The sequence below is a fragment of the Desmodus rotundus genome, chromosome 2, assembly GCF_022682495.2.
Source record: "Desmodus rotundus isolate HL8 chromosome 2, HLdesRot8A.1, whole genome shotgun sequence".
Classification (NCBI taxonomy): Eukaryota; Metazoa; Chordata; class Mammalia; order Chiroptera; family Phyllostomidae; genus Desmodus; species Desmodus rotundus.
The window spans coordinates 26,010,213-26,082,301 of NC_071388.1; the positions used below are offsets into that span (position 1 = coordinate 26,010,213).

The window sequence follows — 72,089 nt, forward strand, 5'->3', positions numbered from 1 at the left end:
AGGCACTCTGGTAGGGGCAGTGAATACTGAGAACAACAAGACCCAGGAGTTTGAAGCCATGGAACATGCAGAGTAGAACATTTATGATCCAATTTAATGTTGTTAGCACTACTATGGTGACATATATCTCCTATCAAAATGTTATACGGCCATATGTAAAGAAGGAACATCTATTTTTAGACCTATAACTTCCAGAACTGTAAGATAATAAATGTGTGTTGTTTTAAGCCACAACATTTGTGGTATTTATTATGGCAGCAATAGAAAACTAATACAAGGTGCTCGAGCTTAATCTTTAAGGTGGAGAGTCCCAGGCAGAAGAAAAGTAGACTAGTTCTTGAGGGGACCGTCCGTCCAGTTGGGCTGTGTGCTTAGGGATGTGACAGGCATTGTCTGGGTAAGGTCCTGTAGGGCCTTCTTTCCATGCAGAGAATTGGAAATAATTCGAGAGGTGACCAGAGACCTCTGAAAGAGTAAAAGCAGGGGAGTGTGACAAAATCAGATTTGCCTTTTGAAAGGATGGATTGGAGCCTGGAAGTAAGGAAAATGAATGGTAGACTGTTTAAGTACCCTGGGCAAGAAACAGTGCGAGGCCTTGTTCGATCACCTACTATGAGATCACCTTGCTTATTCCTTGAAGTTTGGGTGAGAACACCCCTCCAAAATATGGCTGTATTCTTCAAATACTTGGTCTGTGCTGTTCTATGCTCAAGGTATGAAGTTACAAGGAAATATTAAGTGCACCATTAGGAAGCACATTCTAATTGGAGTGGCCTAAAAATAGCATAGACTTCTTTGCAAATAATTATGCCTTCCATTTTTTTTCTTTCATCTGTTCAACAATACTAATTTGAGCATTTAGGACGTGGCGGACATTAGGTATATGATGGTGAACAAAACAGACAAAGGGACTCTCCGCGGAGTTTACTCTGATTTCTATGTGTAATGTGATACTGTTTACTGATAACTGTTATGTAATCATTTCACCCAGAATCAAGTTCCCAATCAGGATAGCTAAAACGCGGGCGAGGCTGGGTTGGAGTTAGCTCCGGCCAGAGAAAATCGGTAAGGAAGATAACCCAACGGAGGAACTGGGAGAGTGTGTATCCTTGCGGGATGAAGGAACCGGCCAGTCTCCCAAATCCCGCACAGCTGCCGGGGCCCTGGCCCGCCCCACGCTCGCCTGGGCCCTCCCCTTTCTCCGGCCCCACCCACCCCTTTAACTCGCGATGCTCAGCCTGCGAGATTTGGATCTCTCCTCTCGCGAGACCTTCTCAGTACAGTGGTGGTGTTAGTAGCCGTTGGAGTGGGTCTGTTTCTGTTGCGGTTTTTCGGCCAGTCTGGGACCTTCCCGGAGCTATTGAGTAGGTTCTGGGAACCGAGAGCGGGGTTGCTGTTGCGCGGGGGTCCCTGATTAGGGAGTGCGGCGGACGCCCTGGGCTCGGGCCCGCCTCTGGCCACGTGCGCGCTGCGTGTGCGCCACGGGTTCGGGGTCCCTGTGAAGTGTCACCAGGGGGAGGCGGGATCCGGGTGGGTGGCCCGCGGGCGCGGTGACACCGTCCAGGGACTAACGTAGCTGGAGTCCGAGGCCCGAGGGTGTCGGAGCGGCCCCCGCGCTGACCCCGCCCTGGGCCCGCCGGGGTTCGCACCCAGGTGACAGCTGAAGTCAGCGGCTCGAGAGGGTCCTGGCGATGAGGGACTCCGGAATTCGCTTCGTTTTAATATTAAAGAAGTGACTTCATTCAGAGTTACCAAATGGAACTGATTTTTCTTATTTGCTGTATTACGAGGCTTAGCTATCTTGCTCAGAGAGACAAAGATTTGTATAAAGAAGTGAATAGGCAAATGACAAACCCCACGATAATCTCTCTCTTTTTAAAATCAGGAAATACAGCATAATGGAATATATGACAGAATCCACCGACCGCACCCCTGGACACATGTGAGTTTCTCCCCTTTCCTGTCCCCTTTAAATTTAAAGATGTTAAAGTGAGCCTGAAATTCGCCAACTTTGGGGGACGTTTTGTTTTTAAGGGGGGAATTCTTTGTCTTAAGTGAAAGAAATGAAAAGCCTTATTTCCTGAGACAATAGAATTCATTTTTACTTGGAAAGTTTGTTACTGCAGATATTTCCTTTGAAAGAATATATTCGCCATATATTCTTCTAGGCTGGCATTGTCCAATACCGTATGCATTAGCCACGTGTGGCTGTTTAAAGTACTTCAGATGAAATAAAATGCAGTATCCGGTTCTTCACTCGTGCTCGCCACATTTCAAGGGCTCAGTAGCCACACGCGCCTGGTAGCTGCAGTGTTGGACATCACAGATCATGGAACAGTTCTTTTGGACAGCATCAGTGATTCTGAAACAAACATTTTCTGCCCCCAGTGTACTAGGATCGTGACACTCCCATCAGTTGTACTGAATCACTAGACATGATACCCTTTCCACCCTTTAAAAAGTTTCTGCTCTGGGTAAGTGTTTACGTTTTGGCAGCCCCTGTGCTGCCAAAGGCTTTAAAAAATTGCCTTTGGCCTATAATGCCACCTGATTACTGTTAGAAATAATTTAGAGACTCTAGACCCTTTGGACATCAGCCACATTTTGAGGGTTTTTTGAATTTTGGCCATCCTTTTTTTCTTTTATAATCTCAGCATTTTAAGATTCTTTACCTGCTGCCTGTTTGAAGGTTGCTCTTTTTCCTACTTGCGGCTTTAAGAGCAGAGATATTGATGGCCCTAACACGAAGGACTGTGTTTGTTTGATGGTTTTTAAATTTAACCAGTGCATTTATGAAATGTAATCTGTAAATTTTATGCTTTATTTATTTAAGCTTGTGCTGCGAATGTGGTGTTGCAATTAGTCCAAATCCTGCCAATATTTGTGTGGCCTGTTTGCGAAGTAAAGTAGACATCAGTCAAGGCATTCCGAAACAGGTTTCTGTATCTTTCTGCAAACAATGCCAAAGGTATGGTGTGATGCTATTCATCCTACTCACAGTTGAGATTTATGTGTAGCATATGCCGAGGTTACCAAGGTACATGAAAAAAGTGCATGTAATTGAGATTTAGTTTTATTTATGTTGCTGTTGCCAAAGGTTTTAGAATTTGTAATTTTGTAGTGTTCTTTTTAATTTGCCCTGCTAATCTGGTGAAGATAATGTAGAGGTATTTGAATCTGTTCTGTTTCTGTAAAGAGACTAATAGGTTTGATGTATACAGTTAATGGATAACAAATTGATGTTTGTAAGAGTGAGAACAGTTTATTAAGGGCATCCTTCTGTTATTACCATGAAATATTTTTTCCCCTCAGTCACTAGAAGCTATGCATGATAAAAAAAAATCACCTTATGTTTTAAGTAATTTAGCAATGTCTTTAAAAAATTTATATCTGTGAATGTTCCCATGTAACTAAAATCACAATAGTTGATGGGGGAAAAAAGCTCACATATCTGCAGTGGTCTGAAATAAAGACTGGATTTGAAGGCAGAATACCTTTGGAAATTGCTTATATTCCTTTTTAATTAACTTTAGTTATTGCCATAAACCGCTTGTGTCTACCTGGTAGGCCGTAGAGTAACACAAAACTGCCCAATGAAACTGTTTGTATAAAATTATATGCCTATGATTTCCCAAATGGGTTAGGATTGTAGCAGTTCTTAACTTTTTTGGAGGGAGAGGGGTTTATGAATCTCCTTGCGCATTTGTAAAGTATATCTCCTCAGAAAAGTACTTAACACATGTACATACTTATATATAAACACATGAAAGTTCATGCTGTTTCAGGGGGTTTACCGTTTGCAAGCTTTGCAAGTATGAAGCTTAATCTATTATAACTATTTGCTATTCTTAAAAGAATGGTGGAGGAAAACACTGGACAAAGAATCAGGATACCTAGTTTGTCTTGGATTTCTCACAAATTAGTTGTTTTCAAACTCTTGACCAATTAACCTCTTTAAGCATTAATTTCCTCCTCAGACTGAAGGTGCTTCATTAAATGGTATATGTAGCCCTTTCTAACTCGAAAAGCATGCTTATAACAAAGCAACTTGTGTGATATTTTTGAATGAACCTTTAAAAGTATACCAGAAAAGAAAAAGGATTCACTATGTAACACATGTAGAAGTATTTTGTATTTAACAAGCCTTTATTGGGCACTTACTCTGTGCTAGGCTTTGTCCTTCAGTCCTGGGCTAAAAAACTTAAAGCACATGCATGAAGGATTTCAATTTCAACTTAGATTTTATGTAAGATTTCACAACTTGAGTTTTACAGTTAAAATTTGGAAAGGGAACTGAAATAGATGAATAATCTGAACTATTCTGGTACATAGTATGAGGTATTTATCGTTTTTGTGTGTGAGAAATAAGCAGTTCTCAGGCACTACAGATATACATTATAAATCATTTTTATGCCATTTTAAGATGATTTTTACCTGTTTTTCAGAGCACAGATTCAAGGAACTTTTGGTCATTTTGTCATCCACACTAGACTTCTTATGGTGCTTGCAGATTGGCTTTCGCAAATGCCTGGAATTTTACCTTTTTAAGTAAAGCTGCTGGTCTAATGGAAGGTTTTCTAGAACTATTAAAATATATTTGGGATAAGTGCTTCAGATTACCCGTGGGTTATTACTATATTTGCCTAATAATCAGTGTTATATCTGCGTATGCAGATGGAAATTCTGGTTTTTCCTTGGGAGATCCTGGGTTTCAGTATACTGTCTTCTCACTCAGGTATTTCCAGCCACCAGGGACTTGGATACAATGTGCACTAGAGTCCAGAGAACTTCTAGCTCTGTGTTTGAAAAAAATTAAAGCTCCTCTGAGTAAGGTAGGTCAAATAGCTGAAAATTTTTTTTGTAGCAATATCTTTTTAATCTCTAATTTTTGGTAAATCCTTGTATAAGTAAGTTTTTCAAAAGTAACTATTAAATTTACTGTTGGTAAGCACTCCACTACAAATGATGTTCCATTTTTAAAGTTAAATATATTCTTTTTTTATGGAAATGAAAATAAGTCTGCTTTAAAAGATTTAATATGGAGTCAAATTTGTCATTCATTTATCAGGAACCTCTTAACATGCAATAATTTTGGGGGAAAATGCATGTATAAAACTATTGCTGAACTTTGTCTTTTTCCTTTTGTATTGTTTTAAATCTTTATTTTGTAGTGTTTTGTCTTTTTTTTTTTTTCCTGTGTTCCTGGCAATTTTCTTAACTTTATCTTCCTGTCTTTGTATTGATTTTTTCCCCCAGCACTAATATTTTTAAGTTTCAGAGTCTTGATGCATTCTGAGGGTTTGTTAATAGGGTTTTTTTTTTTTAACATTTCTATTTCCTGATTTCTCTTTCTCTCTTTCTTTTTTCTCTGGAGTCAGTTTTTTGTATAACTTGGTCTTTTTGCTCTCATAGTTTAGGCTTTTGTCAAATGTCTGGTGAGCCCGATGTGGTGATGGCTGGAGCCGGGCTGGGTGGAGGGGGACAAAGAGGGTGGAAATGGGGAACATCTGTAATAGTGTCAACAATAAAAAAAGTTAGCAAAAATTAAAAGAAAGAAAGGACACATTCTTTTTTTAAATCCTCATCTGAGGACATGCTTAATTGATTTTTAGAGAGAGAGTGGAAGGGAGGGGGATTAAGAGGGAGAGAAACATCCATGGGAGAGAGTAACATAGATTGGTTGCCTCTCATATGCAACCCAACTGGGAACTGAACCTGCAGCATAAGTATATGCCCTGACTGGTTTATGGGATGACGCTCCTACCAACTGAGCCACACCAGCCAGGGCAAGGACACAGTTCTTAAAATGAGAGATGTTAAGTATATTTGTAAGCTGGGAATTGAGCTGGCAACCTTTTGGTGTCTCAGGCCAGCACTCAATCCACTGAGCCACACCAGCCAGGGCTTTTTTTTATTTTTAATTTTTTTTTAACCACCTCTTTCTTTGTTAGTCATCTGTTAATCCTTGGGTCACCTGTTTTCATTTCTCAAAGATTTTTAGGTCCTGGCTCAGTCACTCTTTTTCTGAAATAATAAATATAGAGGGAAACATTTGTAAAACTGCAAAGATACAGAATAATTGTCTGGGAGATGTCCTCGAGAAGTAAGAAAGTAATAGGATATAGCATACCAGTAGAAGAATACTTTTCTTTATTCATTCAACAAATACTTGGCACTTACTCCTTACCAGCCTACTTTGGGAGCCCGGAATATTTCACAGAACAGAACAAAGATCTCTGCTCTCTACTGGGGCATTCTAGAGGTTGGTCTGATAGGGGCAGAGACATTTCATCTGCGATAATGGAAAAGAACGTGTTGGCTTGTGGGAACTTCTGGAAAATCTCGTCTGACTCTTTTTTTAAAATTGTGAAGACAGATGCATGGGCAGTAATTATTGAAGGAAAATCTATTATTAGGTGTTTGAGAAGAGGGGAAGGAATGAAATAGACCTGGGAAAGTGGGAAAATGTACCAGAATGATGGATGGTTGCTGGGCACGGCTGAGAGTTACTGTTACAAACTTAAAGAACAGTGTGGTGTGCGTGTGTATTTCTCTAGCCCCATCATCTGCATAGGTGAGGCATGGAGCAGGCAGAGCATTGGATTTAACCAACACGATTTAGCCAGATGACTAAGGTAAACTGAGAGAGGGCCAAGGCAATTTAATGTATAGATGGGAATGAGTGATGATCGATCTTGAAATTAAGCTGGGATAGGATGGAAGTGAGTAGATAGGGAGGGATAGGAGATAGAAAAGGTGGTAGGATGAACAGTTTGTGCATTTCAGTAGATTGAAGGGTTTTTCGTGTCCAGGACTAGAGAGAATGAGCTGAAAATGTAGATGATAGTCAGATGTTTGGAACTGAGATGGTAGGGTGGGAGATTCCGCTACTTATAAGTAGGGAAAAGGACAAGATCTGGTGGGGAGAGGAGCTCAAAAAGAAGGGAGAGGCCAAGGTATTTGGGAGATTATTTATGAGGATATTGAAATCATTAAGTGTTAATATTATTGAAAAGAGTGACTGAGCCAGGATCTAAAAGTCTTTGAGAAATGAAAACAGGTGACCCAAGGATTAACAGATGACTAACAAAGAAAGAGGTGGTTAAAAAAAAATTTAAAAAAAGCCCTGGCTGGTGTGGCTCAGTGGATTGAGTGCTGGCCTGAGAAACCAAAAGGTTGCCAGCTCGATTCCCAGCCAGGGCACATGCCTGGGTTTCGGGCCAGGTCCCCAATTGGGGGCATGCCAGAGGCAACTGACAGATGTTTCTTTCCTTCTCTTTCTCCCTTCCTTATTCTCTCTCTAAAAAGTAAATAAAATCTTTTCAAAAAATTGTAAACAAAATTAAAAGAGGTGGTGACATAGTCCCAAGACTTCAGGTTCAAACCTGGCTGTATTTAGGAGGAGGCAGGGAGAATGGTTTAGAATAAGCAGTTTGAGGACAAGGAGGATAACTCTCTGTCTCATGGTCCAGTAATGGGAGGAAAGTGAGGAAAATATCAGTTATTACTTTAATTAGCTGCAGAGGAACAATGTATGAGGTCTGTCCAGAAGGTGTCCAGCCATGTAATGTGAAAAATAGACGCATTTATTGAAGAAGGTACAAGAAACATTGTACATAGGACAGTGATGCCTCAGTCCCTTAGGCACCTTGGGACCTCACACAGTTCTAATGGCCATCAGCTGCTCTGTAGTATTTTCCTGAATCTCACTGAAGGTCTGAAATCTCTTCCCTTTCAAAGGTGATTTGAGTTTATGGAAAAGGCAGAAGTTGTGGGGTGCTAAATCTGTGCTGTAGGGGGGCCGAGTCACCTGGGTGATTTGATGTTTTGCCAAAAAACTGCACAAGACATGATGCATGAGTGGGTGCATTGTCAGAATGAATCTGCCAATCACCAGTTGCTCTTAGCTGTGGTCTTCTGGATCATCTGAATAGTTTCCATGGAGGAATGTTTGAGCTTCACGCAAAATTTGATGCAGATTTTTTGCTCTACTCACTCAGTCATTTTGAATGTGATGACCACACAGTACACACACTCACTCAATGGCATCTACCACCCCCACTGACTAGTACAGTGAAGTCGTCATTGTTCACCCATGTGTATTCCAGTTCACTCTCCTTGGCTGCCAGGTCACACCAATATTGCACAAACTGTTCTCATCATATTAACAATGGCTGGACTTTTTCCGAACAGACCTCGTATATAATCAAGAGATCTAGAAGGTGAAGGGAATATTCTGTGAAAAGATTGGGGATTTAGGAGGTATCGTTGATAGTGATTGTTGAGTTCCAGAGTGTTGGATGGGACAGAATAAGGAATATGTGGAACCATACGGAGTTTGGAGTATGGATGATGAGGAGTGATGGAGGTATTTGGGACTATGGTAAAGAAGGATAAAGGGCCCAATAAAGTTGACTAGTCGTGGTTGTCTGAGGATAGACAGTTTGGTGAGACTGTCTGTGTTGGGCAATGGTGAAGTGGAGGTCAAGGGTCCTCCTCCATTTCTGCAGATGGAGGTTGGAGGCTGAGTAAAAGGCAGTCTTAGTGCCCATAGGGCCTCCTCTTGACCCGTGCAGATGGAGACTGAGGGAATAGAAGCTGCCTGTCACCCTCTGTATGTGCTGTGGCTTGTCGACGGCTGGGGTTTGCTTTAGTGGGGAGCCAGTGGTATGAGGAGAGTTTTACCCTGCAGTGCTGCAGCTACACTGACTAGTCCAGCTCTCACCAGACAGGGCTTGATTAAATTATCACCTGCCTGCTGAGGTCTCCCAGATCTGTTATCTAGAGCTCAGATTTCTCTGTAGAGTTCCAGACTAAATATTAAGTCTTATTAGCTACTGAACATGTTCACTTGGATATCTCAGAGATTAATCCTCTTAAATGCAAATGTCTGAAACCAAATGCAGCATCTTCTCCCTATTAAATTTGTTCTTTGTGTCAGAAAAATAGTATTATCTGGATGCCCAAGCTAGATACTTGAGCATCATTCTATTGGGTTGGCCAAAAAGTTCGTTTGATTTTTTCCATAGGATGGCTCTAGTAGCACTTAGTTATCTTTAACTTCATTTGAAACAATTTTGTTAGATTGTATTATGACAGCTGTCATATCAATGTACATTAAAAAAACTTAAATTAGTGAATTTTTGTATAGCCATTTAAAATATTGAAGATGGAAGAATATATGCAACATTTTTGGCATATTATGCTTTATTATTTCAAGAAAGGTAGAAGTGCAACTGAAATGCAAAAAAAAGATTTGTGCAGTGTATGGAGAAGGTGCTGTGATTGGCTGAATGTGTCACCAGTGGTTTGCGAAGTTTCATGCTGGAGATTTCTGCTGGATGATGCTTCACGGTCAGGTAGACCAGTTGAAGTTGATAGCAATCAAATCAAGACATTAATTGAGAACAATCAATGTTATACTACACAGGGGATAGGCGACATACTCAAAGTATCCAAATCAATAAAAAATTATTGGTAAAATGAAAAATGTGTCTTTTATTTTACAGAAAAGCTAAACAGACTTTTTGGCCAACCCAATAAAATCTGTTCTTTTCCACTTTCCATATCTGGTTATTAAATCCTATAGATTTTCTATCTTAAATAGTTCTTGGATCTTTTTGCTTCAGTTATTTTTGGTACCTCCCAGTTCAGCTTACCTCTGACTTCTGCCCAAATTATCGAAACTACCTCCATTCTTGTTCTTTCACCTCCTTCCTCAACACATCCACTTTAGCAATATGGAGCCCTGTTCAGCTTCTCACATACAGCATACTGTTCTTGGCCTCTGCTGATCCCGCAACGCACTGCCATTATGGATTTAATATTCAGTGCCTGAGATGCTCTCTAATGAAAGTTTATCCTTTATTTATTTTAAAGCCACACACTTAATATTAGATAATCCAAGTAGAAACTTCTATTCATGAGATTTCTGGTGGATGATGAGGTCACAATGTCTTTGCTTCCTTATAAAAAGTATAATACCCCAAAAAAGTTACATTCAAAACACAGTACACTATTTTAGGGAGAAGGTTTTAATTTTTTTCCTATGCAAGTATTTCATTTGTACTTGAATTATACCTATTGCACTAATGTAGTTGTTAGAGTGTCCTTTCATTTGCTGTTTTTGTTGCCATACCTTTTATGATACTTTTTTTTTTACTGGTTATGTTGGGTAGTAATACTAATCATAGATTCCTTAAACATCTTATGGAATTTATTTATTACTGAATTGTTCTTTCATATTTTTCTCCTCATAAGGGAACTCATGTTTTTTCTGTTTGTGTTTTGTGGAAGGTCCGGCTTGTAGATGCAGGCTTTGTTTGGACTGAGCCCCATTCTAAGAGACTTAAAGTTAAACTGACTATTCAGAAAGAGGTAAGCTGTGCACAGTTTTCTCAGCATGGTTAAAGTGTAGGCAGTGAAAATGAAGGGGCTATTGGTAAATTATTTTGACTTGCCAGCTTAAAAGGACATGAATACACTCTTAATTTTAACTCTCTTTTCTTTTCGATCATCGGCTCAGATGATCCGGTTACTCATAATAGCAGCCATTGCTTATGGTTAGTGGGCTAAGGTAATGTTTTCAACGTTACTTTATTAGAAAACAGTTGAAGTAAAACATGAGCTATGTCAGTGCTTCTCAAACTTGGCTGGTTATCATGACTCACTGTAACTGAGTCAAAGTGGATTCAGCTGGATGTGAGACACAGGAATGTAACTTTTAAAAAGCTCCCGAGGCGATTTCAGATGATTGGCTATGTTTGGAAACAAATTAGGAACGTTTTGTTTTTTGATAGTTTTTTGTCTTATTTTTTCTTCTAAGGATAAATTATATATACACACATACACAAATATATACATAAAGATATAAAAATTCTGCAAAAAAATCCTCATAACCACTTCAACTAAAGGTAAATTTGAAATGTTAATATAGTAAATCTTATGAATTAAACCTATATGTCTCTCTTTAAATAGTATAACTTGTGACTTTACATTGAATTGATTTATTGTTGATATTCTCAAAGCATTCATGGAAAAATATTTTGAGTTAAATATTAAAGTGTCTGTTTAAGAAAATATTTGTTACTAAACAGAAAGGAAAGAATGAAGTAGTGTGATTGCTTTTTTTTTTTTTTTTTAAATCAGGTGATGAACGGCGCTATCCTTCAGCAAGTGTTCGTGGTAGATTATGTTGTTCAGCCCCAAATGTGTGGAGATTGCCATAGAGTAGAAGCTAAGGATTTCTGGAAGGCCGTGGTCCAAGTCAGGCAAAAGGTGATGATAGAAAGATGATGAGTGAATCCTCCAGCTCTTGTTTTATCTTTTTCAGTTATAAGCAGCTAATAAAACTTCCTTTCTTGTCCCTTTTCCTCAAATCCTTCATGCCCAGGGATAGTCTAGGTCCCTGGAGCATCCACCTTTAGAAATAGATCCTTACTGCATTGTAGATAATCTTTACAAATTATTTTAGTTTTAAAAATCAGTGTGCCATATCTATGGGTGGCTTTTCTTTGCATTTCATCTATTAATATAATATTGTATTTATGTTTAGACTTCGCACAAAAAAACTTTCTACTATCTGGAACAGTTAATTTTGAAATATGGAATGTATCAGAATACACTTCGTATCAAAGAGATTCATGGTGAGTTAAAATGTAAAGGCATTTGAAATGATGTCAAAATCCGTTAATCACTGATCTTGTGTATCTTGAGAAAAGTGCTTAGAAGTGTGGTCTTGGTCTTTAAATGGAGAGGGAAAATGAGTATCAGTTATATACCTGAAGAAAATCTTCAGGTGATATAACTGACCTGAGTATCTGACCTGAGTCTATTATCAGTAGATACAAGGTTAATAGTCTAAATTAGTGAAACACAGTTTAGTGAATCTGGTTTTAGAAGTATTCTCACTATCAATGAAGTTTTACAAAAAAACATAATTAGTAGGGGGGCATGTATTATAAAGTATAATTTATGCACTGGTAGAAGCAGTGAGACAAAACCTTGCTGCCTGTTTAGCACAGTGGCTGGCTATTTGTGGCTAGCCACCGGGAAAAGGTACACCTTTGTTCTGGGTAGCTTTGTTTGGAGTAACTCTTGGGAATAAGGAGATCCAAATATTCTAGCTAAACACTTCATCACAGTGGCAGAATTATCCTCACACAGAATTTTTTTGTAGCAAAAGACATGGATACATTTTGGGACATACTTTGCAGTCACTTTCAAAACCAAAAATATTATAAGTTTAACCCTTTTTTTTTTATCCGGAGGAGTTAATGTCTCCCCCACCCCCCACAGTGGTTCTTGGTTTGATTTAAATGAATGTTTTGTTTGTTTGTGTATTGGTAACTTTTAAAAATCATAATCATAAAAATTCCAACTTGGAAGTATGTATGAATAAAGGATGACTGTGTCCCTTTTATCCACTTGTTATTCCTAAAGGTAGCCCCTTAAAACAAGATAGTATGCTGTGTACTCTGTGTGTACATTGTGATAAAATTGGTTTCCCTTGTGTAGGATAATTCTGAAACATTCTGTGACTTTAACATGTTACATCATATATTTGGAAACCTTTCCATCTCACTGCATATGATTCTCTTTCATTATTTTTAACCACTGTGTGTGTGTGCTTATTAATCAGTGTCTTTAGTTAGTTTTTCCTATCACCATATTTTGCCATGTATGATGTGCACTTTTTTGCCCAAATTTTTGAGGGAGAGATAAGGATGTACATTATGCCTGAGTATTATGATTACATGGCATGGGCATGATAATCCCATATTGTGCACAAAAACATGGGTGTGCATTATACACGGGAGCTCATCATACACAGCAAAATACGGTAGTTGGCTTATAAGACATTTTCGTTTTTGCTGCAGCAAACAATGCTGAAATAAACACCCATGTGTTTGTATATGTTTAGTGGTTTTTCTGTGGCATTGAGTTGAAGAGTTGACATTGCTAGATGAGTGTGCTAATACTAAATTTTATATGTACTGCTAGATTGTCTTCCACAATAGTGCCATTTCACAGTCCCATCACTTACGAGTTTACATTTTTCCTAAACTCTTGCCAACACTGTCTAAGGTTGTATTAGCCTTTCTAATTTTTGTTGTTGTAAAGGAGAAAATAATGGCATCTTGTTTTATTTTGCATTTCTTTGATTACTAGTGAAGGTTAACATTTGCATATGTGTATTAGCCATTTATATTTCTCTCTAATGTGAATAGTCTGTTCTTCATATATGTATCTTTCCTCATTTATGTTGTATTCAGGATATCAGTCTCATTACTTGTGTGTGTGTGTGTGTGTGTATGAATAGAGAGAGGGTGAGAATGCATTCGAGAGCATGTGTTGGAGCATGCACCTGAGAGCACATACTTTTTGCAATGTGTAATGTCTTACTAATTTCCTTCTTTAGTTATGTAGCTATGGCTTATGACTGTTGTTCTTACAGAGGGAAGTTTTCTATACTCCTAAGGTTCTTTTTTAAGAGTCTTGTGCTCTACTGACTGAGCTAGCTGAACACGCCTCTAAGGTTATTTTTTTTTAAAGTAAATTATAGTTTGTATTTTACTTTGGATCTTTAATCTTACCTGGTAGGAGTTTTTCCCAGAAGGTTAACTTGCATTGTCTTAAAACCTACTACAAAATAGTCTGTCTTTTCCCCACTGATTTGAAGTATCTCCTTATTCTTATATGCTAAATTCCTTTATATACATGGTTCGCTTCTGGTTAATTTATCTCATAGCAATGAGTATATAAATTATACTTTTTATTTACCACAGTATATAAATTATACTTTTTAATGTGTACTTCTTTACTAATTTTTTTTTTTGCAAAACTTGATTGATGGTAAGGGCATGGATTCTGGAACCGGATTTTGTCAGTTTGAATCTCTGTCCCATCAGTTTTTTGCTGTCTGACGTTAGGCTAGTTCTAACTTCTTTGAGCCTCGGTTTTTCTATTAAGAAAATAGGATGATAATAGCACCTCCGTCATAGGAGTACTGTGAGGATTAAATAATGTGTGAGGCATTAAGAACCATGTTTGATGCATAATTACACTTTCTCAGTTCTTTCCTATACTTCAGTGACATTTTGTAGTTTTTCCCATAAAGATTTTGAGTATTCCTTCTTGATGTTTTGAGCTATTTTATACTATTTGTTATTGCAGATGGCAACTTTTTCATTACATTTTCTAATTGATTAATGCTAATATATTGGAAAGCTATTGATTTTATATGTTGATCTTTCTGAAATTTAATAATATCACTAGAAGTTTACAATTGATACTCTTGATTTTTAGATACACAATTGTCTGTTAACAGTGATAGTTTCATTTCTCATTGTGTTTTTATTTTAAATATCTTACTGTGGTTTTGATTTGCATTTCCCTGACTAGTGTCAGTGAGCATTTTTCATGTACTTGCGTACCATTTCATGTTTTCTTTAGGGAAGTGTCTATACAGTTTCTCTTTCCATATTACAATGGGGTTATTAGATCTTTTGCTATTGAGTAGTAGGAGTTCCTAATATATTTTGGAGATTAATCCCTTTTCGTTATATCCCATTTGCAATTACTTTCTCCTGTGTTTTAGGTTGTCTTTTCACTATGTTGAGTGTTTCTTTTGCTGTGCAGAAGCTTTTTAGTTTGATGTAGTTCCTCCCAATTGTTTTTGTTTTTGTTGCCTGTGCTTTTGGTGTCATAGCCATGAAGTCATTTCCAACACCAATGTCATAAAGCTTTCCCCCTATGTTTTCTCCTAGGAGTTTTATAGTTCCAGGTCTCAATTTGAGTTGAGTTGATTTCTGTATATGTTGTAAGACAAGTGTCTATTTCACTCTTTTGCATGTAGATATCCAGTTTTCCCAATATTTGTTGGAGACTGTCCTTTCCCCTCTGTGTATTCTTGGCTCTCTTGTTTAAAATCAGTTCACTGTGTGTGTGTGGATTGATTTCTAGACCCTCTGTTCTGTTCCATTGGTCTGTTGGACTGTCTCTGTTGATACCATACTGTTTTGATTTCTGTAGCTTTGTAATATATTTTGAAATCAAGAAATGTGATGCCTCTACTTAATGGTGTCTTTTGAATTGCAAAAGTTTAAAATTTTGAAGTCCAATTTGCCAATTTATTTTTTCTTTTATCTCTCGTGCTTTTGGTGTCATGTTTAAGAACTCTTGCCTAATCACGATTTTCTTTTCTATTTCTTTCAGGTATTGTATAGTTTTAGCTCTTATATTTAGGCTTTAAGTTAATAACCCTTTTGAGTTACTTTTTGTTCATGGTGTGAGAGAAGGGTCTAAATTCATCCTTTTCACATGGATATTCTACTTTCTCAGGGAAAAGACTTTTCCCAAATGAATTGCCTTGGACCCTCTGTCAAAGATCTGTTGACTGTAAATGTACGGGTTTATTTCTGGGGATTTGAGTCTGTTCCATAGATCTACATACCCATCCTCAGGCCAGTACCACACTGTCTTGATGACTTAAAGCTACTGCACTGTGAAATGGGGAAGTATAATGTTCCTGATAACTTTATCTTTACAGTTGTTTTAGCCACTCTGGGTTATTTTAGTTTCCCAGTTAGCTGAGTTGTTTGGAAGAATATTTCTAAACATTTCTTAGCAGGTAGTTTTGCTTTTAGTTATTCCTTTGTTGCTGATTTTTAATGCTACTGCATTGTGATCAAATAATGTTGTCTGTAGTAATTTCTACCATTTTGAATTTATAGAAGTTTAAAAAAATCTTATGCATAATTATTTTATTAATGTTGTTTGAATTTTTAAAAATTGTATTATTTCTTGGGACCATGTTCTATAATCTCAGTTAAATTAATCTTGATAGTTGGTTATTAAGTCCTTGTACTATGGATTAAATTCTATGAATCCTTCCTATTTTGGCTTTGATAGTCTTATACTCGTCCCCCACAGTGATTGTGCGTGTGTTAACATTTGTTAATTTCTTTTTAATAGTTTTTGTTTCTGCATCTCAGTGCTGTTATTAGGTGCATTTCTATTGTTCTCTTGGTAGATTGTTCTATTTATTACATGAAATATCCTCTATGCCCTGGTTAGTGTTTTTCTCCCCTCCTGTTGACCTTAAATATTATTTTGTTTGAAATTAAATTTATGAATCTTATTTTTTGTTAGCATTTGTCTGATTTTGTTAAATAATTTGTCTTATATGATATCCCTAATTGTTATACATATATTTTCTGATCATTTGATTTTTAGCACACATTTAATTTGTTACCTAGTCATGTTAGTAGAAGAAAATCTTATTTTGCAGGATTATATTAATGTGGCCTTTTTTTTTTTTAAAGATGGACTGGATTTCTATTATTCTTCAAAGCAGCACGCTCAGAAGATGGTAGAGTTTCTTCAGTGTACAGTCCCCTGTCGGTATGTTCTGAACCTAAATGTGATTAAGTCCAAGGAGCTGGGAGTGGGTATACTCACATCTGCCTTCAGACTGAGACAGCCTCTCATGTTAAAACACTTAAAATCATAGTAGGAATACTCACACAATTAGTAAGCATTTATTGGATTTAGTCACTTTAAGGAAAGTATTAGCCCAAGAGCATGTAAGAATCACTTTGGGGGTGTAGACCTCACCCTGTGACAACAAGCACTATAGCACTGAACCCTTGATTGAACATTTTTAAATAAGAGGAAGAATGATAGGGTAGAGGGCTTTGGGGAAAGCTTAATGGAGGAGGAAGGACTTCAGCTTCTGAAATGGGAAATTTTCAAAGGTGGAGTTTACATTGAAGAGTGAGATGAGTGTGAACAAAAATTTGTGGGCATTAGTGTAGCTTTTAGTGGATGCGGTGTACAGGTTAGATTGGCTGAGGCAAGGGCACAGTTTGGAGAGTTTTAGTAGATAATGTTGAAAATAGGGTGTAGTCATATTGGTGAAGGTTTGGATGAAATTAGGCTTCACCATAGCAGACATCAGGAAACCGTTTCAGACCTTTGACAGCGATCTGATTTGGTGAAAATTAGTATTCCGAGACTGTACAAATCAGGCATTTGTCTTTTTATTACTATGAACTTTTTCCTTAATAGGTACAAAGCTTCACAGAGACTGATCTCTCAGGATATCCATAATAACACATACAATTACAAAAGCACTTTTTCTGTGGAAATTGTTCCAATATGCAAGGTACTTTCTTTTATTTAATTAATCTATGTCTATAAAAGAGTGCAAGTAATTAATTGGTTTATATGTAATTACTAGTTTCTGGTTTCCTTCTGGGGTTGGTTAAAAATTTAGAATAACTTCCTTAAGTGATTCCTAACACACTCAGCTATGTTAAAAAGATGTTAAAAGTAATTATGCTTAAAATTAAAATTGGCATACCCTTTATTTTGGTGTACTAATTAAAAGGCCTGTTTCAGTTTTTAATGTCCTTATTCCTTAAAATTTGTGACTCTAGTGGACACGTGACAGTGCTCTGAAACTTTGATTATAGGAAGTGACATTAAAATAAGTATCAGTGAACCTCTTTGCCATATGTTCAGACTGGATTCTGGCAGGATGAAACTAAACAGTATTGTGGAAATGAGGCCATAGAATCATTTTTGTGATTAAAAACATTATCTGAATAACCCTTAAAATGTAGTTTATCATTTTATTTCATTGTACTAAGGTACAACCCTGCTTCACAAACATAAGTAGATTAAAATTTCAACAAATTGTTATCAAGGGTCTACTGTATAGAAGGCTGTGTGTTCTAGAGGTCTCTGCCATGTAGGAACTTATAATTGATATTTAAATCACTAATAATAATAAGTGCCATCATTTATTGTGAGCATTCTATATAAATTAATATCTAACGATAGTCATATCTCGGGTACTTGTTGGCTTCAGAACTCGTTGAACCCTGTACTCAATGTATTTTGATGAGAAGAAATGTTTTAGCACTTGACGTTTGCTCAGGACTCCTCGTACTTGCTAGAACTTGTTTGAGTCCCTATGCTGCTCTTCAAGAGAAAAGTCTTCATTATTTGGTACTTGTTGGTTTTGGCACTCATCACGAGTACCGGAATGAATGAATGACAAGTACCTGAGTGTATTTCACCTCTTACATCTCGTAATAACTGGGGTGAATTATACTAGCATTTTGAAGATGAGGAAATCGAAGCTTGGGGAGGGGAGATGACTTGACCAAAGTTACGTGACTACAAAATGATGAAGCCAGGATTTGTACCTAGGTATGTGATTCTTCAGCTTTAAAGCTGTCGCCACTAATTTGTAATAGAGTACATTACCAAGGGATGACAGGATGACTTAAAACAGGGTCAGCAAAGTTTTTCTGTAAAGAGCCAGATAGTAAATATTTTTAACTTCAGGCCATATATTTTTCTTTGCATCTACTTAGCTCTGTTGCTGTTGTACAAAGTAGCCATAGATAATAGATAAATGAATAGCTGAGGATGTATTCCAACAAAACTTTATCTATAAAAATGAGCTTGGACCAGATTTGGCCCAAGGGACATCTTTTGCAAAACCCTGGTTTAGAACTGAACATTTTACTGCTCCAGAGCCTGGGAAATACAAATTTAGGTGTAAGGGCATACTTAAGGCCTTGATTATTATGTGCTGGGAGCGATTCATACAAGTCCCTGGATGCATGCACAATATAAAGGAGTGTTTTCATTAATCTTTGGAGACTAAGTTAGAAAGGGACTGGACTAGGTGCTGTTAGGGATGCACAGAATGTTTTTTCAGTGGAGGAGCCTGTGATAGTGATTGGATACAGCTTAAATATAACCCCAATTCTCTTATGTTTTAATACAGTTTAAGAACAGATAACCCCATTGCTGGTGTTATTTTCCAGTTTACACATAGAAGTCTGCTTTTTGGGGCATTAAATATTTGATTACATATTGCTACGAGTAGCCTTGAAAGAGAAACGTGTGGCTCTCCTGAAATTTGTTTTTTGTGGAGATTGAAGGAAGTCACAAGTAGATTTAGAAAATCACTCTGATGGTTAATGCTTTGCTTAGAATGTACACTATTAACATAGAGTGGTAAGCATTCACAATTAAACTAAATTGAAATAACTTAATAGTTTGGTGAATAGGATCTGAAAAAAATCATTTTTATTAAGACAAATATCATCTTAAAGTATGGCTTATTTTCTTTTTTTCTAAAGATTTTTTTCTTTAGGTACTTTGTCGATTCATAGAATTAAGAATTTAATGTTTCAGTTTGGGCAAATGCACTTGAATGGGGTTTACAGTGATGAGTGTTTTTTGGAAACTGGTACTTAGTATTTGCTTCACTCTAAATATTAGTTCTTATGTCTAGGATAATGTTGTCTGTCTGTCTCCAAAACTGGCACAAAGCCTGGGAAACATGAACCAGATTTGTGTGTGTATTCGTGTAAGCAGCGCCATCCATCTCATAGACCCAAACACCCTGCAAGGTAAGTTGTTTGCCTTGACAGTTCTGTCTAGCAAGCTGTAGTAATTTATGCTGTAATTTGTAAACCATTTTCAGTAATACCGTTATGAAAAACTACTTAACATTTTTATTATTTAATTCTTACAAAACACTCTTACTTGATAAGTTACACTTACGTGTTTTTTTTTAATTCTTACTGGAGGATGTACTTACTGACTTTAGAGGGGGGGAGAGAGAAACATGGATTGGTTGCCTCTTGTACGTGCCCCAACTGGGGATCAAACCTGCCCCCTTTTGGTGTATGGATGATGCTCCAGCCAAAGGAGCAACTTTGCCAGGGCCACCCTTGTATTTTTCACTTGGGGAAATAATTCTGCGAAATTTCAAAAATTTTACTAGTTTTATGCCATTTATTTTTACAGAAATTGACTTATTTACCTCAGTTTACTTTTGTGACTAATTATTTAAATTCATTGCCAAATTTTAGTGTAGAGCAAATATCTTAAAGCTTGGAACATTTAACTTTTTGTAATCCAGTAGAACATTTAGTTTAAATATGAATTTAAACTCATTTCATCATTACGATACATAATTTTTAACAGTCCGTAAAAAAAACTTCTTTAAAGAATACTCCATATTGATAGGTGTCTCCTTAGTATTTGTTTGCATCTCTTACTTTTTTATCTTTTTCACCTTCTATTTCCTGTAAGTTTTCTGTTATTAAAAAATTGAGTTTATTTTACTATTCTCCAGAAAGTCATTTATTATCTTTGTCAATTAGATTAGAATTCATCAAAAGTTTTTTGTACAATAGTGGATGAACATCTGTCAGGTAAAACTTTATTTTCCATAAAAGTACCTAAGATGACTGACAGTGTTTCTAAATACAGTGCTAGCTCATGAAAACTATACAGTTGATTGGCTCTGACCTTATATTAAAGTCACTGAGCTCTGCGGTGTTCTGGTGATAGTAGCGACTTAAGGCATGTTTGATGCCTGATATTTCTCTTGTGTTGTGAGAAATTGGACTGATTTATAGGAATAAATGATGACTAGAGAGTGGACCGCCACTGTGGGTCCTGTTGACCTGATGCTTCCCAGTTTGTCTGTACCAACTTCTCCTGAGTTACGTATAACATTTGTTGACTTTTAATATACTTCCTTTCTCTTGTTCAATAGTCTATGCTTATTCTTAGTTGCAGATGTAGATGGGAATACTTTCTGGAGTCACCCTTTCAATAGTTTATGCCATCCCAAACAGCTGGAGGAGTTTATTGTGATGGAATGCAGCATCGTTCAAGATCTAAAACGCAAAGCAGGTGCTGGAATGGTATCAAAAAAGGTAAGTTCTATCCCGCACACTTTTTTTTTCTCGCCCAACTTACTATATTGATCCTGGTAATTCTAAAATGTGTTTCTGAGTAAAGGTAGCACCACACTAGGTTAAAAATGCATTCCATCTTTATATGTTGTTTGCTTTTAACATAGAGTTATTGTGGTGAAAATGATCAGACTTACACTGTCTGGTAAGGTTTTTTTTGTATAATGTGAGAATATTGTTTTAAATGTTTATTATTATGAAAAAGCATTTTCTTGCATTACTTTTGTACAGGAGGACCAAATGGTCAGCTAACCATTTTTGACTTTTTAAAAATGTTCAAACATTTGAATCAAATATAAGCTGTATTATTTTATATACTGAATACATCAGTTTGCATCTCTAAAACATGGGAACATTTTCTATATGATCAGAGTATTATCATACATATAAACATTGCCGTGTATATCCAATTTCTCATTTGTCCCAGAGTATCTTTTGTGGGTTTTTCGATCCATTTGGGGATCATACATCCAACATGAATATTATACCTCTTAAATCTTTTATTTAATAATAGCCCCCCTCCCCTTTTTTCATAACAACTTTTTAAGGCAACTTGGACATTTGTGGATCTTTTTTATTGTTTCCTCAAGATGTCATTTAATCTGCTACTTAATCTCTTGTAGTTCCATTAAACTGGGCAGTGGATCAGTTTAAGGTTTGCTCAATGGTGTATCCAGAAACAAAGTTTGGCTAGTTCACTTGATAGCAGATCTCTCTATTATGATTCTTTTCCCTTTGTTACTAGTCTGACGGACTTCTCTCTTTCCCCCCTCTCCCTCTCCTTCCTTCCTTCCGCTTAGATTGCCTTAAATTGAGCCACTGGGAACCCTTGCAGAATTGTGTCTATGTCTTTAAAAATTTTTTTATGAGTGACTTTTAATTTTTTAGAGGAGTTTTAGCAAATTAAGAGGAGGTAAGAAATTTCCCATATACCCCCAGACTCTGTACATGGTTAGCCTTCACCATTACTAATATCCCCCCAACAGTCTTCCTAGCCACAAACATTGAATTTCTCTCTCTTTACTTAGGATTTTAAAAAAATTTTTGCTCATCAGAGTTTTGTAGTTTTTCTCATAAAGATCTTAGTATTTCATTTTTGGGGGTGCTAATATAAATGGTATTGTGTTTTGAATTTCAAATTCCATGTGCTCATGTTGATGTGTAGGAAAGTGATTGACTTTTGTTTGTAACCTTGTATCCTGTAACCTTGCTATATTGTGGGAGGTTCTTTGTTCATTGAGATTTTCTACATACGTAATCGTGTCATCTACAAACAAAGATAATTTTATTTTCTCCTTCCCAATCTATACAGCTTTCATTTTCTTTGCATTAGCTAGGATTTCTAGTAGGTTATTGAAAATCAGAGATAAGAAGGACAAGCTTGCCTTGTACCCAATCTTAGAGGGAAATCTTTTGAGTTTCTTACCACTAAGTATAATGTTATCTGTAGGTTTTTTGTATGTATTCTTTATCAAGTTGAGGAGGTTCCCTCTATTCCTACTTTACTAAGAGTTTTTAACATGAATGGTGTGTGTTGAATTTTGTCAAATGCTTTTTTAGTATTGATACTGTCATGATTTTTCTTTTTTTTAGCCTGTTGATGTGATTGATAGATTATATTAAGTGATTTTCAAATGTTGAACCAGCCTTGCACACATGGGGTAAATAAATCCCACTTGGTCATGGTGTACAATTCTTTTATATTTTGTTGAGGATTTTTTAAATGTGCATGTTCATGAGAGAACATTGCTCTGTAGTTCACTTGCCTGGTAATGCCTTTGTTTGGTTTTGGTATTAGGGTGATGCCGGCCTTGTCAATGTGTGAGGGTGTATACTTTTTCTTTTATCTTCTGGAGAGATTGTAAGAATTAGTATAATTTCTTCCTTAAGTGTTCAGTAGAATTCACCAGTAAATCCATCTGGGCCTGGTGCTTTCTGTTTTGGAAGGTTATTAATTGTTGATTCAGTTTCTTAAATAGATGTGTCTATTCCTATGTCCTTTTGACATGACTTTCCCGGTCTTTGAAAACATCCTTAGTTTCTGGCCCAACACCACAATGTTTAGAATCACAGTATGTTCCAGAATCACACTGTATAGTTCTTACCCCATGTCTGAAATCCGGCGTTCCTTCAAGGATGTAAGTCTAATTTCCTTTACTGTGAATTAATGTTTAGAGATTCTTTATCTGTGTACTAGTGGTGCTCATTTCTACAGAGGTGGTAATTGTGGTTTGAGATGAAAATAACTTACGATAATTTGGGCAAATCAATAGAAATGTAAGATTACTTTTCACATTTTTATTTAAAATACAAAATTTAGTAATATGGTTAAGAACAAACTTTTATTATTTATAATAAATGTAGAAGAATATCCCTTTCCCTAGGCATATATAAATGAGATACTATATATAATGTTTGTTTTTAAAAACATGCTTAGCTAGAACAGGTTCATAAATCTCTTGTAAATAGAAGCAATCTAGTAGCTAGAAAGTGAATCCTATCACATAGGATTTAGTCTCTCTCTTGGTAACTCACTTTTTATTTTTTTAAATCATTTCTTTCCCAAACCTGAGACCTTTTATCTCAGTCTCTCCTTTTATTCCTACCTCTTCTTTTCATCTCTTTAAGATTCCTTAGTTCTGTCGTAACTCTTAGTATTACTCTTGATCTCAATGGGTCTGTTTTTGTTAGTATTGGCATGGCTTATACTTAATTCAGTCTGGAAATCTGAATGTTAGTTAAAATTTCTTGTAAAATTCTGTGTTGGAAGGGTACTTGAATGGTTTTCTATTTTAAAATTTCAAACTTGGAATGCTGTTTCTGTGACATTTTTTTCTTTAAGTGTAGCACCTCAAAATAGACATCTAAAAAATTAATTCTGGTAGTAATGGGGCCACTGGAATTGCTAGATTATTTTGTCTGAACCCTGATTTTTTAACTTTATGTGTAAAACACACGGGCTGCTTAGGATTGGATTTAAGATTCCCGAACTTTTTCACTTGCTCTCTTTGCTCAGTCTGTATTGGCCCATTTCCCTGTGGAAACATTTCTTATGAAAATTGTACATGTCTGTTTTTAGGTGACTTGTTAATGTTTTATAAAAGTCTTGGTGAAAATCTTAACAAATACTTATTTTGTGAATAAATTGTGAATCTTTTTCTATACTCATACTTAAGTAATTTGTTAATTTTGACAGTGTTTCAGAGATCTGAAAAATAAAATAATTTGTTTTTAAAATGAAAATTAGAAAACCAAAATCAACATTGTATTTAAATTTTCTATGAAATGCATTTTGAGTTCCATTTTCTTTCCTGTTAAGCATACCCTTGGGGAAGTCTGGGTACAGAAAACATCTGAAATGAATACAGATAAACAGTATTTTTGTCGCACTCATTTGGGACATCTTCTGAATCCTGGAGACCTGGTGTTGGGGTTTGTATTATTTTACAGTATTTCAAACTGTCAATTAGCACTGCCAATTTCCTTCTGGAGCCAGCAAAGCTTTCTAAAATACCAGTTTATTCCAAAAAGAATTCTCAGGAGCTTTATACCTCATTTTACTATCCATAAGTAAATTAAAACTGTGGATTGGACAGAAGCCATACTTAACTCCATTTTGGTCATCACCTTGAAACGTCATTTGTGCCCAGATTCTGAGTAACTGAACTCTGAAGTTGTATGGTTAGATCATCTTTACAGCTCTTTGGGGGAGTGGGTGGTTTTTTATTAAGCATATGCTGCTGCTCGGATAATTCACTTTTAAAAACTGGCGGCCATGTGTGTAAGGGGCCTTTGCAGGCATAGGACAGTCCATTCAGATGCCAGGCTTGTCATTGTGCCTTACACATTACTTTTGCTCTTAGGGTTTTAGTTCCTTTACTAGAGAATGAGGGGTTTTTGTTTGTTTTGTTTATTAGAAACTAAATGGAACCATCTAACCGAACCTTTCAGACTGATGTGTAAGTCTGTTCTGCTTCTTTGCACATGTGTGGTAAGGTAGACGAAAGTGGACGTGTGGAGCTCAGAGACAGAGAGCACGCCGTCTTTACTGTGATCTGCAGAAGCACGTTCACTGCAGGGTGAACTCCAGAGCTTTGGAAATGGGAACGCATACTGAATGTTTGATCGTAGAAGGAACTTTCAGGGGGTCATCCATAAAATAAGTTACATGGAAAGGGAAAATTTTTCTGACATTAAGTGTTTTATTATTTTCATTTCAGATTTGATTTGGCAAACTGTAACTTAAATGATGAGCATGTCAACAAAATGAAATCAGATAGAGTCCCAGATGTGGTAAGGCTTTCGATTTTTCCCTTTTCTCCTGTGTTAAAGAGGACCGATGTAACTCTTATGGGTAAGGTGCACAAGGTCACGTTTTTAAAAATAACAAATCAATTTAGAGATTTCTTTTGAAATTGCACTTAAGGTATAATAGCAAAGGCCTTCATTTTAAATGATTTTTCTTAGTGGAGAAATTCCAAGATTTAAAGAGTTTTTTTGTTGCTTTTATAATCAAATTTTCATATGCTGTCAAAATGCTTGATAGTATTCATAGAAGAAAAAATACATTTGCAGCTAAAATTGATGACCTTTAGAATTTATTCAGGTTCATTCTTTTGGCTCAGCTTATTTCATGTATTGTTCAGTTAAGAAGGCATTTAGAGTTAAATTCTCTCTCCGGTTTGAATATGTTTGCAATGAAAATGACCTTCGTAACAGCAAGTCTGAGAGAAAGAATCTGACTTTTGGAAAAAAACCTGCTAAATTCTAACATGAATTTATAAATAGAGTCATGAGCAACAGTGAATGTTAAAGACCCTACCTCCTACTTCCTTATTCTTTTAAAATAAACATTGATCTCTTCAGCCGTGGGCAAAAATAAAGTCGTGGTGTAAGAAGGACTCCTCTCCTCACTGCCCAGTTGTGCTTTAGGTAGTTAATGAATTAGGAAATAGAGCACAGCTTAGGTGTGAGTCTGAGTAGGTCTTTCTAAATAGATTGTAATGGGAGATCATGATGGTCTTACAGGATTTGTTTTGTATAAAATTAGTTATTTATGCTGCAGTTTTTTAAATTGTTCTAGGACATACAGTTGTGAAAGATATATATATAGTTCTACAAGTGCTTATCAGTAGGAATAAAAGGGAGAAAAAGTATCTATGATAATGTTTCAGAATGACTTATGTGAATGGTAGCTAAAAACTGAACAATGGTGGAAAAATCACACCAGAAACCTGAAGTTTAGAGAATAAAAGAAAAACGGTTTTAAATCACTGAAAAATTGCAGTTAGCAAATTTTAACAGTTATGCAAATAATGGCTGAATGCATTCTCATAAAATAGTAAGCACATGGAGAAAAATATTAAAAGTTCTCTTGACACTGTCTCTGGATACCTCCCTCCTCCTTTCCCTTAAGGTGCAACCTCTGTCATCAGTTTGGTGACTTGCTGGCATTCTCATAACCTTTCATTTGCTGTCTCTACTGGATCTTGAGGCCATGATACCTAGTTCCCATTTTGGTAACTTTGCAAATATCTGTTACTTCTAGGTATTAATCAAGAAGAGCTATGACCGTACGAAACGTCAGCGTCGTAGAAACTGGAAACTGAAAGAGCTTGCCAGAGACAGGGAAAACGTGGATACAGATGACGAAAGGTCCCACTCTCCTTTAAACCTTTTGTGGTTTTTATACTATAAAGAAGTAGCCATCACACCATTTATTCTTGAACTCAGTATTAATTTTGTGTTTTTACCAATGTGTTGGTAGAATCAGTATAACAGGCTATGACATTTAACACAGATTTAGTTATTATTTCCTGGGTTGTGACCTGACCATTGCAGTGGTATTGAAAATAGTTTATTTGAAAAGTCATAATGTAAGGAATAATTGATTACCTTGTGGATATCACAAAATGCAACTGAATACTTAAGACTTGGGATAAAAAGAAAATAGTTCATTGATATCAAATATGCTATTTTTCCAACAAGTTAAGGGGAAATGGAGATTATGTGTTCTAGAAAAATGAACTGGATGATTTGTAAAGTGGCCTTACTGATGGTAAAGACACTGATGTCTGAAAAAATGAAGTTTTAAATAAAATTGTGTCATTAAATGTGAGTGCAGAACAGCATATTTCTAAAACACAGTCTTATAATGTAGTTTAAAATAAGTGTGTATTAAATATGTAATGTTAATTAGTTGTAAGTACACTTTTGACTTTTATCTCTAGTCTTAAAAGTATATGTATTTCAGCTTGGCCATAAGAGTTTTTTTGGGAAGGTGAAGTGGGAAGGAGCCTTCTCATTGTATTGTATTTAAATTTACATCACCTCTGTTCAGTTGTGTATGTATTTTATCATGTAATTTTGAAAGAAAAAATGTAAAAAATTTGTCAGAGTACTTAACTGACAAGCAGATATTATTTAAAGATTTTAATCTTACATGGTATAGTGCTGAAAATGAAGGAAAGATAACTTCATACTTCTTGGTAAAGATGAAATACTTACATTTTCTTCATTCTTCTATAGACAGTACCAAGATTTCCTTGAAGATCTTGAAGAAGATGAAGCAATTAGAAAAAATGTCAACATTTACAGAGGTAGGTGTTTGAGTTTTAAGTTGTATTCCCCCACAATGAATATTCTGGTATATTTAACTTTGATTCTATAAATGACTCTTATGTTTTTAAAAACTACTCAATCATTTATTTTAAAAAAGTCTTTCAGAACAGTAAAACGTACTAAAATGTTTGCTATACCACATTTTGACATCATTTGCATCCTTGCATGATCCCTCAAGTTCAGGACCCCTACACTGGTAGATATTTATTCATATGTCCATGCAGTTCAGTCATTCAGCGGATGTTTAAATGCCACTCCAGACATGATACAAGAGCTGTGGATATAAAGTGGTTAAATAATATGATGGTGGGGGCAGGCATTTGCATATTTCCATATTTGTATTTATTTGAAATCCTCCTTGTATTTTTTCTTAGATTCCACTATTCCTGTGGAAGGTGACACTGATGATGAAGGAGCACCTCGAGTTAGTCTGGCTGAGATGCTTGAAGACCTTCACATTTCCCAGGATGCCACTGGTGGAGAAGGTGACTCAATGATGACGTAACAGGCTTGGGATGTTGGACAAAATAACCTTTTCTGTTTCATCTGTGCCTCCGTATCAGAGAGGAGAAGTTTAGTTTTAAACCTGAATAAATATCACTATTTTGATTGTTCACTCAAAGCACTGAAGAATAATGGCTTTTAAATTTTAGATAACAAAGTCAGTTTGTCACTGGACATCAAGGAGGAAAGTTAATCTTTTTTATTAACATCTTTAAATGAAAAAAAAAATATTTGTTGATTTTAGAGAGAGGAAGGGAGAGAGAGAGAAACATTGATTTGTTGTTCTACTTGTTTATGCATTCATTGGTTGCTTCTTTTATGTGCCCTGACTGGGGATTGAACCAGGAACCTTGGTGTATTGGGACGACACTCCAACCAGCTGAGCTCCCTGGCTGGGGCTGTTAACATCTTTACAAATTGATAAATTGGGAGTTATCTTAATTTTTATTGCAGAAGAAAATATGTTTGAATTATTTGTGGATTTGTAGCAAACATACACTACTTGTTTAAAGGTTAAATAACAATTTATACCATTGTCATTTTTGCCTGTGCCAGCAGGTTATGGCAGTAGCCGCTTATGTTGAAAAGCGTTTTCCTATCATTTCAAGGAATTTCCTTTTAAATTTTTGGTGTACAAATTGAGGAGGAAGGAATTTTCTCTGTGTGAGTTTCTATCATTGAACACAACCATCACAAAGAGTATTGAAATCCAGCATGTAGTGATGAAGCAGTAAAATGATCTTCGTGCTTTATAAAACCATGAGTCAGATTTTTATGAGGAGTTCCTTCCACATCCTTTAAAAAAAAGAGTTGGCTTGGGTTTTGAAGTGTTTTGAGAATAAAATAGTAAGATCCTATTTCTCTGAGAAGATCATATTTACTAAGTGTGCCAGAACTAAGAGCTAATTTAAAAACTTTATACCACTACATAAGGAAATTGAGTAAGTGTTGAATGAAACATTTTCCCTTTTTTAAAGACTGGACTCCTTAATTCTGAAGTTATGAATAAAGGCCTGAACCATCTGTATGGCTTCTTTTCTGTCTGCATATTTAAAGTTTTCACTTGTGGTCTGTGTTTACCTGTTCTATGTCAAGACTTTGAAAAACATGAAAATAAAAACATTTTCTCCATTTTTTGTGTCCTGGAGGTGATTGATTGCATCAGTGCCATATTTAAACGACAGATATCTCATTCAGTTTTCCAAACTGGAATTATGTTATTTAAGTACTTGTCATGTGATTTTCCAACTGAAAAGTATAGTCTCCTATTAACCTTATTTCATCTTACTCTTTGGCCGTCATGTCGTTCTGAGTAATGAAACTTGTTGGTTGAAGTAGGCTGTGACAGGTGCAGGAATGTAGCTAAGAGAAAAGCGGTAAGAACTGCATGGAGTTATACACCTTGATAAATCGTTTGTCCTGTCACATGTAGGATTAACTTTAATTGGAATAGAGTCTTCAGGCTCACGGGTCCCGAAGTTCTCTGGTTGATGTCCCAGAGCTGATACAATCTGGGAATGCCGGTATTAATCAAATTCACAGGAAGCTGATTTTTAACCCAGTTTATAAATGAGTAATTTCTAAGTCACTATGATCAATTGTCATCTTTGGAGCCAGATCTGTACCTGTTTTATAGGCAAAAGTCAAGCGAAGAGCAAGGAAACAGATGAGGGAGAGTTGCTGGTGTAGTTCAGAGGTTTCACAGCATCAGGCTGATTCCTTGCCGTAGCCGAACCCAGAACGCGAGGCCGGGTCCCGCCTGTCCGGTCAGTGTTGAGTCGGGGCCAGAGTTTGCTCTGGGCTCTTACTTCTACTACCTGTGTTCATTTTATCCTTTAGATTACTTCATTTGTATTTTTAGCCCAAGGAACGTTTACTTCTTATAATTTATCTTTAATCTTGACATTTTCAGACAAAGAAAAGTTGCAAGTTTGGTACAAGGAATTCCTGGGTATCCTTCATTAAAATTTGCCAAATGTGGACACTTACCTCATTTACTTTCTTTCTCTCTAATGATTTTTTTCCTGAACCATTGAAGAATAACCATAAATATTTCAGTGTTTCCTTCCCCCCCGAGGACTTTTCTTACATAACCATAGTGCATTGATCCAAATCAGAAAATTAACATCAGCGCAATATTGTCATCTAACAGAAGCATACTGAGGTTTTGCCCGTTCCAACCATACAGTCCCCTACAGGAAAAACAAATCTACGATTGTGTATCGCCTTGGGTTCCCATGACTTTTAGACTTTCACCTGTTAAGGCTACCTGTTACTTGGGCCAGTTACTGAGTTTGTATGTTTTATGTGATTGACATTTTTGAAGAGGCCAAGCCAGTTATGTAGTAGAATGACTTCAGTGTGGCTTTGCCTGGTGTTTTCTCGTAATAGACTCAGGTTAAGCCCTTTTTGCAGGACTGTCCCAGAAGCTGCACCAAGTCCTCAGTCCATTTATCAGGAGCCCTGTGCTGTCAGCCCAGATGTTCTCAAACCTGCTCAGGTTATTGGTTTTCTGTTTGAAGGAATTAAAGGTCTTAATCCTATATAATTGTTATTTTCACTTGATTTAAAAAAACATTCATTTTTAAATTAGGGCAGTGATGTTTACTCTTTTGATTGATAGTTCTATGAATTTTAACACAGATTCATGTTATCCTCACCACAATCAAAATACGGAACAATTTTGTCATTCCCCTCAGCTGACCCAAAACTGCGTTAGCCATTCCTTTGTTTTCAAACCCTTCCCCTCACGTTAACCCTGGCAGCTTCTGATCTGTTCTCTGACCTAGGGTTTGCTTTTTCCAACATATGTAAGTGAAATCATATAGTGCGTAGCCTTTGAGTGTGATTTTCCCCCCCACTTAGCATGGTGCACTTGAGATTCATCCGAGACGTATGCATCAGGAGCTTGTTCTTTTTACTTTCAGTGATGTTGCATGAAGTGGATGTGGCATACCACAGTTTATCAGTTCTAATGAGGCACATTTGAATTTCCAGGTTGGGGTGAGTAGGAGTAAAGCGGCTATGAACATTTCTGGACAGGTTTTCATTTTATTTGGGTAAATAAGAAACTTGTTGGATCCTACAAGTGCATATGCTTGTGTGTGTAACTTTGTAAGAATCTGCCAAACTTTTCCAAAGTGGCTTGTACCGTTTTGCTCCCGCCAGCAGTGTGTGAGCAGTGCAGTTACTCTGCATCCTCACCACCACCTGGTGGTGTCGGTTTCTTTTTTGTAAGCCATTCGAATAAGTGGATGATGATGTCTTATAGTTTTAATTTGTTGTTTCCTAATGGCTGATTGTGTTGAGCATCTTTTCATGTGCGTATTTGTTATCTGTGTATCTCAAGTCTTTTGTCTACTTTCTTGTTTCCATAGTGAGTTAATTTTTTAATATTCTTTCAATTTTATTTTGTATTGATTTTAGGTATACAGCTCAGTGGTTAGACAGTCATGTACTTTACATAGTGCACCATATTGCATGTTACTGACTATGTTCCCTGGGCTTTGCTTTGTATCCCAACGACTCTTTTTGTATGAGTTAGTTTTTTATTTTGATGCTTGCCATGTCCCAGAGTTGGTCAGTGGGTACCCTGTCATTGACAACCTGGTTCCTGCGTCCTTTTGACAGGTGCGCTTCTCCATGTATTTGATCTTGTTCGTGGATGCTGATACTATGATGTAACTCTTTGGGCAGGTTTTGGGTTTTCCTTGTTTGGGCCCCATACGCAGTCTACTTTGGCTGATTTTCACGATACGATCTAATTTTCCTAAAATAGAGCAATTTACTTAAAGATAGGCTAGCCTCATCAGTTGAATCATCCTGAGAATTAAGGGCTCACGAACTGGCATCGTGAAAACAGGTGGAGGCCACGCGCTCGCCGTTTGTCCTGTCACATGTAGGATTAACTCGAGCAGTGTGGCCGTGAGCCTTGATGAAGGCAGGGAGTCAGTCTAAATTATCTCTTTGAACTTCAAAACAGTGTAAGGAGACTACTCAGTTTTAGTTCTTTGACGCAATACAGTTTGAAAGAACTACCTTGTTTGCCTAGGGAAGAGGCGTGACTCAGGGTGCCTTCTGGTGAAACACGATCTCCATAGGATTTAAAAGCCACTAGCAGTAGGTTTGCCGGCTGCTGTGTTACACGGTAGTGCGTTTGTATTGCTGTTCTTGACGGAGGTTATGTTCTGTTTTTGGCGGCGCTTGCACTGCAGCCGTGCCTGTCGCGCAAGCAGGTTCACCTACTGTGGGTGTTTATAGCCCACCTCATGGCATTGTGGTGAAGCACTAAAATAATGTGTGTGCTAGCACTGGTTTACGAAATGCTGAACAAGTAATTCTAGAGAAGCTGTATTATATGGAAATGTAAGTACGTTTTAGAGTCAGCTTACTTGCTACCTATCAGGTATGTGACTTAAACGTCCCGAACCTCTACTTTAGTTCTTTATCTTTTAAAAGGGGGAAATACTGTTCACTACATAGAGTATTGGTAAAATTCTTAAGCACAGTCAGTACGCAACAAACTGTAATCATTCAGTAAGTAGTATGTATTTAAAGTTTATAATCACAGCCCTCACCGACATGGGTCAGTTGGTTGGGCATCATCCCGCAAAGCAAAAGGTTGCCGGTTCGATTCCTGGTTGGGGCATGTAACCTGGGTTGTGGGTTCAGTCCCTGGTTGGGGTATGTGCAGAAGGCACCAATCAATGTTGCTCTCACATCAGTGTTTCCCTCTCTCCCTCCCTTCCCCTTTCTTTAAAAATAAATAAAATCTTTTAAAAGATTATAATCATAGGTTTAGTGTTCAGCATTTCAACAAGTTGAGGAAAAACATTTTGCACGGATGTAAGTTTTAGAGCAGCAGAGAGCCTGTGCTAGACAATGTGTACGTATGTCTCAGAGAGCTAGAAAGACAAAAGCATAAATTGCCCGTGTTCCCACTCTAGGGAGATTGTCACTGTCAACATTTGGAATTTATTTTCTGTTCTAATGGAATTTGTTAATATTATAAAATTATTTTTTAGATTGTCAGAAAAATTGGTAAGACAGTTCCTATATTCCAGCTTCCCGTTAACATTTTATATGAGTATGATACATTTGTTATGCTTGAAGAGCCAATATTGATATATATCATTATTAACTAAAGTTCGCAGTTTGGTTAGATTTCTTTAGCTCTTACCTAAAGTACTCCCCCTCCAGGGTCCCATCCAGGGCACCATGCTACAATTAGTTGTCATGTGTCCTTAGGCAGTGGCACTTTCTCTGACTTTCCTTGTTTTTGATAACTTTAACAGTTCTGAGGAGAGCTGGTCAGGTATTTTATAAGGTGGCTCACTGTTGGAAAATGTCTGATGTTTTCTCTGATAAGACTGGGGTGATGGGTTATTGGGAGGAAGACCACAGGTGGAGTGCCATTTTCGTGATTACATCAAGGGTACATACTACCAACACGATTTAACACTGTTGCCATTGGCTTTGACCACCTGACTGAGGTAGTGATTATCAGGTTTCTCCACTGTAACGCAATTCTTCTGTTTCCCCTTTCTATGAAACACACTTTGGAAAGAAGTCACTAGGCACAGCCCATACCCGAGAAGGAGTGAGCCATGCTGCCCCTCCCGGAGAGTCGGGAAATCTGCATAAATTACTTGGAATTCTTCTGTGTGGGATATTTGTCTCATTTACTAATTTGTTCAATCATTTATAGCAATATGGATTCATGAATGCTTTTTTAAAAAAAGATTTCATTTATTTTTAGGAGAGGGGAAGGGAAGGAAAAGGGAGAGAAACATTATTGTGTGGTTGCCTCTTGTGCACCCTCTACTGGGGACCTGGCCCACAACCCAGGCATGTGCCCTCACTGGGGATCGAACTGGCAACGCTTTGCTTTGCAGGCCCATACTCAATCCACTCAGCTGTACCAGCCAGGGCTCATGAATGCTTATTTTAAACTTTGGGTTATTACCTATTACTACTTTATTGTTCAAATTGTTCTACCTTTGGTCATTGGAGCTCTCTTGGTTGGCTTCCGGGCTTCTTTTGACATAACCCGAGTGGGGTTTTGAGTTGATGTGAATTCATTCATTCTTATCCCTACAAAAAGGCCATCTTTTTTTCCTTTTTGTTATTGCTGGTGTTAGCAAGCAGGAAGAGGAGGATGTTAGGTAAGGGAAAACAGAAGAGAGGGTCCTCATTTTCTGTGAGGTTATTGGGGAGAAGACAAAGAGGACTAGCAATTTTCAGTTTTGGCAGCCTGGAGACTTCTGTGTTAGGACATTAAACGCAGTTTCTTCCCACTAGGAGTATTCAGCGCTGTGGTGTTCACTCTAACATGCTTCTGCACTATCAGATATTTGGGAATAAACTGAAGCTCATGGCAGTGGGGCAGAGGTTTACTGATTTGGGGAATAAAATCACATGACAGCCCCTAGCTTTGGACTCTGACCTAATTCAGTGATGATAACATCATTAGCGTCTTGTACTTTACCCCCATGGTTCTATGATTTGAAAGTTTCCAGTGTAAGCAAGAGTAATAGAAATGAGTTTTTACAAAAGTTTTAAAATTGTGGTATGACTTGTCTTAGAAGTTCATTTAGTTATTTAAAAAAAATAGTTTTTAGTGCCGAACAGTCTAACAAGTTATAGGTCTGATAATCCCTTTTCCTTATCTGGTGCTTCCAACTGAGCATGGGAAGTTCAGTGTCAGACTATAGTATGACATATGGAGCTGTATATAATTTTACCCTACGCATATGAATGAATCAAGACGGAAGGGAGGCTGGTCATGTTCTTTGTTGTATAACTGTTTCCTTCTTCCCCTCCCCTCCCCTCCCCTCCCCTCCCCTCCCCTCCCCTCCTTCCTTGTAAAGCATGAGGATACAAAATAAATGTTTATTTAGAAGGGTCCCTGACATTATTTAGTTATCTCTACCATGCTATCACATTTCTTTCTTTTATATGACATCATGGGGAAATAAAATTTTACTTACATGTGTGTGAAAGGAAGTGTAGAATATAGTTCAGTGATAGGCTTAGGAGCCAGATGTACTGGGTTTAAATCCCTTAGGCAAGTACTTACCTAAGTCAATTTCATCTGTAAAATGGGAATTTAGTTGTTTAGAATTGTGGGGTCCTACTATTATGAAGTTAATAGAAAAGCAGTATTTTTCAGATGGTCTTTGTTCTCTGTACTGGTATGAAGCACCAAAAGGAAGTGCAAGATGAAAGACAAGTGGGGCTGGAGCAATAAAAAGGAAGATGAAGGGGTGATACATAGAGATCAGAGCTGCAGGTGCCGCTGCCCCGGGTCGACCAGCTGCTTCACTGTCGGAGGCAGGCCTGGGCCTGCTGAAGAGGTGCCACTCCACCAAAGGGTGCTGCCTCTGCCCCAGCCGCCCATCTGGAATCGCTCCATTCCCATGGCAGCCAGAGCGTCTGCCAGCAACTGTCACACCGGGAGCCAGAGCCTTCTGCTTCCTTCCTTCTGAAGCTTTCAGCTTCCTCAGTGCCCTTTTGCCACCTGGCAAGATTGCTGAGAAATGCAGTTTGATGTCTCCCAGACTCAGATGTTGAGAGTGCACACGGAAGGGTGGGTGGGTTGAAAAAACTAGCCTGCGCAAAGACTTTATGCGTACGCACCTATCTCATAATCAATAACTGTGGCTGTCTCGAGGAGGGAGAACTCTCAAGGGGGCTTGAGCACAGCAGTGGAAGGATGCAGTGGTTTTACTCCTTGTCTTTTGGGCTTTGTTTTTAGTGCCCTTAGATTCATGGAACTGAGTCGATTATACTTCATGGCACGTTGGTCCTGGTCTGTGCAAGTCATCACGTCCATTCCTTTCTCTTTTGTCACCCATGCCAACGCAGTCCTGCCGTGAACAGTCTCATCCCTGTTTAGTCCCTCTGTTGAGAGTTTCTGGGGTACATACGCAGTGTGGTAGGCAGCCTTTCAAAGGGCTCCCAGTGTGTCCTGCCTCCTGATACTCATGCTGTACCCATCCCCCCCCTCCTGAAGTATAGTCTTCATACATCCTATTAGTTTCAGGTGCACAACATAACGATCCACATTTGTATACATTGCATTTAGTTAGTAGCTGCATGCCCTTGTTTAATCTCTTCCCTTTAATGTGGGCTGGACCTAGTGATTGCCTTCTAATGAGTGCAAAATGGCAAATGTGATGAGATCTCGCTGCTGACATTAGTTTACTAAAGCTCTGTGACTTCTGTCTTGCAATTTCTCATTCTCTCTTCTCCGGGGGAAGCAGAGGGCTACGGAGGGGTCCATGTGGCAGGGAACTCACTCTCAGACCTAAAGGCAATGAGGCCCCGAAGGCTGCCCATAGCTCCATAAATGAGCTCGGGAGCGGGTGATTTCCCACTTAGGCTAAGGCCTGCGTAGTCCCAGCTGACCTTGATTGCTGACTACTGAGACTTTTGAGATGCCCTGACCCAGAGGCACCCAGCTGAACCACATCTGGATTCCTGACCCACAGAAACTTGAGAAAAATGTTTGTCATTTTAAGCCTCTGAATCTTGGGGTAATTTGTTGCACAGCAGTGAGTAACTAAGCACCTAGGACTGTGATTTGGGTGGTGGGTATATGCATACATACCTTACTAGGCGCTGCTAGACTCCTCCCCAGCAGTGCGTGAGGCCTTCTGTTCTACATTCTTTCACTAGCGCCTGCTAATATCAAAGTTTTAAAGTAAGTTTTGCCAGCCTGATAGGTATAAAGTGATCTCATTTTAATGTTTTTAGCAACATGGAGTATTTCATTTTATTCTGGTCAGTGCTTATACATATTTTTTGCTTTTTCTACCTTGTATTGATTTGAAGAAATGTCTTATATAAGTAGCCCTTGTTGATTTTAGACATTGAATATATATCCACTCATTTTATTGCTAAATTTTCAAGTACCGTCAAATACTTATTTTACAAATAATGTGGTAACAGCCCACTCACAAATCTGGGTGAAGATGAAGTGTGGCGGTGTGGTAAGTGATTCTAGTTTGATAGAACCTAGCGGGAGTGGACTGACGCATTTGGTCCCCAAATTACATAAACTAAGGTAGAGTATGTTGCAAAATAAAATGTGCTTTTCTACTTTTTTTTTTTAAATGAGGGGAGAAAGCCCTCAATTTTTTTAAACAATCATTTTCGTTTTAGTTAAAAGTGTCCACCAGATGGCGCCAATGTCTGATAAATACTTAGGAAAATTGGAAGCATTATTTCCCACTTACCTTAAAATCTGTAAAAATAAAAACATATTGACAATGTAATTAAGGTTCTGTGGTCCTGTAACTAATAACATTTATCTGATTGCTAAGTAATTATTTACTGGTGTTATATTTCACTTGAATAGAAAGCAGAGCATTTTTAATCTCACTAGGCCCTGAATGGTGGGGTTTTTGTTTCTTTTTTAAAAAATAATCACTAGGTTATGAGTAGAGCCAGGTTTGTTGTCCAATTTAAAAATATATTTCAATGCTTATAAAACCTGCCTGTTTGAGAGAACAATGGAAATAAATGCTTCATTGCTGTAATTTTGTGTATTGAATTGATAATGAAAAGAAGAGCCAACATTACCCACCTCATTCACTGGACAGATCTACAAATCCTTTTCCTTTTGGGAAAACAGCACAGAGAAATTTACAGCCCTTGAAAAATAAATTTATGAAGTAATATGTTCAAGGACCATAGAAGAGACTTCCAAGCAACAGCCTAGGTTCCAAATCTAAAACTAATACCATTTATCCTGAGAACTGATGAGTCAGGCTCTGTGTCTGGGATGTCTGAGTATCTTCGAAAAGTTTCTGTGAGCTCCCTCTCTCTTGTCTTCTGAGGCTTATTTATCCTGTACCATCGCTACCCAGACAGACCTGGTGAAGCACCAGGCTTTTTTCATCCCTGGAAAACACCTCCACAACCTTCTTACTGCTGTGCACCAGAGGCAGGCACTCAGTATGCTTTTGCTGTTTGATCTACTCTTAAAAACACTTCACACCGGTATTTCCCAAAGTGTGATTAGTGAAAGGATAGTCTATCCAGAAGCTACTTGGGTAACAAAGTGTTCTGTGGTTAAGCATTGGCAAACTGTTTTTCTCTTCACATTATCAGGTTAAAAAGGCTCTGAAGCCCTAGAAGCGGTGATTCTTACTGGGGCGATACTGCCCCCTTGGGGGTGTTTTATGAAATAGTTGTGAAAGCGTTTTTGTTGTCACCCTGGTGGCCTAGGTCATGGATGCTGGATAGACTGCAGTGCACAGACAGTCCCATAAAAGCAAGAGTTGTCCCTGACCTCCTGGGACTTGTCCCTATGGTCATGTAGCTGAAAAGTCTGTTTATCATTAAGCTTCAGACAGAACTTTTATGTATAAACACCAAGTGGTTGTGATTTTGTAATTGTAGACACTGAATGTCTTAGGAATACAGTGACTATTTAAACCAAGGGAAGGTTGTATTTTGTTTTGCTGGGAGCTTTACAAGGAATTGTTTTTACTATTTCGGGAAAGCACATTATAAGCAATGCTGCTGGTGGTGTTCGAGTCCCTGATACAGCACAACTCTGTAGACTGTGCCTGCAGCTGTCACATTCGCCGTGATTCTCCATGTAGATGCGAGCGTCTGACTACGTAGGTCTTTCGGTTTCGTCATCCCCAAGCATTCATGTTGCCGGTGGTGGTGGCCTTTTTGGATGTCATGTTTGTGTAGGGCATGTCTGTGAACTTGTTTCCGGATGGTAAAGGAGACGTTACAAAGATGCGTGTTTACAATAAGGACACAACGTGTCTGATAGGGTTGGGAATCCCTATTCTCAGTGCAGAAGCTGGAGAATTTTCTTAACCCAGCATTTGCTAAATTAATTTGATGATAGAATATTTTGTGTAATGTATGTGAACTTTAACAAAAGCTAAATTAATGCAAACCCTGTCATTAATGAAACTTTACACGGTACTTGATATTTCTCAAAGTGCTCTCACATGCCTTACATCAATCGATTTTAACACCATTTTATGAGGTGCTTAGCACAGGTGTTCTCATTCTGTGGGTGGAACAAGAGAATTCAGGTCACTTATTCCTATGTCACTCAGTGGTCTGTGGCAGAGCTACAGGTGAGAGGCCTGCTTCCCTTTCTTCTACATCTCACGGCTCTGAAAGTTTGCCAGTTCTAGCCCAGGCCTCTCTCCACAGCTCGCAGCCCAGGGTGGGTGGGGAAGGGCTCGAACTCTTCGTCAGAGCAGCACCGGGCTGGTGAGGCAGTCGGCAGTGAGGGCTGACCGTCCAGTCTGAAGTGCCCCAGTTTCTTATTTCTGGGTTCCTTCTTCTGGCTGCGTGCCTTTCCAGTTCATTGCCTTTCTTCTGTCTCTAATCAGAAGGGTGATCGCGGGAAGGGAGAGAAAGTGAAACAGCACTCTGGCTAAAACTACCAGGTGGAAGGTGGAATTTGTGGTTTGGTATTGCTTTGTATTACTTCACTTTCCTGTTATCTTGTGTTTTTCCTGGGGCTCATGGTCAATAACCAATTCTAGCTGGGAGCACAGGCCTCTCACAGGATGTCTTTATCCTCGAGGGGAAAGAATAATGGCAGGAGGGCTTACCACATATCCGGCGATGGTCTAAGTGTCTTTTGTACATTCATTTGTGTCATCTTTACAAAGACTTTTATGATGTAAGTAAGAATATTATCTCCACTCACATGAGGAAACTGGGGCAAAAGAGGGTTAAATCACTCACTAAAGGTTACCCGGCTAGTAAATGTTGGAGAAGTGTTTAGTACTTTGCCCCAAGCCATACACCTAGTAAGTGGCGGAACGGAGGTTTGAACCTGGGCAGTCAGGCGTCAGAGAAAAGGTTATGGATTACCAAAGAGAACAGACTGGAATATACTCAGAACAGGACAGTTGGAATCTTGTGGTTTTCTTTTAGGATGAGTGTTGTGAGAACTTGTATGGAAAACATAACCAAGTTTGAGCTTTGGTTTTGACCTCTAAAAGGCTATCATGCATTAGAGGTCTTAGAAGAAACCCTTTGCCCCTAAGTCTCTCCATTCAGGTGTCATAGTCTCTTAGATTCTATCCCTAAAGTGTCATATCTTTGGGTTTTCTTCAGGTTCAACTGTTAGAAACATGTGGTATTCTTAAAAGACTAATGCATTGAACTAACTTACAGACACGTATCAGTGACCTACCAGTTTTGAGGAAAGCTCCAAAGAGGTGAGAGAGAGCCTTCTGGCCAGCTCGCCTCCTTCCTTCCTTCCTTCCCTGTTCCTTCCTCTGCCCTTCTTTGTCTTGTGGCTTCAATCCAAGTTATGTGAGCAGCAAATATCAACAAAGAATAGATTTAAAAAGAGGAGCAGGATATTTTTATTTGATGCCTGCTGCCAAGTTTCACCGACCTATTATGCTGGGTTTTCCATTTGTCCCTTTGTGATTTTAGTATAAATGCATTACCCACCTAACATGTGGGGCAGTGCCTCTTTTCAGGTTGTGCTAACTAATAATGGAGACCAGAGCTGGCGCTCAGACAAGGCAAAGCTGCAGGTGGAGCACTGGGTGAGAAAGGGAACTCGCGAGCGCGGTATCCTGAGGCGGTGGGGAACATGTGGCTGACCAGGGATGAGGTGCAGCGGGACCAGCCCAGGAAGAGCTGGGGACCAGTGGTCGTGCACCAAGGGAGCGCCTGCTTCCTGCTTGCTCAGGGTTGGGCACTGGGTACTTTCAATATGATGGCAAACAGGTTAATGACTCCACTGGCATCCTTCTGTATTCCTGATTTCGGATTTTAAAACAAGGCATTAAGTGCATTTCCTAACCCCCAAAATCTCAGTTGTGATGAATTGTTCCTTAGAACTCCTTAACAGCATGTTTTTTTCTACCCTATATGTACAGTTATCCAAATAGTAACATTTGCAAGCCAGAGGTAAAGTTAGTATTTTTTTACATTCCTTACTACGTGCAAGAGGGAACATGCAGCATGCAGAAAAGAAAGATGAGGATGATTTGTTTCAAACACTACGTAGGTGCTTTGAGTGCTGAACAATCAGCTGCAGGAATTTGTCACCAGATACTGGGATACTGGAGCGCTCCTGACAGATGAACTCTGGAAATGGCTAAACTAAATGAGTGGATCACAGTGGTTTTCTGGTAGCCACACTTGACCAGGATTAAGAAACTACAGAATTAGGGATCAGCCTTCTTGCCCCTGATTCCCACTTCTCTGTGAAACCTGAGGAGCCGAGGAGGGGCAGTGAATGTCTCAGTGTCTGTTAGTGTCTCGATGCCTGTGTCATCAGGAATTGTGAGCATCATACACAGTGACGAAGGGGACATTATCTTGAAAACGGAAACTTTTGTACCATTTACCATATTGTCATTACTCATTAATTCTAGTTCATAATGCAAATAATTTAAATGAGGATCCTTGTTCCTTAGCAGTTGGGTTCTTTGTTACGATAATATTCTATTGGTAATGCTTATTTAATCAACCGAAACACTGTGGTTTGTCCAAAGTCAGTAGCAGTGCTGTCGCTGGAGCCCAGGGGAAGTCTGAGGTGCGTCCCTCGGGGCTTCAGGTCACCTGCATTCGGCACTGCTTGGGGTTTCAGTTCCTCTCTAATTTTATATTACTAGCTCCTTTCTCAGTGGAGTTGCCATTTTCTCTTCTAAATAGTCAAGAGAGGCAAATTTCTGACTTTAAAACATCCACAAAGCATCCTAAGTGGTCATGGGCTTTTTCTTTCCATGCGGGCTTCAGTATCTGGGTCGCAGCCCACGTCCTGTAGATTGTGTAGGTGGCTGCAGGTAAGAGAGTGCCCCCTACTTCATGTCTGCGCCCATATGTGCAGGCCAGTCTAGGTCTCCAGGGAGGCTCTGTTCTCCAGCAGCATCAGGAGCTGGGGAGACCACCACAGGAGATGCCTGCTTGGGGTGACCACGGAGACCTAGCCGTGCTCTACAGTGGGGGTGTCCAACCTGCAGCCTGCGGGCCACATGCGGCCCAGGATGGCTGTGAATGTGGCCCAACACAAAATCGTAAATTTACTTAAAACATTATGTGTTTTTTTTTTGTGATTATGTGTCACAATGTATTTAATGTGTGGCCCAAGACAACCCTTCTTCATCCAGTGTGGTGCAGAGACGCCAAAAGGTTGGATACCCCCGCAGGCTCAAGAGGTTGCAAGCTCTCTCTGAGGCACTGTACTTGTCCATCTTGGCTCTGACCCATGTAGGCAGACGTAGATTCCCAGGGCCTGCTCAGAACAGCCCAGAAAACCCCTGAGGCCTGAGGGAGCCTCAGAACTGATCAGTGTGACCTGAAGCATCAGCCATGGCCCGCCTTGGGGGGGAGCTACATTGTCACGAGCCTCTACTCCCCAGTGCATGTCCCCTGTGTTCTAAGACATCTCCAGTGTGTCCTGGACCCTTAGTGCTAGAGACTGCTGTCAGCACTTAGCTCTGTCTGCCGCAGGGGCGCTGGCAGCCCTGGACTGCACTCTGCTCTCCGTCTGGGGCTGCTCTTCATAACGTCTTAATTGTGTGGTCAGTTTCACTCTCATCATTATAAGTTCCCTTGAAATACTGCTTCCTATTTTAAGGCCCAGCTCAAATGTCACTTTTTTCCCTGAGGGCTCCCAACTTGAACAGCCTAAGCCACTCCATGAAGCGCTGTCGGCCTGCCCGTGGTGCTTTTCCGTGCTTCTAGTGAAGCTCGTAGCACACAGGCACCTCAGGTGTGTGCCTTGTGCTCGAAGGGAGCTGTAAACTTCCTGAGGGTAAAACCTGTTTGTAACTCATTTCATCTATATATTTGCAAGGCCTAACACCATAATTGGAACAATATATGTTTATTGACTGAAATTTCTTTAAAGGGCAGTAAGATGGAAATCATAAACAGTACTACTCTTTTCCTAGTTAATTATTTTAATAACTTTATTGGGAACCTACTCATGTACTCGGTACTGGCATGCCCTGAAGAGGCAATTATGCAGCAGCCACCCATAGTTCTTACCTTCAGGGACCTTGTAGTCTTCTCTACTTTCATGTCTTGGTCTCAGTTCAATTCTGCTGTCCTTGAAAAAACAATTGTTGCTTCTTTCTGGTGGTGGGAAGCTAAGCCAGACCACTCCTTGCTCGCCCAAGATATGGAACAGCGTTGCTGGTGGTCGTGGTAGAAGCAGCAGAGAGCATGGCAGGATTGTGCCCTCCTTCTAATTGTTCTCATGGTAATTGTAACGTGTCCCGTTGTCACTTACTATTGCTCTCTTCTCCCCAAGGCACACTTTAGCTGAACTCAGTGGCAGTCTCATGCATCTAACTAATGACAGGTTGGGTGCTGGCAGCCTAGACTTACCTGCTGGAGCCAATACCTAGGATGGATGGAGCCAGGGAGTTAGGGTGGGATCAAGTCAGGGAAGCCAAGTTCATTTCAGATCCAAAGAGCAAGCATGGGATGGATAACAGGGACAAAGTTCAAAGTTTAGAGGTACTGTTGGACAGAGATGAAGCTGAGAATTGTAGGAATGGAGCTGGAGGTTAAGAGGTAGTTGATTGATGCAAGAGTTTTGTGGTAAGAAGAGCTGGGTTGTCCAGGGTTTTCTGTTCCAGAATTGCTTGATTTGCTGAAAGATACAGGGCTGGGCTGGTTGGTGAGTGATGTCATCCTTATGGCTGAATAAGATGTCCCTCCCCCAACAACCATGATTTAGCAGTCATCCATGGATAAAAGTGGCTTTGTGGGAGCCGTGAGATCCAGCACCGTACGCCAAGGGATCTAGTAGGAGTCTGACACACCCATGCATCAGATAATAAATGTATGAGAGGGCATTAAAAGGATGTGGATCCTACAAACTGTGCCCCACACTTTATCAAGGAGCTCGGCCATGAGCCTCTGAGGATACCTTGCCAGTAGGTCCCCCAACAAACCCACAGGCGCCCCTTGAGCTCTGCATGCATCATCCTCATTCCCTCCACTCAGTGTGGCTCCCTGAGCATGCCCCCACTGCAGCAGCAGGGACACATACAGAAAGCTGACCTGAATCTGTGGGCTAGGGAGAGACCACAAACTTGAACTGTACACCACCTTTGGAAAAACAAGCACAGCTATCAGTACCCAGCACAATATGTTGTAGGATCAGGAGAAGGCATAGAAGCTTAAGAATTCTTCCATGAGAGAGCAAGAAGTGTGGAGCAGATGCATCCACAGCATGCCTCAGAATCACTGGCAGGGCTGATGGGGGTTAGTAATGACTGGAGGAGGAGACTGCTACTTCAAAGGAGAATACAGCACTGCGAAGCCTCACGCACATGCAGAATCAGGGAAACATGGCATCACCAAAGGATCGTGGTGATCTTCCAGGATCCGATCCCAAAGATGTGGAGATCTGCAATCTACCTGATATAAAGAACTCAATATAGCTGTTTAAGCAAACCCAATGAGCTACAAGACTATGCAGAATTGACAATTCAAAAATATCAGGAAAATGAACACGAACAAAATGAAAGTTTAACAAAGAGCTAGAAATCATAAAGAGCCAAACAGAAGATCTGGAACTGAAGAATACAATGAATAAAATGAAAACTTCAGTAAAGAGCATCAAAAGCAGAATAGATCAAGCAGAAGAAAAAATCTGTGACTTAATGGACAGGAACTTTGAAGTTATCCAGTCAGAAGAGAATGAAGAAAAAATAATGAAAAAGAAAGGAGAAAGCCTAGGGGTCAATGATATACAAAGAAAAAAATTGCAAATTATTGGAGTTTCAGAAGGAGAAAAGAAGGAAAAAGGGGCAGAAAGCTTACTTAAGAAACAATGGCTGAGAGCTCCCTAAATCTGGGGTGAGATTTAGGTATCCAAGTTTATGAGTCTCATAATTCACCAAACAAACTCTACTTAAAGAGATTCTCTCCAAGACACATTAGAATAAAACTCAAAATTAAAGACACAGAGAAATCTTAAAGGCAGCAGAAGAAGGGAAGCTTGCCACTTCCAAGGAAAAAGTGGAGCTCAACATAGACCTTTCAAGCCAGGAGTGAGTGGGGTGATATATCGAAGTACTAAAAAAAAAAACCAAACAAACCCCAAACCGCCAACTAAGAATACTGTATCTGGCAAAGTTATCCTTTGGAAATGGAGACATAAATGCTTTCCCAGGCAAATAAAGCTGAGGTAATTCATCACCACTAGATCTGCCTTAGGAGAAATGCTGATAAGAATTCTTCCAGCTGAAACAAAAGGATGATAATTAATAACATGAAAACATATAAAAATATACCACACTGGTAAGGGAAACTAGTCAAGTTCAGAATACTCAAACACTGTAATACGGTGGTTAAGTATTAACCACTTAACTCTAGTATAAAGGTTATAAAGGTTAAAGAACCAGAATGTTAAAAATAACTTTAGCTACTATAATTTGTTAATAAATACAAAATATAAGAAAAGGTACATTGTGACATCAAAAACATAAAAGAGTAGAGTGCTTGTGTTTAATAGAAGATGCTATCAGCTTAAAATGTCCTGTTTTAGCTATAAAATGTCGTATGCAAACCTCATGGTAACCATGAAGCAAAAACCTATAGGAGATTCACAAAAGATAAAGAACAGAGCATCAGAGTATTCCACCACCACAAAAAAAAAAAAAGAAAAAGAAAGAAAGAAAATCACAAATTCACAAAGATAGGCAGCAAGAGAGAGAAAAGGAATGATATAACTACAAAATAGCCAGAAAGCAATAAGATGGCATTAGTAAGTCTGCACCTATCAATAATGACTTTAAATGTAAATGAATTGAATTCACCAATCGAAAGGCACAGAATGGGTGAATGGATAAATAATACATAAATAAACACAACCCACCTATATTGCTGCCTACAACAGACTGAGTTATATGCTGCCTATAAGAGACACACTTCAGCACAAGGACACATATAATCTCAAAGTAAAGAGGTAGAAAATGGTATTCCATGCAAGTAGAAACCAAAAGAGCAGGGGTGGCTATACTCATATCAGACAAAAGGGACTTTAAGCCAAAAATGGTAACAAGAGACAATATCATTATATGATAATAAGGAAGTTATCAAGAAGTTATCAATTCATCAAGAAGTTATAATAATCATAAATATATATACACTCATCATCAGAGCGCCTAGATATATTAGGCAAATACTAATATCTGAAGGGAGAAATAGACAATGATACAATAATATTAGGGAGCTTCAATACACCACTTTTAACAATGGGTAGATCACACAGACTAAAACTAATAAGGAAGCATTGAGCTTGAAGTACACTTCATACCAATGGACCTGATAGACATGTACAGAACATTCCATCCAACCCCCTCAGAATACACATTCTTCTCAAGTGCACATGGTACATTCTCCAGGATAGATCCTATGATAGTTCACAAAACAAATCTTGTACATTTAAGAAGATCAATATCATACCAAGTATCTTTTCTGACCACAGGAGTATGAATCTAGAAATCAATGACAAGAGGAAAGATGAATAATTAATAAATATGTGGAAATGAAACAACATGCCTGTGAAAAATCAATGGGAAAAGAAATGAATGGAAAATTAAAAAAAAACATTTTGAAACAAAAATTGAAAAACAATATACCAAAACCTATGGGATGGAGCAAAAGCCATTCTAAAAAGGAACTTTATAAGTGAGAAATACCTACATTAAGAGAAAAGAGAGATATTAAATAATTAACTTTCCGTCTTGAGGAACTACACTGAGAAGAACAAACTAAGTCCAAAGCTGGCAGAAGGAACAAAGATCAGAGTAGAAATAAATGAAATAGAGACCAGCAAAACAATAGAAAAGATCAATGAAACTAAGAGCTGAAAAGATGAACAAAAGTGATGGAGATGCCAACTAATGCTGCTGTGGTAACCACTTTGCAGTATCAGCATTTTTGGATGGGAGGGTGGGAGTGAGAAGGTGTAGGATCCCTGATTCCATCGGAGTCGTGTTGTACACCTTGAACTCATACAGTGTTAAATATCAATTCAACAGTGCTCAGTTCTGTGGGTGCAAAAGAAGAATTTTAAAATGTAGTCTTTGACACTTAAGGAATCTGTAGTTTAACTGTGAGAGGAGCACACCTTAAAAAAAAAAAAAAACAGAGTAAGATGAGACTGAGTTTGAATAAGGACCACAGGCCTAGAGTGAAGGCCTACTAAGTGGACGCTGAGACACCGGCTCATTCACAGCCAGCAATTTGAACCACACAGTTCTCCCTCATGCTGGGACCCTCCGTGAGGTCTGCACACAGTCCACAGTCGACATGAACGAAGGAAAGGACATCAGCAGAATGCTCAGAATGCCGCCTTAGTCAATGCAACGCTCTTCTGAACACCTTGGGAAGAGATCTCATTTACCATGGAAATGAGAGCTCCCCAAGCCCTTTTGTTTGGCCAGAGAGCAGTGTATGGAAACGGCCACTGCCGCAAGGTTGGCGGTTTACCACACTTGGGTGACGCGGGTTCATCTGCCTTTGCGACTGGGAGAGCTTCCCAGCCCCACCTGCAGCTTGACTCACCCTGTCGGCTCTGCTGCCCGTGCTGTGGCATGTTTTCCGTTCTGCTAGACTGCCCTCCACTGCTTGAAAACACGGCCACTCACCTCTGAGGTCTGCACTGGCAGGCAACTCTTACTGCTAAGTGGGGCCCCCACATGGCCGAGGGTCTCTCCCGGGTTCTGCGCATTTAACACCTGCGTTCGTTAAGTTTTTTGAATTCCTCTGGGGCATGAAATAGGATGTTGTCATCAGTGACTGGCTTTCCTGTCCTTGCTGTGCTGTCGGGAGAGAACTAGGTGGTAAAGCCGCTGATTTATTTGGACCGGCTCTATCAAGACCTGACAGAGTGATGGTTTGCTTCCCATAATGCTTCATTCTTACTCTGCTTTGACTGTTTCATCCAGGTGTGTCCCTGCCAGAAGTGACTCTTGGGAACTAATTTTAAGCTCACTCAGAGAGTGTAAAACAGTTCACGCCACCTGAAATCTCAGTGGAACTACCTTTGTCACCACCAAATTGTGTAGAACTTTCGATATCTTTCCTGAATTATGACCAGAGGATTGAAAAGTCCAGACAAGTTACAAGTTCCCCTTTTGACTTATTAACTTATCCTACGGGTGTTTCAACGGGACCTGCACTGGCTGAACAGTGATGAGCGTTGGTTGATTCATTCTACACTTGTGTATTGGGTGTCCACTCTCTGTCACAGGTTCTAGGTGTTGAGAAGAGAGCAGTGAATAAAGCAGAAAACTGCCCTCACTTAGTGGAGGAAGGTAGACAAAAAAAAAAAAAAAGGCCATAAAGCAATTAGTTACTTGAGTGTGAGAATTGCTCCTGAGAAGGAAAAAAATGAATTATGACTGGTCATGTAGGCTGCCAGTTTGGGGGAGACAAGTAGGGAAAGCAGTTCAGTTTTAAATATTGTCTAGAAAGGCCTTGCTGAGAAAATGACGTTAGAGCAAAGGCTTGCGTGAAGGGAAAAAGTGAGCCATGTAGATGAAGCGGGGAAGGGTGTGCAGGGGAGCAGTGGGCGCAGGGGCCCTGAGGTAGGATGTCTGGTGTACTCCAAACCAGGCTGGTGATAACATCAGCACATGGGCACAGCGCTTCCTGCACGCTAGACGCTGCTCTAAAGGCTTTATATCCATTGTTTAACACCCCGTGTCTCCCTAGTTCCCACTTATTGATGCAGAGCCTGAGGCACAGGCAGGTTAAACTTGCTCAGGGTGGGTGAGCTGGGAAGTGGTAGAACCCAGGCAGCCTGGCTCCGGAATCTGTGTGTCCAACGACCCCGCCCTGCTGCCTGGGGTTTAACCCTTCAGAGATGCAGAGGTCCTTGCTCATCACGCTGCTCTGTGTTGCTTCCAGGAGAGAAACTTTCTTGATCTTAATATTGGTATTAGTTGTGCTTGTCTTGAGCTGCAGGTTTTGTTCAATCTGGTGAACACTGTGGCCAGTCTAATGGCCTGGGCCAGTTGTGGTTTTATCTGGGCGACTGAATATTTCAGGGTCTACTCATGCCTTTTTCTTCCTTACTTCATGTTGTTATATTTTGTGTGTCATTATAAAACTATCATATTATATCCTTGTAGATATAGGGAATGATGAATGAGTAGAAACACATTTTAAAAGAGGGCTCATGGTACTTAGCAGTTCGGAATTGGGAAGCAAGCAGCCCTGGCTCTGGGAAAAGCTGCTCTTTCAGCTTGGCCTTCGCGACTAGGATTCCCATTTGTCCATTTTCCCAGCCACAGTCCTTCTCCTGTGGCTCACAGTCCTGGTTCCCTCTGTAGCTGATGGAAGAGGAAAGAAGCAGGCTTCTCTCTGACCCGCCAGCTCTGACTGCTACAGTCCACGTGGCAGTGAGGAGAATGGGCTGAGATCAAACAGTTCATTCCCTGACCACTGCCTGTCTGGGGTCCAGTCCTGCGCCTCTTCACTGTACAGTGACGATGAAAAATGGTGCCTACCTCTCGTGTTGGGAGGATTACGTAGGATCATGTTTATATGTACAGTGCATAGCACAGAGCTGACCACATGTAAACACAGTGGAAACTGTGGCTGTTGCTATTATAGTTCTTATTTAAGTACAACAAACAAAAACCCACTGGGCTTGGCTGAGATCTGACTCTCCCTCTCATCCTGTCGAACGCCCTGAGGGGCCGCTCTGTGGAACAGATCCCTCGCATCTTGGCTCCCAAAACAGACACAGTCTATTGGAAAAAATAACAAAACAAATATGAATAGGGAATAAAAGAAGCACAACCAGGTTTCAACTTACTAAAGGTTCAGTCATGCTAAAGGTAGGGCTTCGCAGCGATGCCCTGGGAGAGAGGACGAGGGGGAGGTGAGCTAGGTCACCTGTACCTCTGCTTTGGAAGCTGTTCCCCCTTCCTGGAGCCCTTTTTAATTGCTCAAGAGTAGTCTAGGTTTCTCATAAAATTGGCCCTGACTTGTTAGGATTTCTTCAAGTTCTGCAAGAAGAAAATGATCCCGCTAAAGAAGCTTAAGAAGTCTAATTAAACAAATTTTAATTAACTGTGTTAGATTAAGAAAAGAGGCTTTTCAGACTGTCCTTATGTTTGATAATTTTGTTTTATCCCATAGGAATGTTGAGCCTTGACCTGTGTGGAGTGGTGCGGTGCTGTGGGGGAACAGGCACGCTGGGCCCAGCGCTGGGCTGTGCAGTGGCCGCTGCAGTAACTTTGGCTGAGGCAGCAGGGGCCTCGTCTGTGAAATGGGATAGCACCCACCTCACAAGGCTGTTGGAAGGATGAAGTGGCGTGGCTGTGGGAAAGCTCCTGGCAGGTAACAAACTTTCAATGATGTTTGTTTGCTTTCTTTGAAACTTTTTAAAAAATTATTTTACTTGCTGCCACATCATTAGGATTGCTTAATTTTTCAGGATTTTAACATCCAGTTTATGGATATCAAAGCCCTTTGCTAATAAATCTGTCTCTTGCTGGGTTTTACAATTGCTGTGTAACTGCCTATCAGTTTGTCAAAGATCAGAAATAGCAGATGATTCAACATCAATATTACTGAATGCTTTGGTAAAATGGTTTTATAAAAAATGTTTAAAACTATAGTTAAAATGAAGCTTTATTTTTTTAAGTTATTTATCTGTGGACAGATTTCACAAGTTCATAGTTTTCTTTTAAGGTTTTATTTTTTCTTATGCAATTATCACAAAAATGTGAAGATCAGAATAAAATTACTTATGATCTTATTGCCTGGAAGTAACCACTATTAACTTATAATATTTTTCCTTTTTATACACACATAGTTCTTTATATGACTTTTTCTGCCTAAAGAATATCATAAGTGCTCTCTCATACTGCTAACATTTAAATTACTTCCATAATGGATATACTCTGATCTGTATATTTATTTTCCTAATTTAGACATAAAGGTTTTTCAAAGCATCTCTGCCAGAAATGTTCTTGAATGTAAACCTTCGTGTGCATTTCTGATTAGTGCTGAGGGCACATTTCTGGAAGTAAAATTGTTGGGTCAACCTCGGGTATCTATTGCTGTGTAACATGGCCTCTAAACCCGAAACCTATTTACTTAAAACCACACCAATCATTCATTTGCTCACAGTTGCACAATTTGGGAGTAATCTGTTTCTGCTCAATGTGATGTTAGCTGGCTGGGGTGGCTTTCCTGGGGCCGGAGGGTCCACTTTCTAGGTGACTCTTTCACAGGACTGACGCCTTGGTGCGGGCTGTCCACCAGGTGGACTTCTTCACTGGGTTTCAGGACGGAGGAGGTGGAAGCTGCCAGTACAGTACTCCGAAAGGCTATGCCCGGGACTCGCACAGGGTCTCTTCTAGAATGCTCTTTTGGTCAAAGCCGTCACAGGCTAGATTCCAGAGGGAGGTGTTATAGACCACATTCTTTCTGGAGCAAGTGCTAAATAATTTGTGTCTAAGAGCACATGGTTGAGGGATGTTAATCCACCACCACGTTGCTTTCCAGAAAGTTGTGCTGATATGCAATTCTCCCAGCAGCTCGTGAGAATGCCCCTCACCACACCCACCAACATTGAATATTACAAAATTTGAAATCTCTACTTATTTAATGTGTAAAATGGGGGATCTCATTGTTTCACTTTGAATTTATTATGGAGCTCCCATATATTGGATGAAAGTTTATATTTTTTCTTTGTGAACTGTCTGATCATTTTGGGAGGCAACTTTATATGTTAAGCAACCATGAAATTATATGAGTTGTTTATTATTGACATGAAGAATGTATCATATTTGTTGTAAACATTCCTTTTATTTCTCTAATTAAAAATTAATAACCTTTCCCTCTTAACTGAGAAAAGAATTAGACAATTTTCTATTAAATTCACATGCATTGGTCTCAAAATAGTGATATATATTATAATGAAATATTTGGAATCGATGTCAGTTTTATCCAACTAACATGTCAACAGAAAACCTAGAAATAATATGATTTATTAATTATCTACATTTTGGAGGGACCTAACCAAAAAAGAGTGTACATAATTTATAGGAATTGAAATGAAGGGGCAAAATTGTGTCATCTTCCCTCAATTTCCTCTCTGTGTCTTAGCTGTCTGCTAGACAAGTGCCTTACCCTGTCTGAGCCTCAGTGATTAGAACTGTAAAATGGGATAGTGCCAGGTGGGCCGTGAGGCTTAGGAAAGACGTCTGTGGGGGGCCTAGCACAAGCAGGGCACAGTCATCATCCGCCTGTTCTGTTCTGCCTCGTGAATCAAAAAGACCTACTGCAAGAATATCAGAGAACGTTCTCCGAATGGCTTTCCAGGCCAGGAGTTGGGTGGTGTGTCCATTTCGCTCACCTCAGTGTCCATTGCTCACGGGTGGCTGTTCCCATACCATGTGTTGCATCAAGGTGCAAGTCAGGGGCCTTGTTGCAAGTGGCACGTCACTCTTGTCAGGTGACAGCTGCAGCAAACGTCTTTGAGATCCTGTGATATACTCCTTGATAATGACCTTGGGCAGTTCTGATGTTCCATCTGTCTGCTCCGAGAGTTCCGTGCTAGCCTGATGACTGAGAATACCTTTGGCTTTTACGGCACCGGTAAACACAGGACTGCCACGTGTTTGGCCTCCTTGGATCTTCCCAGCCATCTGGGAGGCCTGCAGATGATGTTATTTCCCTTGTCTGCAGGAGAATGTCAAAGCTGGGGTGGATGACTTGTCCAAAGTCACAAAGCTAGAAAGTGGCAGACCCAGTAACAGATGGCTCCTGCAGGTGCCACCCCAAATTCTCCCGTTAGATAGTACTCTGCCTGACTGTCCAGCAAGGGTGTTGCAGCGGGGCGTCCTAGCGTGAGAAGTACAGGGTGGATGTTTTTGTTCTGCCTTCTATTAAAACGAGTGGGAGGGTGTAGCAGTCCATGTGGACATTTGGATCCTGCCTCCGTCTCTTGTTGACTGTGTGCCCTTGAAGAAATTATGCAATCTCTGTGCCTCAGTTTCTTCACATGTAAAATGAGAATAATATACTGGTACCTAACTCATAGGACTCTTGGGGCTTAAATGAAACCATCTATGACAAGCACAGTGCCTGGCTTGTAAACACCAACTGGAACTCTTCTTACTTGCTGTGATCTGTGAAACGGAAAGCTTACCTCCCTTTAACAGGTCTGTGCTGATTGCCTTTCGCTGTGCCTTGGGTGTCAGGCATTGGTTTCAGGAAGGCTCTGTTGTGAGAGAATAGTCTTCCATGGGAGAGGCAGCCATCCACAGTGTGCACCACCGTGCACGCTGATTGTGCACAACTTATCACTGTTTATCTGATTAGCCCAAGGAGATGGAGCACAAGACAGGTGAGTAGTGATTGTTTCCGGGAAAAAACATCAGCTATTAACCATAGTTAACATGGTGGTGTATTCCTTGCCTCACTTATATAACCTTCAAAATATTATAATTGAAAGAGAGGGATATGCCACCCCAAATATGCCACTTTGGCATTTGATTATTTTGAATTAAAGTTACATAAGAAACAGCCAATGCAAGAAGGACTGTCTGACACTCCTTTGTTCCGCCTGAGAACAGGGAATGAGTCTGTCATAGGAAAGGTGCCCTCCCTGTCCCGGGAGGGGGGAAGGTGTCCTCACCACCAGAGATAGGGAATTTAGGGCCCAGGGAGTCGTATAAGCAAACTTCATTAGTTCTTCATTAATCCACTGTCTCAAGCCCAAATGCCTTGACTTTGTCAGTTCTTCACAGATTTATCCTTTCTTCGTCAGGCAGGTATAAAAGCTGCCTACTCTGGTCACTTCTTTGAGTCTTACATTTTTTTTGTGGGGCTCCTGTATACATAAAATTAAATTTGTTTTTCTTCTGTTACTCTGTCTTAGGTCAATTTAATTATTAGGTCAGCCAAGGACCCTAGAAGGGAAGAAGGGAAGAGTTTTCGATCCCTACAGTATCGTAACATGTAAAGACTCTGATCTGCCTTCTTCGCCTCATGTTTACGTTACCTTTCCGTCTCCGTAGTCATCCTGGAAACCTGCTTCCAAGTTGCACTGGATTCTGTAGGTGGAGGTGCTATTATTTGTTACCAATTTGGTATGGGAGAGAGTTTTATTTTCCTATTATATATATCACTAAACATCCTTTCACAAAAATCTTTTGAGATCTTCTCTAATCATATCCTTAAAATAAACCCCTAGAGGTTGGATGGCTAAGTCAAAGGGAATACGCATTTGGAGAAATATTGCTGGACTGTCCCTACAAAGTTTTTATCAATTTACTTCTCCCACCCGCTGAATGTGTATCAGTGATGAAATCATCCAAGACCTTCCACGTTTTCCCCTAGCCAGCTTTTCACCCTTCCTTCTGGAAATATTCCTATACAAAGCCTCCGCTTTGGATCTGCCCTCAGTTCCAGCTACATTGTTTTGTTCAGTGTTTCATAAACATCCTTCATGGCACCACCTCTAGTCCTTTGCCATGCCTTTCTGGAAATATCTGCCTCCTCTTCCTTCCCCTCTGAATCACATGTTCTTAATTCAAGCCCCAACCCAATGCATGCCTTTCCTGATTGTCCAATTTGGCAGACTATCCTCCCTGCCCCGAAGTCCCTCCACCTTCTATTTCTGTGCTACTCACTTGGCACTCATCACGTGCTACCTTATTTTGTGAACTGTCTTTTTAAGTGTGCCTGGCTGTTTTCTGAAGGACACGTACAGCACAAGGTTACACTTAAAGATCCCTCATGACATACCCAAATGTAGCCTTGCATCTGTAACTATATTGTGACAGATATAATATGTGTCATAATGTACAGTATAAAACTCCGATGAGGAGTCATAATGAAAGCTTGAATCACCTTCTAGGCAACCGACCCACCAGATCACCAACAAAAACCAGGTTTCTCCGTCAGGCCTGTCCCAGACATCCAGGAGACTCAGTCCTCAGACTAAAGCTCGTTTATCTGAATTGAATTAAAATGCTAGAGACTCTTTTCCACATAGCATTTAAGGAGCAAATAGCTGGATTTAACTTTAAATCATAAAATTATGATAAGAATAATCTGATCAGTGTCTAGAACCAGGGATCAAAGTCAGTTTGACAGAAGATGTATGTACGCTGCGACCACAAACCTGAATATCGGTCTTTAAAAATATTTAACCCGAAATGGTACAGCGAGTCTAGATATTGTTAGTGATCAGAAATGCCGAGATTGAAAAAATGTTAAATAAGTCACATTGCATAAATAATAAGTAGCTACATAACGCAAACCTATGACAAGAAGCTGGAAGTTCTATAATTTCATGTTACATTTAGATGTAACAAGTGCTGCTTCCTTATAACTAGATCATTATAACTAGGTTATTAAATTATCTAGTTAACATTCATGGCAACCTTAGAAGGCAAGGTAGATGAGAAGATACTTAAAGCTGACACTTGTAATCCTTTATAGTTCGTAGAGCACAGGTTGCAGAGTCCTTCACCCTGCTGGAGTGGCATGACCACACTTAGATAGGTACCAATAGTGCAAATGAGGAATTGGGGATTTGGGATTAAAAACCCAGTCACAGCCATGTGATCAGCAAGGAGGGCCTTTGAGTCTCACACCCACGTCTGTCCGTGCTCAGTCTAGCTCACTCTCAGCAAGTGCTCGCACTTCACCTGCCTGTACGGAGCAGGTTTCAGGTTTAGAGGCCTCACCCCTGCTTCAGGGTCTTTGCACCTTCTCTTCTCTCCATCTGGATGGGTCTCAATGGCAGTATGCTCAGTGAAAAAAGTCAATCTCAAAGGGCTATATACTTTTATGTATCTTTATGTGATTCCATTTATATAATATTCTCAAAATGTCAGAACTGTAGAGATGGAAAACAGATTAGGGCTGCGATGGGGCTGAGACAGGCGCTGGGAGGGTCGTGAATACAAATGGAGAGGATGAGAGGGCCCCTGTGTGCTGATGGAACAGTTCTGTAAAGATTGGGGCAATTGGGGCGGTGGCTACATAAGTATACACGAGGGATTGCGTATGCATGTATTGCACAGAAACTGCACACAAACACACACGTGAGTGTGTGTAAATATTGGTGACAGTTGAGCACAATCTGTAGTCTAGTTTACAGTATTGTACCGATGTAAATTTTCTATTTTGAGATGAAAGGTACTATAAATATTTCAAAATAAAAAGTTTTAAAAATCTAAGTAGTGCATAAAAATGCTTACAAAAATCTGTATTTCATTAGCAATTTGAATAAAGGCAACAATGATTTTGAACGTAAAAAAGAAAGTAAGATTCTAGGCCTTGCTGATCATTCTAGGCGAGTTAGAGGGCTCCTTGCCCGGCAGGTGCTTCTGGGCGGTGGGGAGACAGGTCAGTGGATGGCACGCTGCCTGCTGGGAGGGGAGCATGTAACAAACGCATGTGATCTCTTAGTCAAATAAGTTCAGAATATTCAAGCCAAGTGCTATAGGAATTGAGAGGAATTGAGAGGACTTGCAAGTAGCCTGAGAGACTGGGAAAAAGTTTCTTGGAGGAAGTGATTTCTGAAGTGAACCTTGAAGGATGAGTCTGATTCTGAAGGTCCAGAAGAGAGGAAGGAGGTTTTTTTTTTCTTTATGTACATCTTAGGTTTTTTTTGATTAGGGTTTACTTAATCTAACTTCTACTCTTCCCTCAAACTTATTCTTTCATGCCTTTAGCCTATGAAGCTAGACGTGTTTTTATATGGTAAAAATGCGCCGCGGGGACTGGATTGAAATGTGCTTGTTTTGAAGTTCAAAGAACGTTTAGAGTCACTTTATAGTTCTTCAAAGAGAATCACTTTGTGAGAGAACTTGAAGTCCAGGGTTCTATTGCCATTTGCCCGGAGGTACCAAGCTGCAGTCCTGGAGTTAGGAACCCTGCCAAAATAAGAGTTTTTTTCACTCTCATGGTTTTTTATTAGAAAGAACTTGAAAGATGAATTGAAATGGAAAACGATGTACTGCTGACAATAAAGAATATTGCTCCTGGTAGGCGAGGGACACAGCAAACCGTTGTCAGTTAATAGAGTCTTGATTCTGTAGTTTCTTGCATTTACTTAAATTTGGGCTTCAGCCCAGAGAAGCCATATTCCAAAGGAAAGCTATGTGCCAGATATAAATAGCCCTGGAGCACAGGCAATTTATTTCATCATTTGTTGCAATAAGGGACTTACATTTTACTTGGCTCCGCTTTTCCTTATTGGCAGGTGTTAACTGTATTATTTACCTAGTGAAGTTTTACTGTATTCTGGCACACACGAATTCATACTTAGGAGAAGCTTGAAAGAGCCCTTTAAACTATCTGTTGAGAAAGGACGCTGTTGCAGGGCCAAGCATTGGAGTTCACGTGCAATTATAGAAAACCCCGGACATTTGGTTGAAAGGAGCCCCAGAGACCACCTCATTCAACAGTCTCGTGTCACAGGCCAGGAAACAGAGACCAGGAGAAAACGCCCCTTCTTCTTCAGTGAATAAGTGGTTTTCAAGCTGCTTGTTCATTCATTTGTTCCCTTAATACCTTATGAGCACCTGTGAGCCAGATATGGTTCTGGGTATTGGAGGTACAGGGACCTGCTCCCGGGGAGCTTACATAAGTATTTTTGTGAAGGAGGGGCTAGATAATTAAAAAGTAAATCAACAAACTGCCAATTTATCACAGTGTTAAGTGCTGTAAAGAAAAGAAGTCTGAGGAGAGGAACTTTCTGATGGGGTGGGAAAGCTGAGGGAGGGCCTTTTTGAGATTTTGAGGTTTCTGAGGGGATGGCATTTAAGCTGAGGCCTGAAGGATGAGGAGCCATCTGTTACAGACACTGGGGGAGATTGTCACAGGTAGAGGAAGTGCCCAGGCCCTGAGGCAGGAGGGCGACTGGCAGGTTCAAAGAGTGGAAAACAGACTGTGGGTAGGGAGGGAGACGAGCCTGAAGGCCAGGGCCCCGAAGGCCTTGTGGGCCCAAGGGAAGACTTTTGAGGTGTTGAAGGATTAAACAAAGGAATTGCAGGCTGTGATTTATAATTTTAAAGTATTTTGTTGAGTGTGATGTGGAATGGTAGAAAGACAAGAACAGAAGCAGGAGACTAGCACTGTAGTTAGGCAAGGAGGTCATGGCCTAGAACAGGGTGTTGGCGGAGGGCAGCAAGACAAGTGAATGGATTTAGGATATATTCTGGGACTCTGGTTGGATTGGATTCATGTGTAAGGCCAAATAAGAGGACTCAGGATGGAGTTTTTGGGCTTAAGCACTTGGCTAGGACCATTTCCTAAAGAGGGGAAGTCTGGAGAGGAGCAGGTTGTGGAGAGTGCTGGTGGGGTGAGGAATCATTTATTTGAAAAAAAAAAATAGCTATTGAGATTGGGGAAAACAGGAGCAGATCTATTTTGGTAGAGCAGTAAATGAGGGCCTCACTTAGAAGTTAACATCTGAAAGGGGCAAAGAGCCAGCTGATAGAACATTCCAGATAGAGGGAACCACATGTGCAAAGGCACAGGGAGGAAATGGCAAGTCAGAGGTAAGCCAGAGAAGCTGCTGTGGCTGCAGGGCAGGGAGTGAGGTAATCAAAGAGTGGTTTCTATTTTTCATGTTGCTCAGAGACAAGTTTAACACTATAACTTAGAAAAAAGAAATACTGCTTTTTCTCCCATTATAACTGACCTGATTTTCCTCACAGCTGATGTCCTGGATAGGAGCTGAGATGGAAAGCAGAGACAGAAGTGTAAACCTGTTAATTTATGGTATACTCATTGTTTTCAGATGGCTCCATTGAGTTTGCAAGGTGGTGGGGAAGAGAGGCCTCAGGTTCACACACAGTTATCTTCAGCCCTCCAGGTCCTCCCAGTCATGGAGACAGGAGGAACCAAAGCTCTTGTCTTTATCTAGTCAGGTGGTGGTGTTGAGGGTACTTTGCTGACTGTCTCTGGAGGACTCTTAGTCTGTTCTCTGGGCTATTTGGCCTGGAAGTCTTTCCTGCAGACTCGCCCCTACTTCCGTTCACTGTGATGCCACAGTTCCTTCTCCTTAAGGTCTGAGGGCTCCTGGGACTCCCAACTTAGGGCACTTCACAGTCACCCCCTCATTGCTCTGTGGCATCTTGGCCAGTGGCAACATCATCTTCTTCTCACATCCTTTATGAGGCAGGCCGGAACTCGTAGGTCCCTTCTGTGCCACGTGAGAGCCAAGGAATGCTCTGGGTCACTAAGTGCTCTCACCACGTAACTGGGATGTGCTGTCATTTTTACTTTGTTGCAGACATTCATTGTTGTCACAGATGTCCTACGTGGAGACATCTTCCCAGGGCTGTAAACGGGAGTGGTAGCAGTTTCTCTCCTCTTGGCTTTCTTCTTGACCATTGTCCTGTCTGACGGCAGTCCCTCTGATCTTTTGGTCTGGGAGGTGTGGTGGTAATGCATAACACAGGCATCTGACAGCTCACTCTCCTTATGTCTCTTCTCTTTCTAGCAAATTCTCTGAGCTGGAAGGGGTAGTGCCTTTCTTCCTCCTTACAGTGGTTTTAAAACATATTTGCAATTTTTTTATACTCTTTCCATCAGAAAGTGGAGTCTATGTCACTTCCCTTGAATTTGTGACTTCCTTCATAAACAGAATATGGCAGAAGCGATGCAGCATGACCTAAGACCAGATTAGGAAAGGCTATGCCAGTTTCCCTGGGGACTAGCTCTGGGAGCCTTCAGCTATCACTTGAGAAGCATGGCCACCCTGAGGCCACCAGGGTAGATGTGTGTTGGGAGGAAGGTGGGAAGGAGGGAGAGATGGAAGGAGCTTGAGCTGTCAGCTGTAAGTGTGCCCCGCCCAGGTGCTGACATGCAAATTAAGGCTTCAGGATCATAGCAGCTGCACCTACTGTCTCTCTAAAACCTCAAGAGACACCCTGAGCAAGAAGCACCTAACTAAGATTATTCAATGGTCAGATTCCTGAAAAAAAATAAATGATTGCTCTTGTTTTAAGTCATTCTTGTAGGGTATTTTATTAATAGCTGACTAGAGTACTCACTCCTCCTAGAGATTACATTCTTGTCAGTGTTTCTCTTCTATCTTAAATAATCTCTACACTCTGGCTCCTAAGTAAACTGTAGGTCCAGACCTTTAAGTAGGATGACCAATTACCCTGATTTGCCTGGGACTGAGCGGGATTCTGGGATGTTGGACTTTCAGTGCTAACACTGGGAAAATCCTGGGCAAATTGAGATGGGTTCACCACCCTAGTCCAAGGCTTGCTTTTGTTTTATATATATATATATATAGGAAGCTGAAAGAATGGTTTTTTTTATATATATATATATATATAAAACAAAAGCAAGCCTTGGACTAGGGTGGACTCTAGTCCAAGTCTTCCTATATATATATATATATATATATATATATATATATATATATATATATATATGAAGCTGAAAGGATGTAGAGACTTTGGAATTACTTTGTATTACTGTGCATTTTAGTAAGAAGCACCTTTGAGTATGGATGCTGACCCTTTGCTCTATCTGTCCTCCCAGAAGGATGGTTGCTACAGAGACAATGAGTGGGCTATGATAAGCAAAGATGCTGACAGGATTTGAATGCAGGTCAAAAATGCCTCATTACCTATAGATGGGAAAAATGGCTAGACAAGGTCACTGGCTTCCCCAAGGGCAATAGTGTCAAGTGCATGATTTGGACTTCCTTCCAGGGCTCTTACCTCTGTATTACGTCATTTCCAATCCTTAACAATATTACCATGTGAATATGGTACAATAGTGAACCCTAGAAAATATTTAGGCAGGGGGAGAGAAGTCTGTGCCAGTAAGAAAGTTCACCATCTTCAGCACTAGGCAGCACAGATTAGGCTGAAATTTAATCTCAGCCATACCTGCACAAACTAAGTGCCAGAAAATACATCTTGCTTAAAACAAAACCCTGAACCGACTTCAGGTCTGTTTTGAAATAGAGTGTTTAACAATCTCATAAAAGTTAGGGGGAAATGGTAGACTCTGGCACTGCTTTCCCAGAAGAAGCCCAGGTACCTTAGGAGCCCAAGTTTAGGGCTCTTCATGGAGGTGAAGGTTGAGGAGGCTTTCAGCTGGCATCAGGGCTAATGTAACAGGATATGGGCAAATGAGCCTTTCTGGGTGTGTCTTTTGCAAAGAAACCCAGTTTGCTTTGGCTAATAAATAGGAGGCTGGAAACTATCTGCATTGCCTGGAGCTGAAGATGATAAACTATGTGGGAGGGAGGGTGGAGGAGAGCATTACTATGAGGTTTGACTTGGCAGCAAACTGCTGTTATGGTGCTGCTCTCCTCACCTCTGTTTAGAACCGTATGTTGCATGCTTGGGTGTGGGCTGTTTGTGTACCCAACAAGTAGACTAGAGTTTTTATCAAGGAAGGCAAATTGGTCACGGATATGACTCTATAGACATGGCAGCCCCAGAGCCAGCCTCGTCCTAAGGGAGCCAGGAGGAAGCGCTGTTCTGACCAGCAAGGCAATAGGGTGATGAGTATGTGAATCATACCTGATTAGTTCAGCTGACATGTGTGCAGGGGTGAGTTGCATTTCATATGATGATTACAAGGAAAAGCCCTATAATTTTGCACAATCCTAGGACTCATTCATGCAAAACTAAATGTTAAAAGAAACAAACAGGTTAAAGCTCTTGGAATAAAATACTACTTTGTGATTTATAATCTTGTCTCTTCTATATTTCCTCCTTTCTCTTCCTTCTGTTGAAGCAAGTAGTTAAATTAAATCTGTCCTTTGCTTCCATGAAGGGATATGTTTGGGAGAAAAGTATGTCTTTCTGGCTTTAGGGAAGTGGGTAGGATGTGGGTCAGAAAACACAGAAACAACATATTAGCGGGGGACCTCATCCAAAAAAAAGATTTCTCTAACACTGGGGAAAGAATTCCTGGCCTGGAAAGGGGCAATAGGAGGACTACATAGAGCTCAGAAGTCCTGGGACAGAGATGAAACATGTCCTGAATTTTTCAACATTCACTCATTCATTCGGCTCCTGTGTACACCATGCACTGTTCTAAGAGCAGCGAACAACTCCATCAAGACCCTGTCCACACGGAGCTTACACTTTAGTGAGTATCAAATGTATGAGACTGTGATATGCCAGACACTATTCTAAGTGCATGGCCTGTATTTACGTCTCACAACCAGTTGAGTTAGACACTATATTCCCAGTTTACAAACGAATAGTTGAGACAGAGTTACATAATTTGCTGATCTCACAGCTAGCAAGTATCAGACTTGATTATTGAACCTAGACAAGGTGGCTAAATTTTTTCCTAACTGCTTGCTTAACTTTCAGGCAGGGCTTAGGGAGTGTGGCAAGACACAGGAGTTGAGAAAGCCGCTTGGGGCAGTTTTCAGAGACTCCCATGCCCCAGCTGGGTTAGGGCAGCAGTGGCAAAGACCCTGAAATTCTCTTTCTCCCTGAAATTCTGTTTTTCGCTGAAGTTCTATTTCTCCCTGCCCAGCAGGTGGGAAGCCCAAAATAGAAATTAAACTCGTTAAAAAAATAAAGATAATAAAAATAAAAAATAACAAAAACTAATAAAAGAAAGAGAATAAATATGTTTTTGTAATACTAAATTTGTGGGCTAAGGTCCAGCTTCATATTCTGAAAAGTGTGGGACTGGAGAGAGCGGTGTGCCTCCCCACATTTCCTCCCTTGAACGGGACATTGTAAAAGGAAGACCTAGCGTTGCATGACTGCTAGAGATGGTAACCTAGTCAGGTCAGAACATACATTCATTGTTTTTTTCTCCGGAGAAATGAGTTGTTAGAATTTTACATGGGTGTGGTGTGCTCTGTGTACCTATTCCTCTCTAACCGGCACACATACATCAGATCATTTGGTTCCCCCGCAAATACACATCAGGATTGGCAGGAGAGTGTAAATGCTGCAGCAGGCAGTTGGAGCGGAGCTGCCGGGTCAGGGCCCTCAGCTACCCACGTGGGGAAGAGATTTTCAAATCTATCCAGTTGTCATACTCCGGAGATTTAGTAGCTGCATAAACAGATGCGGGTCCTGTCTGCACAGGTGAAGCCTGTTCAATTTATCTCTGTTAAAAAAAAAAGAGTCATTCTAATGCATTGGTTTTTAAAGCCAACTTTTCTTACGGTATGGGGCCACTTCCCTTGAATCTCTTTGAGTAGTTCACCCATGTGCTCTAAATTCTAAACTCTAGATTTGTTTATGAAGTTGGATTACCACAAATATACAACTCAGTTAGTTTGTCTCGTGCCTATGAAACTTGGTTTTCCTGGGCCTAATTGAAGAGTATGATCTCATTTTCTTGAGGTTTTAAGAATGTCTCTATAAAACTGCTGCCTGAAGACATTGGCTGTTGTGTTACAAATTTTCCTCTACGTAAGAATACAATGCTTTGTTCCTTCTGGCTTTCTGCCCCCAGCACTCCCCTCCAGGCAGGGGGCCAGTGACTTCCAGTTCTCTGCATTCCCAGTTGAGCAGTTATCACAGGTGTTAAGTGGGTGTCTTGCTCTTCCTTGTGTGGGCTCATGCAGGAACTCCCATCACGCTGCCTTATCTGTTCCTAACTGAGGCTAGGGCATGAGGCAGTCCACAGTGTCAGAAGGGGAGAGAGGACAAAGATCTTGGTATGAGTTTTCTATTTGTGTTATAACAAATTACCACACACTTAGTTCCTTAAACAACACAACTATATCCTTCACAGTTCTGGACTTCAGACAAAGTCCAAAGAACCCCATTTTCTTGCCTCTTGCAGGGTTCTATGCTCACCTGCATTTTTTGGCTCATGCCCCCTTCCTCATTGTTTCAGTTCATCACTTCAGTCTGAGTTTCTGACATCACATCATCTTCTCTCTGATTCTGACTCCTCTGGCCTTCCTCTTTTAAGGATCATTGTGATTACTGGGCCAACCTGGGTAATCCAGGATAATTTCCTCATCTCATCTGCAAAGTCCCTTTTGCCATGTAAGGTAACATAGTACAGGTTGGGATGGGGGAGTAGCATATGGATATAATTGGGAGACTATTATTCAGCCTACCGTGAAGGCCAACAGCAACCCTGGAAGGCTGGAGATCCCCCAGCAGCCAGCACGTGCAAGGCTGGAATGTTCAGCAGGCCTCCCTCAAAGAGAACACCACTCAGTGCTGGTCAGGAAGCCCGAGTAGCTCTAGTGCCCACTGTAGGGGAAACAATAGCTCGAGGCCTCAGAATTGGGCAATCCCCACTGCTGCTTCCTCTGTCTGTGTTCACATTCCCCCTTCCTAAGTGCATTAGTCAGCGCTCACCAGAGAAACGGACCAGTAGGATACCTGTATATGTACATGTAACCAGGGGGATATTCACATATGCGTGTGTGTATGTATGGATGTATACACACACACAGACACACAGATTGACTGAGATTGGTTGATTTATGAGGAATTGGCTCACACAATTATGAAGGCTGAGATATCTCACGATCTGTTGTCATCTACACAGTGAAGACCCAGGAAAAGCAATGGTATAATTCAGTCCAAGGCCAAATGCCTGAGAACCAGGGGAGCTGATGGTCTAAATCCCAGTCTGAGGTCTAAAGATGAGATCAGGTGTTCAGCTCAAGTAGTGAGGCAGGGAAAAAAGGGGGTGATTTTCTCCTTCTGCCTTTTGTTCTATTCAGGCCCTCAATGGGTTGGGTAATGCCCACCCATATTGGGGAGGTCAGTGTGTTTTACTGAGTCCACTGATTCAAATGCAAATCTCACCAGGAAACACTCTCACAGATACACTCAGAAATAATGTCTAATCTGTGGACACCATGGCCAATCAAACTGACACATAAAATTAACCATCACACTGAGGGAGAGGCTGTGCGTATTTGGGTTTGCCACCATCCATCATGAAGTTCCCCTGCTAGGCACTGATGAGTTTGAGTTGCTTAAATTCCCTCTTCGTGGGATTGATTCAAATGTAAATTTTGACCCACAGTCTGTTTTCAGTTTTCTTGAAATTAACCTGACTGCATATTTTTATTATAAGTGATAGTGAATGCTTTTTAGAAGTACACATGCTTTTTAGAACGTATTTGCCAAATATGTTTATGCATAAATTATATATAAACATATTTAGCAAATTTTGGTTCATCTCTGATTTGTTTAAGGAAGACAGTGAACCGACCCATCATGACGGTAACACCAAGAAAAATCAAGGGGCAGTAACTGTGAGATAAATGTGGAGAGGTGGTATGTATTATGCTTATAAATAGAAAAGAAAAATAGGGATTATTCAAAGAATTGACGGCTGATGTATAAACTACAAATAAGCACATTTGAAAGGGGGGGTTGCTGAAGTTGACTTGGCACAGATGAATATTATGTAGCTAGAAGGACTATATGTTGAAAAATTCACTTTACCTTTGGTTATTTAATAGGTATTTTGATATCTAGGAGAAAGAGACACGAACATAGAAGATCCAAAGGGTTTCTCAGAGCAAAAGGACTATCATAAACCCAGTGAGAAAGCTGCAGGGAGCTCCAGCGATCAGAAAAGCAGGTGTAGGCTACACGCACCAGTGTCAGACAGCGGAGTCCAGTGAGAGAAAAAAGAGCGTTCTATCTGAGATGGGGAGTGATTGCCTTGACTAGTTACAGTGACACAAACCAACAAAGATATTATTTTGTGAAGTGAGGAGGATATTCTTTGTCAAATTACTCCTACCAGGGGGCCCAAGGCCAGAGTGAAATTGGAAGACAGGAAACACTAGGAGAGAAGAGGAAAATCAAAATGCTTGGTGACAAGGCAGAACTTTATTTACAAAAGTTTTACTTTGGAAAATTTGAAAAAGTAAAGTTCAGCATTTTCTTGAACCAAAGCAAACAGCACTTTCTAAATGAGACCAAATGAAACAGTTACTTCACCACTGAGTGAGTCAATGTTTATTTGCTCATTATGGTGACCAGAAAAATATGGTTTAATTTTTTAATTCTGATGGTATGAAATTTTATAAATTTTTCCTAAAGGTTAAACAAAAGTAGTTCAATCTTTAGTAAAAAATTTGAAAGGATGCCCCAACTGTAGAAGAGGTTTGTTCTTATATGAACTCCATTTACGGAATGAAAAGTGTCCTCATTTTCAGTGTCTTTGTTTGTCAAAGTTGATGGCATATCTAGATATTGGGAAGGTGGAAGGGAACAAGCCTATGGAAAGTGCTAAGTGCTGGGACCTGTAGTGGGAAAGGAAGCTCCGGGGGGTTGGCTGGGCTTGGCCTTTATTGAGAGCTCTCATCCTGGACAGCTGCCCTTAGCGGGCACAAAACATTTAGCCCTTATCACGTTTGGAAATTCCTACATCATTATTAACATTTAATCATGAGATTTCACTTAAAAGTCCACATTTCTGATCCATGTGATCGCACAGTCGTGCGTCTTATGGTAGAATTGATAGGATATTAGAATATGTCCTATAACCCTCTCTGTATGTATCAAAAGTGGGATGTAGACCAAGACACCACATGATTCAAGAACTATGGAAGAAAACGTATTTTCTTCTGTCAGCCAAGAGTATCCTAGGATTCATATGTGTATAAAATACATCTGTACAGAAATCACCTGCCTTTTTTACTCATTTACTCCCTTGTAGCCTTTAGGCTTAAGATGCCTGGTTTTGCTTTTGTACCTGTGTTCTCATCTCCAGGCACAGATCACCCCAGAGGCTGAAATAATATGTTTCTTATCCCAAGAGACTGTTCCCGTTTCTTTCTATTCAGTAAAACTCTGAGTATTTTTATGGTGGCAAAGTGCCCACGGCTAGGTCCATGCCAAAAGCTTAATCGCATTCCCTTATTTCTCAACTTTCCCAGCCATGCAGCCCAGTTCGGACCAATGACACGTAGGTGGAACATGCCAATGCACCAGGGAATTGTATTTTCCTGAGAAGGGGGCAGGTGCAGTTCATTTGGTCCTCGACCTTTACATTCCCCCTTTCTTCCTGCTTTGAAGTGGACAGGTGTTCTCTGGAGATGCAAAAGCCACCTTGTACCCACGAGGAGACAACCACAAGGGCAAAAGCCAATTTGTGAAGGATACTGAGCAGAAATAAAGCCAGAGTCTGGGCCCTTGGGTGCAGCTGAGTAGCTAAGCCAATTGCCAGTAACTGCCTATGTTTGGTTATATGAGAAAAATAATTCCTTCATTGTTTAAGTCAGCTATTTTCAACCAGTGTGCCACAAGAACTTTTAAAACATGCAATACCTGATTATTTGGTCAGGGGCACTGACCTCTTTTCCCTTAGATTGTCAGATAAAAAAATGATAACAGCTAACATAACAATAGCCATCTGGTGTGAATGAATCTAAATTATATCTATTTTTGTCAGATCAGCAAAAACTATACCTTTGATTTGCCACAGAATTTTAGAAATCAATTTATATGTGTCATGAGATGAAAGTGTTGAAAATCACTGCTTTCAGTTGTGATTGTTCAGCTTTTCTGTTACTTGCAGACAGAGGAATTCCTAATTGATACATTCCTCTTCCCTTCCCTTAACTGATAGATAAGGGTTTCCACTGTTTCTGCACTCCTTGCATCTGCCAAATTATGTCAACACCCAGTTCAGTTCCCATTGGGCAGTATTTGCAACAAATGGTGCTAGCACTTGGAATGGGGGTCTTACAAAGATGAGTAAGAAAAATTCTTTGTTTTTAAGTAGCTTGTTATCTATAAGGAGAATTAGGTAAGTGCGCACATAACTGCAACACAAAGTAGAACAAGGGCAATGTTATGGAGGAAGTGCAGTTGTTACAGAGTGTTCAAAGTGTGGTGACCTAAATTCTATTGCACTTAGTTTCTGGCTAAAGTCCTCTGGAGAGATTTCTTGGAGACGTTGGAATTTGAGGCAAGTCTTGATTGTTGGACACAATTTTAGAGAATTGCCTTCTAGGTAGAGGGCACGGAGGGAGGAAAGGCATCGAGGTAGAAACAGAATACCTTGGGCAGCTGCAGCTCCCTGCTCCCGCACTCCAGGCCCACTGGTGTCTCTCCCAGCTCTGTGCTCTCACATGTGATTCCCCTGTTCGTTGGTCTCTTCTCTTCTCCTGTCTGCTGGCCATCCTGGCAGTTTTGTTTCCTCAGAGAGATGTCTCTGGGTAGCCAGACTCAAGTAAGTCCCACCTGCTACTTTCTCTCTTGTACGGTATTCTTTGCTTTTACAAAGTTCAGATGTTCATTTCTTTAACAGTTGTTAGTACTTGTGGGAGATCAGCTTTATTTCAGGCACTGGGCTCACCTAGTAGCTAGATTAGTGAATAAAAAAGTCAAAACCCATGCCTGTACTTTTGGATAAGGGGACAGAAAATAACAAACAAACATAAAATTGTTACCTGTTGTGTTACAGGCTAGGAAGGAAATAAGGGGGTAATCTGCTTGGGAGGACCCTGGGAACTGGCAGGATGGGGTGAGCTCTGTTAATGACAGAGCCTACTTCGGAGGATTTTGTGATGATAATAAACAGAATAATATACATAAAGAGCTAAAGAGGGTGACTGGCACATAGCACTAAAGTGAGTAATTATAAATTTGTGTGTGTTTCTAAGCAAACTTTTAACCGAAATACATATATAAGAAAGAGCACAAATCAGAAGGATACAGCTTGGTGAATTTTTATAAATGAAACACACACATGTGACCAGCCCCATGTCAAGAAGCAGAATATGACTCAGACCCTCAAGTCCCATTGGGCTTCCTTCTAGTCACTTCTCAACCTGCAGGGTTATTATTCTTTTGACCTCTAAGCATAGAATGATGTTGCCTGCTATTTGAGCATTATAGAAATAAAATTATAAGGAATGCATCCCTTTTTACTTTTTTTAAGTAGACTGAAAAAATGATGTGTTTAACACTGTTGGAATTTATAAAAATATATAGATTGTATTATAAACATTGGTATTCAAAGAAATAGTTTTGGATCTATTCTAAAAATTTAGATTTCACCAATTGATTAAAAGCAGAGTGTTGATTTTATTGTTAGAAGAAATATTAATTCTTGTAAGTCTTAACTGAGTCTTAATTTCTACATAAATGATTGTTATATAAATAATCAAATATAAAAGTAGTATAGTGAGAAAACAAATGGACATGAATAATTATTTGCACAGAGAATAAAAAACAAAACAGTCAACAAAATAAAAAGACAACCCAGAGAATGGGGAAAGAATTTGCAAACCATGTATTTGATAAGAGGTTAATATCCAAAGTATATAAAGAATTCAAGCAATTCAATAGCAAAAACAAAACAAAACTAAACCAAACAACCAAACAAAAACCCCATATAATCCAGCTAAAAAATTGGCAAAAGACATGAATAGAAACTCTTTTCAAAGAGGATATACAAATGGGCAACAGGTATATGAAAACATGCTTAACATCATTCATCATTAGAGAAATAAAAATCAAAACCACAGTGAAATATCACCTCATGCCTGTCAGAATGGCTGTCATCAAAAAGAGAAGAGATACAGAGAAAATGGGACCCTTGTCCAGTGTTGGTGGGGTTGTAATCTGGTACAGCCACTATGGAAAACAGTATCAAGACTCCTCAAGAAATGAGAAATTAAAAATACATCTCTGTGCCTCAGTTTCCTTATCTAAAAATGGCTATCATGGGGAGATTGTGAAGATTAAATAATTTAATATTTATAAATTGCTTAGACCAGTACCCAGGACATAGTAAGTTCTACAGCAGTAATTGTTAAATAAAGTGAAGGTCCATCAGAGATTTTTGAACATGGAAGTGGCTTTTTGGAGCAGGGTGTTGATGTTGTAACAAAGGCAGGACCAGTGGTCCAGCTACAGCCACTGTTTTTGAGAGGCTGATTCTCACTGACCTAAGCTGTGTTGCTGTGTGAGAGACGCTGGTGAGCCACCACATGCAGAGAAAAACATTGGAAATGGGGATGAGAGAATTACATTTCAAAGATTCTGTCCTTTGCCTCCACAGACAAGTTGCGAATGGGCAGCTTGAAATTCTAACTTGTAATTAGAAAATTTTCGTCTTTTATATAACCATCAGATAGTGGAGCACACCATAGTTATTTTAGAGATGGAATTTCGGACCTGCAGGAAGGAGTTCTTTCCCATCGCTCTGAAATGGCACAATGTGTGTAAGAGTCTCTCTGTCGCCTATGTGTAAGGCTGCTCTGTTGAGATCTGCAGGAATTTCTAGTGGAAATTCCCAGCAGCGAAGTTGTCTGTGTTGTGCTAGATTATCCCACTGGAGCCAAATGGTGGAACAGTGAGGATGTAGGTAGGAATCTGGGGAGAAACAGATATTACAGTCCAACTGTGCAAATCGATCAGTTTAAGGACATTTACAGAGTTAGACAGAACAACAAAGGATGGCGCAGAGACTAGAAATCTTGGGGAAACCTGACCACCGTTTACCCCAGAAGGGGCAGTGGCAGGAAGGGCTTATGCGAACCTGTAGAGGGCTGAGGGTGGAAGCTGTGCGCTTCCATAGAGGGGTGTCCAACCAATGGCTCCCTGGTAAAGAGGGAGCTGTGAGAGTGAGTGGCAGAGTTTCCTCTTACCTCACCCTTCAGTCTCCTGTGCACCTGCTGGCTGAGCCTCTATGGTAGCTGGAAGGCACAGGCGCCCGATGATCCAGTTCATAAGCGTCAGCCTTCCCAAAGCGCACAGCAGGGGGAGAGGGCAGGAATGTGGCCCTGAAGGGGCAAATACCGGATATCCAGCAGAAACAGAGAACCACGGCATGGCCAGGCAGATTATTTGGCTACTTCCAAAGTCAACCTCATCTCCTAAAACAACTGCATTCATGTTAATAGTAATGATTGTTATAATAAAAATGTGGCTTTTATCTATTTTACCAATAGGCCAGGCACTGTGCTCATCACATGGCATACTTGATTTCATTTAACCCTTGCAATATTCACACAGCTAGTATCACTGCTGCCCAGCAATTAGAACTGAGGCTTAGAGCTTAGAGGAATTAAGTGACTTGCCCAGAGTCCCACAGCTCACGAGAAACTCCAGAGTCAGTTTAGTCCCAAGTTTTCTGAAGCCAAAGTTCCATGCCTCCCTAACTTTTTTTTTTTTGCCATTTGAGTAATCTACTAACCCCTTTCATTTATGCATTTACTTAAAGTATTTTCTACTCAGGTGAGTATATTGCATGAAAATTGAGACACTACAGAAATTAGAGTCTAATGTTCAGTTTAGTCCTTCTCATTTCTGTCTCTCAAAACATTTCCGTCCTCAGAATTTGTCACTGTTAACTGTGGGTTATGTCTCCTTCCAGACCCTTTTTCCTATGAATTTATAAATTTACATGTATGTAAGCACATATGTAGCTATTCTATTTAATGTAAGTAAGGGCATTTTATTTATAATTTTCTTTAACTTTTTTTTTTTTTTTTTTTACTCTGGGCTTTATTTTCTACTTTGGACCCCTCCCTACCACAGTAGCTTGAATTATTTAATTATCCTGTAGCATATAAACACAGGTATATAATTAGGTATAAAACTTCCTTGTGCTTCTAGGTGGTACACAACTATAAAACTCAAATAAATTAAGGACCAACGAAATTTCAAAATAAAAATTAAATTATCAGTGTTAATGCAGTACAGTTTAACATGAAATAAAACTGTAGGTGGTTGGATTTAATGGTAGAAAGATATTTTATTTTTTATTTGACTTAGTTTTTTAAAAATTGGAGCATGATGGGCCATCATTTATTTTATCATCATTATTGTCATCATCATTATTATTTTTTCTTTTAAACAGTAAACAATACATTCTCTTTTGATCCTATGATAAATCAGTCTAATAGCGCATGCCCCCAAACCCTGAGAATTTAAAAAGGACCATTTAACAAAAATATTTTCTATGTATATCTACAAATATATATTCTAGTAATAGGCTTTTGCAGCTGATTATTATAGGAGATACATACAAAGAATCCACTTGCCTCCTTAATGGCACTAACGATTATACCATTATCTATGAATTACTGTATATAGTATGACTCAATTCTCCAACAAAGTCTTCCTTCCTCAAACTGTTGCTAAGCTTTTGAATAGCACGGGATGAGGTAAATTTGGCTTCCAGTTGACCTTGGGGGCTTGCTTCCTTTCTAGGTCTGCCGTAAGCCTTTCCTTATTAGCTGTTCCA

The 72,089-nt window shown here is 39.8% G+C and overlaps 1 protein-coding gene across 1 annotated transcript; it reads left to right on the forward strand.

The window, feature by feature from the left end:
* Positions 1–1,266: 1,266 nt before the first annotated feature.
* NMD3 (NMD3 ribosome export adaptor) lies at positions 1,267–29,053 on the forward strand. The gene is made up of 16 exons (XM_024563266.4): positions 1,267–1,364; positions 1,886–1,942; positions 2,834–2,968; positions 4,736–4,832; positions 10,297–10,377; positions 11,149–11,277; positions 11,555–11,645; positions 16,326–16,404; positions 17,071–17,167; positions 19,319–19,436; positions 20,611–20,756; positions 24,115–24,227; positions 25,016–25,088; positions 26,344–26,450; positions 27,324–27,394; positions 27,791–29,053. The coding sequence occupies exons 2-16, from the start codon at positions 1,899–1,901 to the stop codon at positions 27,919–27,921; spliced, it is 1,512 nt and encodes a 503-aa protein (XP_024419034.1). The 5' UTR covers positions 1,267–1,364; positions 1,886–1,898; the 3' UTR covers positions 27,922–29,053.
* Positions 29,054–72,089: the final 43,036 nt, after the last annotated feature.

Coding starts and splice junctions, on each gene's coding strand:
- NMD3 (XM_024563266.4), top strand. CDS start 1,899: ATGGAATATATGACAGAATCCACCGACCGCACCCCTGGACACAT. Junction 1,943..2,833: donor GACCGCACCCCTGGACACAT/GTGAGTTTCTCC, acceptor TATTTATTTAAG/CTTGTGCTGCGAATGTGGTG. Junction 10,378..11,148: donor AACTGACTATTCAGAAAGAG/GTAAGCTGTGCA, acceptor TTTTTAAATCAG/GTGATGAACGGCGCTATCCT.